Source organism: Talpa occidentalis, unplaced genomic scaffold (assembly GCF_014898055.3).
Source record: "Talpa occidentalis isolate TD23 unplaced genomic scaffold, MPIMG_talOcc4v2.1 talOcc4.14, whole genome shotgun sequence".
Classification (NCBI taxonomy): domain Eukaryota; kingdom Metazoa; phylum Chordata; class Mammalia; order Eulipotyphla; family Talpidae; genus Talpa; species Talpa occidentalis.
The window spans coordinates 53,133,115-53,194,341 of NW_023601433.1; the positions used below are offsets into that span (position 1 = coordinate 53,133,115).

The 61,227-nt window shown below is 38.5% G+C and overlaps 1 long non-coding RNA gene across 2 annotated transcripts; it reads left to right on the top strand.

Annotated features, from left to right (window-relative positions):
- The first annotated feature begins 37,304 nt into the window (after window positions 1-37,304).
- On the top strand, window positions 37,305-59,233 carry LOC129145832 (uncharacterized). 2 transcript variants are annotated; one of them, XR_008551926.1, is made up of 3 exons: window positions 37,305-37,426; window positions 45,014-45,286; window positions 59,176-59,233. It is a non-coding gene; the product is annotated as an uncharacterized LOC129145832 (long non-coding RNA). The 2 variants fall into 2 exon arrangements; XR_008551927.1 differs by lacking the exon at window positions 59,176-59,233 and adding an exon at window positions 45,366-45,502.
- The last annotated feature ends 1,994 nt before the right edge of the window (window positions 59,234-61,227 follow it).

Sequence of the window (61,227 nt, forward strand, 5' to 3'; positions counted from 1 at the left end):
GGAATTAGCTTTAGGACATCCTTTTCCCCCTAACATATCCAAAATAGTAAAAGCATGTTTTCAGTTGTTAAGGCCCACACATGTACTACACCAACTATTACCTTTTCTTGTAATACTTTTTCAGGTCAAACCAAGGTGCAGGAATAAATGGTGCCTTTAGAATAAGGACTTCACAATGCTTTCCCATACTAACCTAATTCTGCACATCAATTGCATGCCAGCATCTCCATATATGTGGAGCTTTGATAGAACTATAATTCTGAAATAATTCTTATTTAATCATATTGCTGTATAGACACAGTACTTTATACCAGATGCTATTTTTTAAATTTCTATTTGTTTTTTGGTTTTTTATCTCTTGACCTAGTTATAAACTCAACAATTTTTGAGAACAGGAGTACAGGTTACAAGTTGAACCAGTGACCTAACCAAGTTACAGATAAGACAACTGGTTGACCCATTTCATCAGTAGCATTCTTAATGCCAGTTGAAGGATCAAGATTTATAAAATCTTTGTTACTCTATCATAGCCAATGAGTCAAGGATGTAATGATTTTAAGGTGGTTTAAAAAAATAGCCTGACAAAGTCAATGCAATCAGTGAATGGGCAAGACTCATTTTTAGTCTATAATTTACTTTCTTTCCTTCCTTTTTAAAAAGAAAACTAGGTCAGCAAAAATGTGAAAGTGTTGTATAATAATCACTACAAATCACTTAGAGTTCTGGTTCAAGGGGTTTTAACCCTGTAATAAATTATCCTTCTGAGATGAGACTCAGAGTTAATTATATCCATTACTCTAATTTTATTTCATATCTAGAGGGAAACTAAGGAGAATAGATCACAAATAACTCACCACCAAAAGCCTCTCCTTTTCCCCTCCAGTGTATTAAAGAATATTCTAAATGTTCCACAGTGTGTCTGGAAGTAGGCCTTTCATTTTTGCTGAATAAAAAACCAAGAAATAGACTGGTAGGACAGCTGAGAAGCAATTTCTCTATTTGTAGATCTCCACTGAAACTGCTCTTTGTCATCATTGCTCCACCCAGGTCATTAGTAAAGGGATCTTTCCTTCCCAGTAAGGCCTAGGCTGTTACATTTGGTTCATGTTCTCTCTGCCTAGGGACTCGGGATCTAAAACTTCAAAAGCCTCATTAACCAGAAACCACCTAATCAATCAGTATTCTCCCTGGAGTAATAGGTAAATCATAAAAATCATAAAGAAACTTAATCAGGAATTTTGACAAAGTTCTCAATGTCCAGGATTTAAAAATCAACCCAAAACACTTATACTCTCTCTACATAATGAAATGGAGTTTCTTAATATTACCCTGACAAACTTCAAGAATTTGTCATTTGAAAGATTCAATTATGTTTATTAGTCTGTACTTACTTGAGATGGAATTGCTTGACTATGTTAGAATGATTTCTAACCACTGAGGTTTAAAAATTATGTGATTTCTCAGAATATTCTATTGCTCAACAAGAATATTGAATAGTTATATATTTCTTTAGCTTTAGGTATAAAAGTTCATTCTACAAATGCAATTCTGCATATAGATTTAAAATGCATTTAAGTATTTTACATACAAATATTCACACCAAGCATTTAAATGCTTTTTAAGCTGTTAACTTTCATGTCCTCTAAAATTAATCCTTCTGTATTTTTACATTCTTGATTTTTGAAGGATTCAGCCAGAGCTTCTCTTGTACTCTGTGATCAACTAGATGACAAACCTTTAATTCCTTCAACTTAAATTTGAAGTTTAGAGCCTCGCCTGTGGCGCAGCTGTTGAGCGCTGGGCTGAGAAGCTGTCCGCAGCTTCTGCAGTGCCACTTCAATCCCCGGCCGGCCTGAAAGGGTCTGATTCCTGCCGCTCCTGCTGCTCCCCTCAGCAGTGTATTTCGTCAGTTTGCCTGTTCTGCTCCCCGCTCTGGCTCTGGTGGATTCTCTCACCCTCCCATGCTTCTGACTGTACCCAGTGCTTGTATAAAATATATAAAAAATAAATCTTTTTTTAAAAAAATTTGAATTTTAAATGAATAGAATAAACACATAGAGGTAATTTTCATACCAACTAAACTCCTTACAAAAGTCTTGGCAATTTTTCAGGTGCACAAACATCAGTTAATCTAAACCATGGCCCCCACTCAATCTAGAAAATATACAGAAAACAAATCATCCCAATATTACAGGTTTGCTGAATTGTCTTGATAGGGTAAATTATACATGATAGCTTTGAATGTGGTCTCTAGTGATTGCTCCAGAATTATTAATTAAATCCCTTTTGCATTTGGTGGCAGATCCCATAATAATGCCTACCCTGGTAGTGGCATTTCCTGTGTCATGTTGGTCATTTAGTATAGCCTGGAGGTTTCTACAGCGATGATCATTTAACCAGGAAATAAGACACAGTCTCCCTAACCTTACAGCCACTGTCAACCTGATCAGACTCCAAGGTTGAGTTCACCTGTAGTCCCAAGTGTTTCTGATTCCTGCCCAAATTCCTACACCCAGTGACCCTCTGACCCTACCCTCTTCTGCCTCCACTGTCTCCTGCTATGGAGATTGTTAATGTGTTTGGAAAGGTACATGAGTTACACCACTGTGGTAGGCCCAATTCTTTCCTGTTTTGGTCATTGTTGACAGTATATCTGTCCTCAGGGTTTTGTGGCTATTTTTATAAGGCTGTGCATTTTATTCCAAATTTTGAACCCAATTTTACAATTCCAGGGCAATAAGAAAAGTCACCCCATTCAGAATATCATGTTAGGCTCTGCTGTCAAGGCCTATACAATTTTGTAGTCACTAACCTTGGATTAGAGAACAGATTTGCATCAACAAATAAAGGAATGAATAAGCTATGTATCATTTGCAAAAATGTCACAAGTAAGCACACACACACATATATAATTTGTAAGTAAAGAAATATATAATTTGCAAGCTCTAGAGTTACTAAAACCTTTGGATGAAAGGTTAATGCAGAGTTTTGTGACACATGACTCAGAATGACAACTCTTTAAACCACTGATCATTACAAAAATTGAGACAAATTGAAGTTTTTTTTTTCTTTTACAGGAAAGTTAAACTTACATAAGAAGAGATTTAAACAATATCAGCCTATTAAAGTTTGTTTCAAATATTAGATGATATTAAGGGATTATTTGCTTTTAGGTGTGATAATAATGTGTTTTAAAGTATTTAAGCACTTACAAGTTTTTAAAAGTTTTGCCATTTAAAAGTGCCTATAAGAATTTTATAAGAGAAATTATATGATGACTGGAATTTTCTTTAAATTAAATAGACAAATAAATAAATAGGGGTATATAAGAAGAATCAAGATTTGCAAATTACTAGTAATGAGTACATTACATTATTTCTCAAATCTCACATTTACTCAAGGGCTGTTTCTTGGTTAACTATTTTTTCCCTAGTTTAGGCATTGTGACCTCTATTATTGGCCCATACTTTAAAAATGACCCAGTGTTTTCCTCTTGTTCTTCCACACTTAAAGGAGAACACCGGAAGTACTCAAATAAGTATATAACTTGAACTTACATAATCTTAGGAGGATTTCTAATTGGGAGCTACTGGAGCAAGTATCACCCTACAGAAATTTAGCCCCTCTGAAACCCAGGAGAAAGCAATGAGAGCACAACCTCTCTGCTTTTAAGGGTCCACCAGGACATAAGTTGGCCTTTTGGAGCAATGTTTCTGAAGAGAAAGTTTCTTAGCCCAGGACTCTCTCTTTATGGGGAATAAGAACACTTACAATTTTCAATCAAAAGACTTAGGGTGCAGCAGACTTTTCCTGTCTCACCCGCTGCTCCCCTCAGCAGTGTATTTCAGTCAATCTGCCTGTTCTGTTCCCCATTTTTCTCTGGTGAATCCTCTCACACCTCCCCCGACACCTCTGGTCTGTACCCCAGTTCTTGTATGCATAAATAAGTTTTTTTTTTTTTAAAAAAAGAAGACTTTGTTGGGACTCCCCGGTGGCACAGCGGTTGAGCGCTGGGTTGCAAAGCTGCCCACAGCCTCTGTGGGCCGGTTAGATCCCCAGCAGCTCCCCTGCTGCTCCCCCTAGCACCGGAGGAGGGTCCCACATGGCGCTCAGACCTCTCCTGCCGCCCTCAGCAGTGTACACTGCTCCCCTCAGCAGTGTACTTCCTTCTGCCTGCTCTGCTCCCCGCTCTGGCTCTGGTGAATTCTCTCCCCCCCCCCCCCCGCGCTTCTGACTGTACCCAGTGCTTGTATAAATAAATAAATAAATCTAAAAAAAAGATTATATTAAAAAAATTAAAAAAAAATAAAAAAGACTTTGTTGGCATTTACAGATCTGTGAAATGGGCCAATATTGTGGGCTACAAGTATTTCTGACTTAGAACATGGATACCGGTGTAAAGCAGGTCATTTGGTGGTTCATATATTCCATGTAGAAATGTTTACTACTAATGTTTACTAAATGTTTACTAATCGCACTACGACAGGCATCAGTCTAAACGTTGAGAACACAAACATGAACGTATACCCTCTTTGTAGTTCAAAACCCAACATTGTCTTAGGTAAATTGTATTTGTAAAAGAAAATTCTGGAGGGTCCACCTCCAGACCCATGCAGAAGGTCTGGAGAACACACTGGAGAAAGCAGGTGGGATGGAAAGGAGAAATGTCTGTCTGAGGATGAGCACAGGTTGTATATGGCAGAGCAAACTATCAATAGAACAAATTGCCTTTTTTCATGGCAAAGAATGGCAGTGGTTCTGTGCTGCACAGCCTGACTCAAAAGCTCAAAGCATCTTCTGTTGTTAGCGATGCCATCAGAAGCCCCCCAAGGACCACAGGTCCCTGGAAAGTGACTGAGCATGAAGAGTCCCAGTGGCAAGCTTTAAACAAGGTGTCCAGCAACTACCAAAATTTGGTGCTCAGATGTTCATGTGCAAGACATCTGCTTACTGTGATAAAAATGCATTCACCTGGGGAATTGGAGATGATAAAACTATAGGATAAAACTGCTATTCCAAGGCAACACAGAAGTTGTGATACTTCTAAACAGATCAAACCCCAAATCCTATTTCTGTTTCCTAATAGGAACAAGCACAGTTATGCTACCCACAGTTGGGGTAGGTAAGGTGATTGGGCATTTAATACAAGCTGGTTTAAACCTCCAATCAATATTGTAATGAGGGCCTGCCCCGTGGCTCAGCGGTTGAGCGCTGGGTTGTAAAGCTGCCCGCAGCCTCTGCAGCGCCGGTTCGATCCCCGGCTGCTCCCCGGCCACTAGAGGAGGGTCCCACATGGCGCACAGACCTCTCCTGCCGCCCGCTGCTCCCCTCAGCAGTGTGCTTTGGTCCCTCTGCCTGTTCTGCTCCCCGCTCTGGCTCTCGTGAATTCTCTCACCCTCCCGCGCTTCTGACTGTACCCAGTGCTTGTATGTATAAATAAAATAAATAAATCTTAAAAAAAAAATTGTAATGATACACTAGTTTGTGTTTTTGTCAGTTGAGTGACAAAGTTTTATTTTCTAAAAAGGACTAAAAAAGCGACGACACCACAACATGAATTAACCTATGAGGAAATTCGTACTGAAAAATCACACTGATAGAGATGCTGCATTAATTTAGAAATGCCTGAGGAATAACCAGAGGAGAAATATGGATATGTGTATATAACTGAACGAATCCAGCTTGGAGAAAAAGATTTGAGTCAGCCTTTAAAATACTTGTTCTGTGAAAACTTAGATAATGAGAAGCCCTCCCAGAGAGAATGTGTTAAGAAACAAGATTCCCGGGGGGAAACTCAATCTTTGAAAGTGGGAGCTATACTTTGGAAATGAAATTATTGATTTTAAATTATTTTTACAATTTCTCAAATTTTAGATAATAAAACATATATAGAGAAATTAACACAGAGGAGACCTATCAAGAAAAAAAACATTCAAAATATATTATCAGGATTTTTACATTTTACTAATATTTTTGTATTTTATATTTTAGTATAAAAATTTAGTAATTTTAGTCATCCACGAGTTCATGAGCATGCATCATGGAGAGTAAATAACAATTGGATATGGAAATCAAATCATTTAAAACCATGATCAATACCATCAGATTGACTTTTGGATATTATTTTTTAAATTACAATAACAAAGTTGAGATTCTCCTAGGTAGTCTATAACATCAATCAACTATGATGACACCTTCTTAAATCACCATCCAATAGCCTTTTAAGTCTATTGATTTGAAGTATGTTCTCAATAATGCTATTAACATCACCATTAATAACTGTGATTGATTTGGTACATAGCATTTGCTAACATAAATGCTAAAATCATTTATATTTATTATCTCTAGTCCACACAAGAAGTTTTATGATTAAAATTACTTTCTTATTTTATATATTAAAAAGATTAAGGCTTTACTCAGATAATTGAGTAACTTGGATAAGAATACACAGTAAATATTGGATTTGTAGTTTTGAATATAGATTAACCTAAAAAGAAAGTGATTTATTTATTTTTCTTATTCAGGGGCTCTTTTTTCAAAGATAATTTGCTGTCTGATATTAGGGAAAGAAAATATCTGAAATTTAATATATATGCCTTTTAAATATGTATGAATTTTAACCAGCACATAGCACGTTGTACTCTTGCCAGAAGAATGAGTTTTCATCTTAACTCACACAATATTTTTTTCTCAGTGAAGAAACACAAATGCTATGTTTCCTGTTGTAGAGAGAAACACATCTATGCAACACTTCTCTTTTTGTGCTTACTCTGTGAAGAAGTTAAAACACACATACATAAGCACAACTTTTCTTTCTTTTTTTTTTTAAGATTCCAAGAAGAGTGTCCAATTCTGGTTGATGATATTGTAACAATTAAGTAAGAGAATTCTAGTTAACAAGGGGTAAAATGGGAACCTAAATTAAGAACAGTCACCTCTCTAAGTATTACATAAACTTAGCCTTAAATGCCAGCTCAGTGACTTACCAAAAGAAAGGCAAATGTTTATCTCTGAAAATTCTACTGAGGAAGAAAGCAAAGAACTTGGGAAGTGGCACCCACATTACCCTCACGGGCTGCTCAGATGCTTTCCATTGATTTCTATCAGCAACCCTGCCCTGCAGCCCTGCCCTATAGCCCTGGATCTGATGGCCTCCTGTCTGTGCTTCCTGTTCTACAGCTTCGGGTGCAGCTCACTGCATTTCAGCCTAAGTTTTGCTTCCTGCCTTGCCTCCTCTTACTTGTCCTTCAAACGACATCTCTCTTCTACATTTATCATCTGGTCAATTACTGTCCTTGCTACCTCAGCTTCATCTCTTAGCTTCAGCTCTTGGGGAAAATGGAAAGCAAAGAATATGGTCTCCTCCAAGAAGTCCCCTCTAACCTTTCTCATAAGTGAGAGAAAATTCCTAAACTCTCATAGCAGTGTAGATACACCTGCTTAGCATCTATCCAGGGCTGGCTTCATGGATGTGAAATATATGTCTTAAGATTAAAATGATCCTGTACTTAGTGTAATGCTAAGCCTTCACGGAATTCTTAGAAATTTAATATTTGAATTTGTTGTCACTTTCATGAAATTCTTAGTAATTTTATCTTTTTTTTTTTTTTTGTAATTTGCATCTGACCTGGACAAGGGACATGTGTGTGAGCAGAGAACATATACAAGGCACACAACCCAATATTCCCTGTCGCTCCAAATCTATACAACAGCCAAATCTATCCACAGCACAGAACCTCGAGGGACCCAAGGTGTGTGAAAATTCACAGGAAATTGGTGTGATTCATGGTCAGGGGCAACATCCATGATGAAGTCAAGTGAGGCACTAACTACACTGCCAGGTCACACTTTGCATTCAAAAGAGAACTTGCTTAGAACACAGAGATAAAAACAACTATGACTTAGGATACAGGAGCAACCAGGAAGTCTATCACATCTTTTCTTACTAGTTTCACTTCCCTGGAAATCAACCCCCATGTGTCAAAAATGATGACATTGGATGAAAGGGAAAGATAGGTAAACCCATAGTTCTTCCTTTCAATTTCTCATTGCTCACCAATAAGTCAAAAGCATGGTGTGTCCAAACAATGAGTGCATATCAAGAAGTGAAATAAAAACGAGTTATGTTGATGCAACATTTGTCCTGTCCCAGGAAGAACAAAATGAATACACGTGTGAGTTATAAAATATAAATTGTGTCATTTGAGTGATTCATCATAGTAAATGTTTTTCTTTGCATTTAAAACTGGAATAGGAGGCTACAGATAGGGAAAGGGAGGGAGTCTTGAGTTCTTCATGTGGAGATAGATGAGGAGTTGGAGACATCAGTATGAGCTCATATTCAGTTTAATGTAGTTCCAGATGGATACACAAGGCACAGAGCCATATGCACAAGCAAGAGTGATATATGCTCATATATTTCTCTGCTGCATCAGTTAAGGAGTCTAAAAATAATGACCCTCCTGTAATAAGGAGCACATCCAACATCCAGATGTTGGTTTCTAATGATATTCTCAAATGATAGGATTCAGTGTTCCTTAAGGGAAAATGCATGCCCCAGCGATTGTAACAAAATATCCAAAATTGGGGACCTCCCTGGTGGTGTAAGGGGTTAAGCACCGCACTATGACACAATCCGCAGCCTCTGCAGCACAAGTTCGTTCCCCAGCCAGCCAGGGAGCAACCTACATGGCGAGGCGGACCTCGCCTGTCTCACCCGCTGCTCCCTTCAGCAATGTGTTTCAGTCAGTCTGTCTGTTCTGTTCCTCACTCTGTCTCTGGTGAATCCTCTCATCCCCTGCATCTCTGGCCTGTACTCCAGCTCTTGTATGCATAAATAAATAAATCTTTTTAAAAAATCCAAAATTTAACAGAAACACAGTTAAGTAGAGAGAATGAGTAATCTCATAAAAGAAGGAGGTGTGGTAATCATTGATCCCATGGGTATAATAAAGACAGATTATAATTGTATGTCCACAATTTGAGTAATCCATGAAATAGATGGATTACTTGAATGACACAAACAGCCAAAACTCACCGAGAAAAAAATAAATCATCTCAAGAGGCTTATATTTATCTTTAAGATTGAATCAATAACGAACTTACAGAACTCCAGACCCAAATCATTGGTGAATTCTACTGAACGTTTAAGGTAGAAATGATACCAATTATCTACATTCATGAACAAAAATTCTCAAAATATATTAGCAAAATGTTGAAAAATGAATAACAACAATCATATAAAAATAATTGTGTACCCTAACAAAACAAGATTTATTCCAAGCTTGAGAAACAGGTTCAGAATTTGAAAATCGATCAACATAACCCACCATATCAACCAACTATGGAAGAAAAAATCGTATTTCTCAGTCACAGAAAGAGAGATAAAACTTAAAATCCTCCATGACTACTGAAGTTGAGTTTCAAATTGATTCTGAGTTTTCCTAGTTGCTGTAACAAAGAGATATGTACATATCTGATTCAGTAGAGGATAGTCTTAGGATGAAGCAGGGAAGAAATTTTTTTTTATTGTTTTCAGGTTTTTTATGCAATTAGTCAAGCTTTAAAACCTAAATTTTATATAGTGAATATCACTTGAATTTCTGAATATTTTTCAATTAACTCAATAATTGATAAGAAACAGAATCCCATAGAAGATGTGAGGATGCAGATACTTTCTCAGGAATAATTAAGATGACAATATTTTAAAGCTGTGATATCTTCCTTTATAAAACTATGTAAAAATGACATATAACCATTATTTTAATTATTGTATATATTTTCATTTTTTTTGCATTTAGAACTTGGGTGCAGGCCAGAGGTGCGGAGGGGTGAGAGGACTCACTGAAGACAGAGTGGGGAGCAGAACAGGTGGAATGATTGAAATACACTGCAGAGGGGAGCAGCTGGCAAGACAGGAGCAGTCTGCTATACTGTATGTGCGTTAGCTCCCTGGCTGTGGATCAATATCACGCCCTGGTAGTGAGAGCACTGAGACTTAACTCTTAAACGACAAGGGAGTTCATCTTTATTGCATATAATTAAGTAGGACCTTAGTCCTTGGAAAATAAGTATTATACTAAGCAGGTGGTAAATATAAATAATATGATTCCTGAACGTGACAGTATTTTCTTCTTCATTTCAATCACTGAAAAATCAGAATCCATTTTGAAATTCCACTTTAATATCCATGGAAAAACTTCTGTGTTAATTTAATAAACCAAATTTTTATTGAATATACTCTATTTTCTTATTTTTTCAAGGGCCAGTTTTTCTACCTGCTCTTTATGTAGCAGTGCAATTTCTGCTGACATTAATTCAGGTATTCATTTTTCTTTCCTCTTGAAGCTTTCTAGTGTTTGTCCTTTCTTTTCACCTCTTTTCATGGCTTTCTACTTCTTTCTCAAAGAGGCCAGTTCCTTCCACTTCAAGTTACAAATTTCTAAAATAATATTCTAGGTCATTCCATAGGCTTTCCCTTTTTTTTTTTTAATAACTAGATTTTTTGTTTGTTTGTTTTTTAAAGATTTATATTTATTTATTTATTTATACAAGCACTGGGTACAGTCAGAAGCGCGGGAGGGTGAGAGAATTCACCAGAGCCAGAGCGGGGAATAGAGCAGGCAAAAGGACTGAAGTACACAGCTGAGGGGAGCAGCTGGCGGCAGGAGAGGTCTGCGCGCCATGGGGCCCTCCTCCGGCAGCCGGGGATCGAACCAGTGCAGCAGAGGCTGCGGGCAGCTTCGCAACCCTGCTCTCAAGCGCTGCGCCACCGGGGAGGCCCTCCATAGGCTTTCTTTAGAGGTGTTGTTGGACCCTTAAATTCTCAGGACAAATTATTTTTTCTATAATTGTTTTTGTTGGTCACATATGGCAGAATTTCCATCTTTATCATGGTAATATTTGACAATATAGCTATATCACGTTTTGTTTATTTGTTCATTCATTGATGGAGAAGATGTTTCTATGTCTTTACTAATAGTAGTAATGCAGCAGTGAAAATAGGGGTACAGATATCTCTCGGAGGTACTTGAAATATTTTGAGTAAATGCTTAAAGGTTGGATTGTTGCTTCACAAGGTAATTCTATTTTTAATTTTTTTGAGGAAATTACATTCTATTTTCTATAGTGACTACACTGTTTTACATAACACCAAAAATGCATAAGAGTTCTAATTTCACCATATCCTAGCCAAAAGTTTTTCTCTCTTCCTCCTACTCCATCTTCTTTGTGTATAGTAACCATCACTCCTAGAAAAAAAAAAAAAATAGCACGGGGAAAGCTGTATGATATTCATCCTGGAGTGATTTCTTGGATGTGACACCAACAACACAAGCTCTAAAAGCAAATAGGCAAGTCAACCTCAAACCAAAGAACTTCTGCTTATCAAGAGAAATAGTCAAGAGTGAAAATGTAATCATTGGAATTGGAAAATGCGTTTTCAAATCAGATAGATAGATAGATAGATAGATAGATAGATAGATAGATAGATAGATAATATCCAAAATACATAAGCAATTCATACAACATAATAGCAAAAAAAAATCTGATTTAAAAATAGATAAAGGGGTCTCCACAGTGGTGCAGTGGGTTGAGCATAGTGCTGTGAAGCTGCCTGTAGCCTCTGCAGCACAGGTTCAATTCCTGGGTGACCAGCGAGATACCCACATGGCGCGGCAGACCTCTCCTGTCTCACCCTCTGGTCCCCTCATCAGTGTTTTCGGTCGTCTGCCTATTCCACTCCCTGCTATGAATTTTTTTCCCTTCTGTTCTTATTATTTTAGAATGAAGTAGTTTATCATGAATCAATGTCTTTATAATATCACATGTGCTCAAAGGTGGTCCTAAAACTGCTATGGGAATCTGTAGACAAGGCAGTGAACATAGAAGACCCCAAGAGCCTTGTAAACTATGCATATGGTAGAGAAAGTAGATGATCATAGGACCCATGGGAACAGGAAGACACGCAAGAGAAGGCAGATGATCACAGCACCCATGGGAATGAGTGGACATGGCAGGAGAGGTGGACAATTACAAGACCTATGTTAACTAGTAGACATGGCAGAAGAGGTGAGTGAATGCAGGGCCCATAGCAACAGGTGCATATAGCAGATGCGGTGAATGTTGACAGCATCCATGGGAATGGGTAGACACAGCAATGGAAGTAAATATTACAGGACCCTAGGGAATGGGTAGATATGATGGGAGAGGTTGATACCCATGGGGTTCATGGAAATAAATAGCCATGGTGGAGGAGGAAGATTATCACTTGTCTCAGAATCTCAGTCTCTGTTTCCTTATCACTTCAAACACCTGCTTTTGTTTTTCCAGCTTCTGCCTAAGTTCATGGGGAAAAAAGAAATGTACTATTATTAAAAAAAAAAAAACTTTAAAAATACAAACCTAGCAAATCAAAGAAGAATACTAAAGAAGTTTTCATCTTCATGTGCATTTTGATGAATTCAGACATCTCTCTGGATAATTAGTTTGATTGAAATTTTAATGTATTAATAATGAAGATATTTTACATGATTTAGTCAAAATATTATTTATGCTTTTAGGTTAACCTGGGTGTGCAGATGCATACAAAGTGTGGTAGGGTTTAAAAGTTTTTTAACACTTTACCATAGTTCATGGCCTACCTCTCTAACATTTGTTCCTCTTTATTCTTCTAGTCAGTGACGTGCATCTTGAAGCTCTGCTTTCTACAGAGAAATCCTTGGTTATCAAGAGACCTGGGGTTTCTATTATTTTATGTGCAAAGACATAATTTGTGCATAGTTGTCTGACTTGTTTTATTTCTATATGTATGGACTTAGGAAAGCTCTGATAATGCTATAAGAATAAAATAGAAAATATCTTAAAGCTATTAGAGGTATTTTAAAATGCCCTGTGCTCTAATTATCATTTGCCATTAAAGTCTTTTATTTTTTGTCTTCCTCATGACATAACTTGAAGTGGCTCCTACTAATTTGCCAAAACAGAGTATTTGTTCTCTTAGGAGATAGTTGTTGTTTTCATTAGACAGCTGTATTATCCTGGATCCTAACTTCATCATTATTAAGCTGTTTGAATAGATCTGGGGAGATTCCCTTATTCAAGGGGGGTTAATTCTTGCCCAAAGTTTGACATGTGAAAGCCAAGTAAAAGAAGGTGAAGATTGATGACCAGGGGAAAATACAGATGCCTCAGGCTCTAAATTATATTTCCCAAAAGTTCCAACATTTTTCTTTAGAAATTCTCTGGTTCCTTTGGCAAAATCAATTTGTGGTAGGTCAATTGAATAATTGCATTTCAAGTAGTTCCAAGTTAAAAAATCTGTATAGAAAACTTATTTTGAGGAAATGATCAATAAAATTCCTTATTGCAAATGTTTCAAAGTTATAAGAAAAAAAAGTATTCATTTTGATGGAGAACAAAACTCTAAATTAGGCTTTGGAAATTTAAAGAATGATGATTGGCAGGAAATGTAATGGATCACATGACTGTCCATGAACGATGTATGGGAATGCGTGAAATGTAGGCACCATGGAAAGATGAGTACTGGAATCAGGAAAATGTCACACAATGAAAATGCATGAGATAAGTACAAGAACTTTGACTGAGAGATTCAATTGATTGGGTGAGGCAAGAAGGGATGCATCAATAGAGGAGCTAGCATAATTGGAATAGCAGAATATACAATAAGGGCAATAGAAATCTCTGACTCCATCAGAAAATGTGCTAAATCATTCATTCTCCACTGCCATGTCATCAAAGCAGCAGATGGCATAGACCTAATGAAGCCAGAAAACGTCAATATGTGCTTGAAGGAATTGTTAAATTTCAAGAAACTGCTAAAGAGAGAGACTAAGAATTTTCCCTAGGATTCAAAGTCTGGAAGTAAATCATTCAATATTTAACTGTAGTAGAGGGGCAGAGGGAAAAAATATTTGCTTAAGTACAATAATAATAGAAAAGTAAACAGAAATTCCTTCTTTCATTATTAATATTTGATTAGGGAAAAATCCCTGGACTGGAAATCAATAGTTGGAGATTAGTCACTAATTATCTATTTGGCTTTGGGCAAAATACTTAATATTTCTTGGCATCAGCTTACTCCATTATAAAATAAAGTTTTGGGGTGGAGCACAATGGATATTTAGGGATGTGAGAATATTCTGCATGATAATATAATGGTGGATTCATTATATTATAAATTTTCTAAAACGCATAGGATGTGCAAGAACAAAAGTGAACCCTAAAAAAAAGTTTGGACTTACAGTGATCATGTCAACAGAGGCTCATAGATAGTAACAAATGTCCCACCCTGTTGGGAACGTAAAGTGGGTGCACTTCAGGGTGTGGGGGGCAAGGGAATGCATGGGAAATCTTTGTATTTTTCACTAAATTTTTATGTGATCCTAAAGATACTCTAAAAAATAAGTAGCAGTTTTTTGAAGAAAGAAGATATCCAGTGATTTTCAAACTGACCTCAGTAGCACTATTAAAGCAGTGAAGAAACTTAGGGCATTGGTAGAACTGCCTGGATAATAAGGAAGACATGATTATTATCAAGAAGATATGTTTATCAAGAAGTCTGCTTTACTCTGGGAAAGATTTCTGTCGAAGAAGTGGTTCCATTGACCATAGCACATTTGAAAAATAATGAACTTGAAGATCCTCATAAGTAATGGGTCATAAATTCAATCTTATTTTCATAAGGAAAAACAAAGTGTGCTCTGAATCAGAATATCACACTGAACTTGATCTTCTATAATACAAACACATACCATTTCTTGATCTTGAAATTCAAGTCTCCAGAACTGTGAGGAATGAGTGTCTCTTGTTTGAGCTCCCAGGCTCTGGTGTTCTGTTGTAGCAGCCAGAGTTGACCAGATACCCACTCTACCCCCTCAGCTTCCTGGCTGTTTTTAATAAAGCCTGGAGATTGATGGTAGTGATGGTATTAGGTCCTTTAAGGCATTCTTAGGCATACCTCAGTCTTGTTATACTTTGAGGCTACTTTTAAATGATGTCCTCAACTTTGATGACTTAGCTGAAATTCTGAGCTAATTGAAAGTTGCTTATACACCAAACCCACAGTCCAATAATAGAAAGTTCTCTGGCTTATAAGAAGTGAAGAGTTTGAAATATACTTTATGTAATATGCAGAAAGAAAGCAATTTGCTGGGCCTCCCTGATGCCTCAAGGGGTTAAGACACAACCTATGAAGCTATCTGCAGCCACTGCAGCACGAGTTCGATCCCCTAGTAGGGAGCTATGCATATGGTGCAGCAGACTTCTCCTGTCTCGCCCGCTGCTCTTCAGCAGTATATTTCAGTCAGTCTGCCTGTTCTGTTCCCCACTCTGTCTCTAGTGAATCCTCTCACCTCCTGCACCTCTGGCCTATACCCCAGTTCTTATATGCATAAATAAATAAATCTTAAAAAAAAAAAAGAAAGCACTTTGAGAAGGTGTCCACTTGGTTATTTATATTAGTACTTTTTCACACACCTTTGTGTACACAGAATTCAATGAAAATTAATGGAAAAATGAATTCTCTCTGCCTCAGATTGAACCCCAATCCAATCCAAGAGATGGTCAAAAGGCCTTTAGAGGAGACGTATTCCTCTGTTCTATGAGGCTCTTTCCAACACACTGGTACCTAGGGAATTGCAACAATATTCCACAAGGTAGACAACCCCAAAGGCCAAGGTGATATGTAGGTTCTTGTTGGATTCAGAAGAAAGTCAAAGTTTCAAGTTTCTAGTCTTCATTTCCTCCCTCACAGCTTTTCAGATCAGTTCTAATGTTTGACAAACTCATTTCTATAACTCATTAAATATTCAATAATTCATAATAACAATTTTCCATGTAATTTTATTTTTCATATTCTAGCATCACATTTTTATACCAAATAACAAAAGTATAAATACCCACTTGAAATAAGGACATTTCAGTTTCTATTTTCATTGCATTAATAGTCAGAGCTTGTTGTAAAACACATCCAAATATTACTCCGACTACCTCACTGTTATAAATCTGTGCAAATGGGAATTATGAAACAGAAAAGCCAGGAAGGCAGGGAAGATTCAACCAATATCATACTAACTAAAGAGGAAGCCAAGAGAGTGTGAAATCAAAGAATAATGAATTTCCTAAAGGAATAAGGTGCCACAGCATGTCATTACAGATCACTTCAAGGGCATGAGAAAAGCAAAGAAGGCTGGAAAAGTTTGATCCAGAGATAATGGGGTGACAAGTCTAGGTTTTTCAATTGAAGAAAATAATCTCTGACTTTCACGTAACATTTGTAATGAATTTCTAGATTTTGACAGGAGAGTACTCTTTTGTTTAAAAAAAATCCTATTTATTACTAATGGTGCTAGATGCATGCAGATTTTAATAAATCAGTGTAGAGATGTGCCCAGACATTCTGATTAAAACAGGGAATACCTTTTAACATAGTATAACTTATTGGCACTATTTGGAGAATACCTTTATGAAGAGAGTAAACTCATTGTGAAGTTGGGCCGTGGAGGGTTTTTAATGCCTCAAATTGCAATTTAAAACTCAGGAATTTAAAACAGTATGCAGTTTAACTCTATTAAAATGATCTTAACCATATCTCAATTTTAGTTTTAAGATTTTTTAAATCCTAAACTGAATGTTTATGTATATTTCTGAACATTCAGACATATCAGTGTGACAAGGAAAAGGCCAGATCTACAGTGTCTGCCTGTAGGAATCTGTGCTCCTAGATTTCCTGGACCCACATTTGATTTTCACTCTGATCACACTCACTGAAAGTTTTCTTGCTCTCAAACTCAAATCCCGTGCTCCACTCAGGTTCCCCTGGTCTCCTTGGTCTCCAAATGAAATTATTATATCATCTGTTTCCTACGATAGGTTTCATACATCTTGGCTGCACTGTCAAATTCTTTGTTCCTAAGACATGAAGCCATTTCAATCCAAATGCATTAATTAAGATAAAATAAAATTTAAAATCCAGGCTTTAGGTCACACTGGTCACAATTCAAATATTCCGTTGCCGTAGATTCTGAGAGGCTACCATATTAGACATTACTGGACATTTCCATTTTTGAAGAATGTTCTGCTAGGTAAATATCACAGATTTTCTGTCACAATACCCATGATAAACCTTTGATACCAGAAAGAGAATTGGATTCAGTGCATAGTATACCTATTGACTCCAGGCCATATAGGTTTATTTAAAAAAAAAAAAAAAAAAAAAAAGGCAAACTAAAACCCTCTTTCAAATCTACTGGATCTCCAAATATGGTTCTGCTGTTAACTCAGCAAGAGTAACTGTCAGCCTCCACCCCTAACAGATACCCATTTAGCTTAGGAAGAGAGCCAAACAATAATAGTAATTGTAATAGTAATAGCAGTGATAATTATAGTTAATGTCATGCAAATTGCTGAAAAACTAGTGCTATAAAAAGACTCACTTCATAACGCTGCGAGTATGTTTCCACTGAGGGCTTCTACAAAATTGCAGACCAGTTTAATATCTTCCTTGCATCTGTCCTTTTCTATTCTCTCTCTATGGCAGTAGCCTCCTACCTTTAATTTCTTTCTTCACCCATATCTTGAACATCGGCAAAATTGATATATTTAAATGCTCTTCACATGAATAGCTACATTTATTGAGCACATATTATGTGCTGGGTGCTGCTATGAAGCTTAACATATATTGACCTGTTAATGTTTCAACATCCATATGAAAGTGATGCCATCATTCACTCTGCAGATAAGAAATGAGATATATGGAAAGAGAAAGTCATTAACTGTGCCAGGTCATGCAACTGGAGAAGCAGAGCTGAGACCAGCCCTCTTAGTCAGCAGCTCACAGCTCACATCCCACTGCTAGCTTCCACTCCAAAGATGCTCATTAAGACTTTTAGATTCTAGGGCCTCCCTGGTGGTACAAGGATTAAAGACAGATATCACCAGCCACTGCTGCAGGAATTCGATCCCTGGCCAGAGAGCTAATTCACTCAGAGCAACAAACCTCTCCTGTCTCCCTTCTGCCCCCCTCAGTAGTGTATTTCAATACATCTGCCTGTTCTGCTCCCCACTCTGTCTCTGGTGAATCCTTTCTGGCCTACACCCCAGTTCTTGTATGCATAAACAAACAAACAAACAAACAAATAAATAAATAAATAACTGACTTTAGATTCTAAAGAAAACAAGGGCACCCTCCCAGAAAAAACACACATACTAAGAAATCAAATTTAATTCCAAGACTGCTTTGTGGACCTCAGGTTACAAGGCAACAATCTATATATTTCTTTCTAATATCAAAACTTGACATAAGAAATCTACTTAATGTTTAGACTCTATCTTCCACCAGTCTGCTAAAAACCCTTTCCTGCAGTTCAAATGCTCTATTTAGGTCTAAAAACCAATCTGCCCAGGCAATGCTCCATGATGTTGTGTGTGCGATTCATTTTTATTGGGAGAGTGCTCCAAAATGCATCTTGCCATAAATAATTGTCCACCAAAATCTATTTATGTTTCTTCCACAATGAAGAGTTGCTCCTAAGATGAGATCGAACTTTCAGGGACTGCATTTCTGTGGCTGCACACCTATGTACCTCACTTTATCCAGCCTACATTACACACGCTGAAGCCAGCTGCTTGCTTGAGTAGCCATGTCCTTCTGAGATGCTGAGTCATGTAAATATTGAATAAATCTGCATGTTTTACTTATGTTGACCCATTCTATGCCAACTCAATACTCAGGCCTGGCTCTAGACCCTTGGAGAAAAAAAGAAAAGTGTTGCTTCTTCTACAAGTATGTGGTACATAGGGAACCCTTTAATTAAAAATTTTCTAAATCTTAATGTATGAATGTCACATGTGGAACATGTTAAATGCAAACAGAAAACTCCACAAGCAATTTCAAATTGGATGTGGAAATGGAAATCATCGCTTTTAAAAATATCCCTCCAGATGATTCTGATACAAAATCCATATATTGAAATACATCATTGCACAGTAATAAGCAACAGAAAATAAGATGGTTCTTATTAAAATATTAACATTTATAATTGATTTTATAATTAAAATTAACTGAATGTTATCTCCTTACTAGAGGTATAGTTTTTTAAGCTTCAGTCTTTTAAATAATTTATGCTCATTATCACTAATGAGCATACACACAAATGTATACACACAAATGTATATATACTTTATTATATAATTAATATATGATAAAGATTTGAAATATTTCAATGTTAACTAAACTTTAGATTCTTAAAAAGTGCTGTATGACTTTCAGGAGAGAATATATCCATCAAAAGGCTTTTTCAGAGAAGAGAGGGAAATTATGCTAACTTTAAAGACGAGTTATATCATTTTGTAGATTCCAGTCAAATGAAGCATTGAAATAGCAGAGACTGAACATAAAGCCAGATGAGGTATTATTTAGAAATGTCCTTCTGAATTATACTTATTCACTGTGGAAAATGGTATCTATTTCCTAAAGACTATGTCCATTGAAGATAACGTATATGTTGTTTGAAGTTTGTAAGAAATAAATTTTTCCATAATAACAAGTGAGTAATTTATGCCTGACAAAATGACTTTGTAATCGCTGAGTGGAGATAAAAGAGAAAGGCGATTATCCTAATTAATGATGATACTACAAAGGTGCTTTGGATCGGCATGGGGTGTGCGCAGGATTAATAAATACCATTTGATTATTTGAAAATGGCTGCTGATTGCACTGAATCATTAGCAGATATGTTGTATTTGCAATCAAATTGCCTTTTTGGTAGGTGGTGACGGAAAGTGGATGAAATGCAGGCAGCAGAGTCCTGCTGTGCTTTATCCTAGGGCTGCCTTATTCACATGTTGTGTGGGCCTTGGTGACACGCATGGTTCAAAACAAAATTGTTCACCAACCTAATCAAAAACGACACCATCTGGGGCCTCTCTGGAGGCGCAAGGGGTTAAAACACAACCTATGAAGGTGTTGGCAGCCGCTGCAGCGCGAGTTCAATCCCCAGCCAGGGAGCTACCCACATATTGCAGCAGACCTCTCCTAACTCGCCCGCTGCTCCCCTCAGCAGTGTACTTGGGTCAATCTGCCTGTTCTGCTCCCCACTCTGTCTCTGGTGAATCCTCTCATCCCCCACACCTCGGGCCTGTATCCCAGCTCTTGTATGCATAAGTAAATGAATCTTTTTAAAAAATGACATCATCTGTTAGAAGCTATGTCCTGAAAACCTTCAATAAAAATTAATTCATTCGAAAAGACAAACTGTAGGTTTTAGAATGCACTGAGCCAATATGAGATTGGAATAGGAGTGTTTTCTCACTCTTATTCACATGTTGTCAGGGAAGGTTCTAAACAAGGAAAGGATGAAGAAGCACTGATCTGACTGTGAACATGACCACAAGGCAGGTGGCATCTTTCCTTACCCCTAACTAGGAAAAAGGGCAAGCTCACTCAGGTTGTGGAGGCTGGTGCAAAAGGGCCATGCTCTTGGGGTCATCATCTGGAGTAGGAGGAGGAAGAGAGGGATGGGTCGGGTCTCTGGTCTGTGGCACTGTCACAGCCAGCTGCTGTAAAGTGATGCACTTAGAATCATTTCCAGCTGTAGGGTTCATTAGATATGGAAATTGGTCCTTCCACCAGAAACTAAAAGCACTAGATAAAAAAGCATTTTAAGCTATATTTATTGTACCAATTGTTTGCCAAAACAGTGAGGATTCTGCAAAGGTCAAAATTAAGTAAAATCAGGAAGAAAAGAAATGAGCAAAACTCTCAACTGGCCTTGTCCCTAGGGCATTTTTTTCAAATTCAAGTGACTTTATCATTATTATTATTATTATTATTATTATTATTATTATTTAATTGAAGTCATTGTAATGATAAAGTTTCAGGTGTTTAGAATCAACACGTATATATACTACATTAAGTTCACCACTAGAAGTCCAAATTTATCCTTCATCAATCATAATTGTTTATAGTTTTGAAGGAAGCCAGAACAGGAGAAAGACTGAAGTTCCCAGAGATAAGAATTCCGACAGGACACTTTAGAATGGACAGGGGGCTAACTGACACACTAATTGTAACAGTGAACAAGAAGGGGACACTCCCCTAAGGAGTGTCATTGCTAAGGAGGGAAAGCAAAATGTCCACTCAAATAGTCTCATTAATGCTGACACCCACAATGGATGTCATGAGGGAATGCTACTTTTGTTCTTAGTACCCAGCTGGTCAACTAAAAGGTTAACTGTGAATTTCATTAGAACCCCAGTTAGTAGTAAACAATGAATCTGATTTATCAAATGCAAATTTTCTCCCACATTTAAACTCAACAACTTCTGAGAGACCATTTTCAAGTAATGTAAGCTCCTTGTTAATATCACAATGAGCAAATGAAAACAGTATTTCATTAGTAAGAGTCAGCAGAAACATACAAAAGAATCCATATCAAAAACATCTTCAACTATTAGAATAATCAACTCAAAATAAAAATAGCACTTTAAAAATAATTAATAAGAGAAATGTTCAAATATGAGTAAAGGTCAACAGTCTATAAAAATTCAGCAGGTAGTTTGTGGGAAAAAATTAATGTAGCAGAGTATTTATAAAGTGAACATAAAAGTTAAAATTTAAAAGTTAATGCATACATTTAAGCAGAGACTATATCTATTTAAGAGACAATATGCAAATTGGAGGAATTTTTAAGATTACCTAAAATCTAGGACAAAAAGGTAAAATTTGGAAAATATCAAAGAAAAGTTAACAGAAATGTGTTCTGCTCTGAAGGGAAGGCTGAAGTACAGATTTGAATCCTCAAAGGAAAAAAAAGAGGCCAATATAAGTAAAACCCTAATGTGTGAGTGTAAACTGATAAAAGAAATTATTCTTCAAATTGATGAATCACAGTGACTCTCAACTAAGATATACCCCAAATCCACTAAACTTTAAAGAAATTAAAAAATCATCAAAAAAACAAAACAAAGTGTAACTAAAGGCAGAGACAACTGAGAATGTGTAAAGCAGAGAGTGTATAAAAGAGAAAAGATCTTCAGGGGGCCTCCCTGGTGGTGCAAGGGGTTAAGTGTCAGCAGTATGAAGCAATCCACAGCTACTGCAGCATGAGTTTGATCCCCAGCCAAGGAGGTGACCCACATGGCACAGCAGACCTCTCCTGTCTCACCTGCTGCTCCCCTTAGCAGTGTATTTCAGTCAATCTGCCTGTTCTGCTCCCCACTCTGTCTCTGGTAAATCCTCTCACCCTCCTGCATCTCTGGCCTACACCCCAGCTTTTGTATGTATAAATAAACAAATCTTTAAAAAAAAAAAAAGCGAGAGAGAGAGATCTACAAATGAAATCAGTTGGGACAAGTGAGTCTCTTCATAGATTGATAGAACAATGCCTCCCCAGAATTATATACTCAGACAAAATGTATTTCGAGAAAAAGGACAAAAATAAAATCTCCCCAGAAAATTAAACTAATAAACTGATTTGCCACCACTTCATCCTAACTAACAGAACTTGTAAACATGTTTCTGGGAATAGGAAAAAAGCTATTACCAAAGACAACATAAGGTTTTGAGAGATGAGGACAGAGAGTAGCAATATTTGGGGAAATTGAAGCAAATGATTCCTAAGTGATTTTAAAAGTTGGTAAATTCCTCTAGGATTATGATTCCTAATTAGTAACGTATAAGTTGGGAAAATTTGATAGGAAAAAAATCATTCTTAATGTCCTTGTATCAAAGTTCAAACAAATATGTATGTAAATATAAATAGCATAAGAACAAAAATAATGTGTGCATCTTCCAAATTAGTAAAGGGAAAAAAAATACTAAATCCACCCAAAAGGGCTATAGAAAAAATAAATAAAAAGAAAACCCATACAAAGCACTGAATCACACATAAAAATAAAACACTTTCACTAAAGCCTGTGTGGGGATGAGTATGGGAAAGACTCAGCTTTGTGCCACTCACGAGTGGGACCCTGGGAGGGACCAGGATGACAGAGATAAAAGTGTTACAGGACAGGGATGGGGCACCTCAGAATCCCCAAACCTGCCTGCTCTAAATAGTTTCTGTCGTCCATCACATCAAGACAAAGCATACTCTAATGTGTAAGACCTTCAATGGAAAGGAACTTTAACAATTAGTGTGCAACAAAGAGAAGGGAAGAAAATATCGTGCAGATCCAGCACCCGAAGTTACCCATCTCCTCATGGGTAAATGCCCAACCATACAGGCTTGGCCCAAAGCAGGCCCACTGAGGCCCAAAGCCTCATTCTAAGGTGTGCTCTGGTGGGCACCCATAGAAAAGCATCAGAAATAGTCAGGCAAGTCTGGGAGGAAAAGCACAAAATCAAAATCAAGATAAAAACTGCCATTGTTACCCTCCCCACAGGTCCCTCACCCACATCTGTATCACCCAATACAAAACTGAGAAGCCAGTGCAGCTTCTTCACATGTCTCTCTGCTCCATGTGCCTCCTCCAGGTCTCCTTCTGGCTCTCCATCCTGCTTCCTTCCTTCTCAGTCTCCTCTCCAGCTTCTCTCTCCGCCCTACTCAACTCCACCCTTCCTTGGGTGGAGCAGGGAACCTGGAACCTCCCCTTTTCCTGGGGACCACCCTGTTACAAAAGTATGAGGAAAGAGACAGACTGCAAAGGATCTCATGTGGTTCTGTCACTGTATCAACATCTGACAAAGAGACTTGAAGGCAAAATATAGAGAAACCAGGGAACCCGTGGTGGCAAAAAGGGTTAAGCTATTCCACAGCACTACATCACAAGTTCAATCCCTGGCCAGGGAGATACCCACCATGGCACAGCAGACCTCTCCTGACTTTCCTGCTGCTCTCTTCAGCAGTGTATTTCAATAGATCCTCCTGTACTGCTCCCTACTCTGTCTCTACTGAATCCTCTCTCTGCCCTCCCCATATCTCCACACCTCTCGCCTATAGTCCAGATCTTGTATGCATAAATAAATAAAAATAAATCTTAAAAAAATACATAGGGAAGCCAAATAAAAGGCCAAGAAAAAGAAAAACTAGCAAGCTGACCATAGATCTGAGGCATACAGTAAGGGAGCAGGAGGCCCGGAGGTCAAAACAGGGGAGAGAAGAACACCAGAGAATATGGTAATGGTTCACGGGTGATATGTTGGTGGGAGAACAATGAGGACTACAGCAATGTAAAAAAAAATAATAATAAAAAGAAGGGAAATATAAATAAATAAATAAATAAATAAATAAATAAATAAATAAAGGTTTTTCAGATTATGAGAACTCTTTCTCAGGTACTCTAATACTTCTTGACTTTTTATTTTTTTTCTATTTTATTTTATTTTATTTTATTTTTTTTAAATATTAAATTTTATTTTTATATTCCCCCATACAATTGCAAACGCCCCATTCTGACCCCAATCCTTCCCCTCCCGCCCCCCACCCCCCAAAAAGTGTCTCTGGTTCATAGTTTTTTGTTGATTTTGATTTTCACTTTCTTATATTCATTTTCCTGGTCCCTTATTTAAGTTTTCTAGATTCCTGCTATGAGTGAGACCATCCGGTATTTTTCTTTTTCTTTTTGGCGTATTTCGCTGAGCATGATCCCTTCCAGTGCCATCCATGTTGCTGCAAATTGCATGTGTTTATCTTTTTTGAATGCTGAGTAATATTCCATGGTATATATGTACCACATCTTCTTGATCCAGTCATCTATTTTTGGGCATTTGGGTTGTTTCCAAAGCTTAGCTATTGTAAACAGTGCTGCTATAAACATAGGAGTGCAGGTGCTCTTTGGAATTGATGTTTCTGTGTCCTTTGGGTAAATACCTAGGAGTGGAATTGCTGGATCATATGGAAGCTCTATGTTTAGTAGGTCCAGAAATCGCCACACAGCTCTCCATAGTGGTTGGACCAGTTTGCACTCCCACCAACAGTGCACAAGAGTTCCTTTTTCTCCACATCCTCGCCAACATTTGTTGTTGCTAGTTTTTTTAATATGTGCCATTCTCACTGGTGTGAGACGGTATCTCATGGTAGTTTTGATTTGCATTTCCCTGATTACAAGTGATGTTGAACATTTTTTCATATGTCTGTTGGCCATTTGCATTTCCTCTTCAGAGAAGTTTCTTTTTAGCTCTTCTGCCCATTTTTTGACTGGATTATTTTCTTTGTTGTTGCTGAGTCTCATCAGCTCTTTGCAGATTTTTGTGATCAGTCCTTTATCATTAGTGTTGGGTGCAAAAATGTTCTCCCAGTTGGTGGGGTTTCTCTTTGTTTTTGTTATTGTCTCTTTTGCTGTGCAGAAGCTCTTTAATTTGATGTAGTCCCAGCTGTTTATCTTTCTCTTCACTATCACTGCTTTGGGTGATGTGTCTGTAAAGATGTCTTTGATGTGCAAATCCCGTAGTGTTTCGCCTATATTTCCTTCTATGTATTTTATGGTTTCAGGTCTTATGTCTAGTTCTTTAATCCATTTTGAGTTGATTTTTGTGTATGGTGTGAGGTAGTGGTCAAGCTTCATTCTTTTGCATGTAGCGACCCAGTTTTCCCAGCACCATTTATTGAACAAACTTTCTTTGCTCCAATGCATAGTCTTTGCTCCTTTGTCAAAGATTAGTTGACCATAAATCTGTGGGTTTATTTCTGGATTTTCTATTCGATTCCATTGGTCTGTATGTCTGTTCTTGTTCCAATACCATGCAGTTTTGATGATTATGGCTTTGTAGTATAGTTTGAAGTCTGGGAGTGTGATGCCTCCATTTCCTTCTTTTTTTTTCAGTAGAGATTTGGCTATTCGGGGTTTTTGGTGATTCCATATGAATTTCATCAATAATTGTTCTATTTCTTTGAAGAATGCCATTGAGATTTTGATTGGAATAGCATTGAATCTGTATATTGCTTTTGGTAGGATGGCCATTTTAATAATGTTTATTCTTCCAATCCATGAGCAGGGGATGTCTTTCCATTTCTTTGTGTCTTCTTCTATTTCTTTTAACAGTGTTTTATAGTTTTCTTTGTATAGGTCCTTTACCTCTTTTGTTAGATTTATTCCCAAATATTTGATTTTTTTTGTTTCGATAGTAAAAGGGGTGGTTTTTTTGATTTCTTCTTCTTCAGATTTATTGTTTGTGTATAGGAAGGCTACTGACTTTTGCGTGTTGATTTTGTATCCTGCCACTTTACTGAATTGATTGATGAGTTGAATTAGTTTTTCTGTGGAGATTTTGGGGTTCTCTATGTATATTATCATATCATCTGCAAATAGTGATAGTTTGACTTCTTCTTTTCCTATTTGGATTCCTTGGATGTCTTTCTCTTGTCTTATTGCTCTGGCTAGGACTTCCAGTATTATATTGAAAAGCAGTGGTGAGAGTGGACATCCTTGTCTTGTTCCAGATCTTAATGGAATTGCTTTCAGCTTTTCACCATTGAGAATGATACTGGCTGTTGGCTTGTCATAGATGGCCTTTATGATGTTGAGGTATGTTCCTTGTATCCCAAGAATTTCAAGGGCTTTTATCATGAATGGGTGTTGCACTTTGTCGAAAGCTTTCTCAGCATCTATTGATATTATCATATGGTTTTTATATTTCTTTTGTTGATGTGTTGGATAACGTTGATTGATTTTCGGATGTTAAACCATCCTTGTGCCCCTGGAATGAATCCAACTTGGTCGTGGTGAATTATCTTATGGATACATTGTTGGATTCTGATAGCTAAAATTTTATTGAGGATTTTTGCATCAGTGTTCATTAGGGAGATTGGCCTGTAGTTTTCCTTTTTGTGTTGTCCTTATTCGGTTTTGGTATTAGTGTAATATTGGCTTCATAGAACGTGTTTGGTATTGTCCCTTCCTTCTCAATTTTTTGGAAGAGTTTGTGAAGGATAGGCACTAATTCGTCTCTGAATGTTTGGTAGAATTCATTTGTAAATCCATCAGGTCCTGGGCTTTTGTTTTGGGGAGGTTTTTGATTACCATTTCAATTTCGCTGCTTGTAATTGGTCTGTTTAGGTGTTCTATTTCTTCTTTATCTAGCTTTGGGTGATTGTAGAGTTGTAGGAATTTGTCCATCTCCTCTAGATTGTTGAACTTGTTTCCATATAACTGTTCATAGTAGTTACTGATTATTCTTTTTATTTCAGCTGTGTCCGTTGTGATTTCTCCTCTTTCATTTATGATTCTGTGTATTTGTGCTTTCTCCCTTTTTTCCTTTGTGAGCCTGGCTAGGGGTTTGTCTATTTTATTTATTTTTTCAAAGAACCAGCTCTTGGTTTCATTGATCTTTTGGATTGTTTTTTTAGTTTCAATTTCATTTATTTCTGCTTTGGTTTTTATTATTTCTTTTCTTCTACTGGTTCTGGGGTTTTTTTGTTGTTCTTTTTCTAGATCTTTGAGCTTCGAGATTAGGTTGTTTCTTTGAGTTCTTTCTTGTTTCTTGATGTGAGCTTCTATTGCTATATATTTTCCTCTTATTACTGCTTTTGCTGCATCCCATACATTTAGGATATTGGTGTCCTCCTTGTCATTCAATTCAAAGAATTTTTTAATTTCTTCTTTGATCTCCTCGTTAGTCCAGTGGTCTTCCAGTAGTGTGGCTTTTAATCTCCATGAGGTAGGATAGTTCCTTGCCTTCTTTTTATGATTTATTTCTAGTTTGATGCCTTCGTGGTCAGAAAAGATGGTTGGTATGATTTCAATCTTGGTGTATCTGTTGATGTTTGTCTTGTGCCCCAGTATGTGATCGATCCTGGAGAATGATCCGTGTGCGCTTGAGAAAAATGTGTACTCCGTTTTTTTTGGGTTTAGTGTTCTATAGATGTCTGTTAAGCCCAAATGCTCTAGGTCCTTATTTAGAGCTTTAGTTTCTTTACTTATTTTTTGTCTTGTTGATCTATCCATTTTTGATAGTGGTGTGTTGAAGTCTCCCACTACGTATGTGTTTTCTCTGATGTCTGTTTTCAGAGAGGACAACAGTTGTCTGATATATTTTGGTGCTCTTTCGTTTGGTGAGTATATGTTAATGAGTGTTATTTCTTCTTGAAGTATTGTTCCCTTAATCATAATGTAGTGACCATTGGGGTCTCTTTTTATTTTTTTGAGTTTGAAGTCTATTTTATCTGATATAAGTATAGCTGTTCCTGCTTTCTTTTTTGGCCCATTTGCTTGTAGGATTGTTTTCCATCCTTTGACTTTGAGCCTATTTTTATCTTTTGTAGCTAAATGTGTTTCCTGGAGACAGCAAAAGGTTGGGTTTTGTTTCTTAATCCAGGCTGCAACTCTGTGTCTTTTTATTGAAGAGTTTAGTCCATTTACATTTAGAGTTAATATTGATATGTTAGCATCTGTATTTGCCATTATGTTTGTCTTTCCTTTGATTTTATTTATTTATTCTTTTAATAACTTTTTTTTTTTTTTGGTCTTCTTTCGTTGTTATTCGTCCCTCTGAGGTTCTGGCTTTAGGATTCCTTGTAGTATTTTTTGGAGTGGGTGTTTAGTCGCAATGAAATTCCGGAGTTTCTCTTTGTCTGGGAAGGTCCATATTCTTTCTTCATGGAGGAAAGAGAGCTTTGCGGGATAGAGTATTCTTGGTTGGCATCTGTTTTCTTGGAGTCTGTTGACTATGTCCCTCCACTCTCTCCTTGCCCGTTGTGTTTCTTCAGAGAAGTCTGATGTCAGCCTGATTGGTTTTCCTTTGAATGTTTGGGAAGTTTTCTTCAATTATATCCATGAATATTTTCTCTGTTCCTACATCTCTCTCCTCTCCTTCTGGAATTCCTATAACTCTTATATTTCCTTTCCTCATGGAGTCAGATAGTTCCCGAAGTCTTTCTTCATTCTTTTTCCTTCGTACTTCTCTTTCCTTTTCTGTTTTGGTTCTTTTTATTTCTGTGTCTTCAAGATTACTTATTCGTTCTTCCATTTCATCTATTCTGCTTTCATTGCTTTTCCCAGAGTTCTTTAGTTCCTCCATTAATTCTTTGATCTCCTGCATTTCTCTTACTTCCTTCTTTAGGGACTCAATTTCCTTCTTCTGATCTATCACTTTTTTAATCATGGCAATTTTAAATTCTCTTTCTGGAAGGCTCAGAAGTTCTTCCAAGTTGCTGTCGTTGCAATCTGGGGAGTGGTTTTCTTTTTGTGGTATGCTTCTTTCCTGAGGAGTTTTTAGGTTGCGTGTGGTTCTTCTACTCCCTACTGTCTGTTTTCTAATTTGTCGTATGCGTTGGGACACTGTGTTGCTCGGACTGACTGACATCTTGGGTGAACTTCTCCGCTCCCCTCTGGCTCTTCCAGGAGCCATCTCTGTATTCTGGGGGAGCTTTCTGCTGGTTTTAGGCAATTTTTACTGAAGAAATGTCCCTGTTCTCAAATGGCGAAGCGGGATGCAGTCCCTGCGCCTCCGGTTTCAGGCACACTCTTCTGCGCACCCGGTCTGCCCCGGACGTGGGTGCCTGCTCCCTCTGTGGGCTCAGACTGCTGGTCGGAAGGGGCCTGGCGTGGAATAATTTCCTGGCTGGCCACTGGGTCCTCCAGAAACCTTCTGCCCTTTTCAAGCAGTCTTAAGAAATGTCCTGTTTTATAGGGTGTTAGTGACCTTTTTTTTTTTCCTGGTCGCTAGGTGGCGCCAGAGATCTCTCCTATTGTCCTTGGGGGGCTGTTTTTCGCCTCCCCCCACCCCGTGGTACAGAGAACAGAGCGGGAATGGTAGGGTACACCTCAACAGCTTTGGGGTTGCTGTGTCTGCCTTGTGCCCCACCGTCGTGGAGAAACCACGCCCCGAATTTTCGTGCCCCGGGTCTCAGTTCAAAGCCCTCAGTTCCAGGATGCAGGCTGTAGCCCAGTTCAGTGGCGCGGGAATGGCGCCTTTTGCACCGCTCCCGTGCCTGGGCGCCTGGTTCCTGCTCACTCAGGGAGGGACCTTCACCTCAGTGAGGACCTCCGTGCGTCTCCCCGCAAGCCTAGGTCGTCTCCCCGCAAGCCTAGGTCGCAGGCGCGGGGACCTGGGCAGCCGCGATCCCGGTCTGCACTTGCTTTTCAAGCTCCCCGAGCGCGCCGCTTTCCCGCGCCAGCTTACCGGCAGCCCGGGCTGTGTGCGCGTCTCCCGGGGTCTTTGTTCTTCTCTAATGGCGCCCGGAGCCGTTCGCTCACCGCCGTGGCGGATCCTGCAGGGTTCGCCTCAGCTCCCGTTCACGGGGTGTGGTGGCTGCAATAGTTCCTTTCCACTCACAGTCCCGCTTGCTGCGTCGTTTGTTCTTGTGGGCCGTTTTGGTTTGTTGTTTCCTCCTCTCTGCCGGTCGGAGAGTGCCGCCTCTGTGGGCGGGGGAGGGGAGCAGGGTTCTGCGCTTCCCTCCCTTCTGGTCCTCTTTTATGGCCACTTTCTTCTTCGGGTAGTTTGCTGGAGTCACCCATTTATCTTCCGTGTCCCAGTTCTCTCTGGGACCTGCCGCTTTTCCTCCCTATTCACTTTTTTTAATGGGAGATCTTACTCGCAGCGTCTCCTCGCCGCCATGTTGCTCCGCCCCCCCCTCTTTCTTGACTTTTTAGGTGTCTAAAATAACCTTGCAACAGTAAATTTAGAATCAGTAAGCTCATCATGCTTAACTGGAAGAAATCAGAGCTATCAATGCTTTCGAGTTACAAAACAATAATTACATATAGTTCAGCTTGATATAAATAAAAATAGACAATTTCAATATAATGAAATATTTTAAATCCACTTTTCTCAATTAGGAGATCAAGATGGAAATAAGGCAGTGAGGATGCAGTTGATTTCAATGAAACCAAAACAACACAAAATCCCTGGAAATTATGCATGATGTGGTTCTATATATATAACACCAAAACCATGGCCAGTTAAATAATGGTTTGCTTGGGGAAGTAAATGGATATAGTAAAAAGTAAGGAAAACCAGAGAATAGTAAGGAAAACCAGAGAACAATGAGCTTGATAGCAACCAGGGAGAGGGAGGAGATCAGGTGAGACACTAAGCTGGTGTAGTAGGAAATCTGCACACACATAGTGTCCATGGCCTGTCTGCTCTGAGTTAATTTTCCAGCCCAAGGACAGCTCTGGAGGAGTGCAGAGAGCCTGTGCTATCTGCAGACCAGCCTCGGCACAGTGGGATGAGTCTGAGACCAATTGTCAAGGAGGGTGATAGGAGCTCCCCGGAGCTGGACACCACAATCTCCTGGCAGTAGGGAAGGCCCACTTACTGCTGAAACATTTTGTTCAACTCATTGTAAAAAGGCAGCTAGAAATGAAATGTGAAGGCGGTTTCTTGAGTATGTTAACCTCCCATCTCCCAGATTGCCAGAAGTCTGTTTAAAGCACACTTTAAAGAGTCAGTTCCTATCTCTGCTTTATTGGCATTCAGTGGTGACAGGTAGCCCAAACTAGGTCTTCTGGTTACAAGCTCAGGTTCAGAGCCGCAGTCACCTCTCAGGAGTGAGAGGGGGTACATAAAAGTAAACAGCCTGCAAGGCAAATATCATAATTAAATGTCTTTATTTCTAAAACCAGATTGTGGCTACAGAGTGGGACATACCATGACTGTTTAGGGCTATTTGATCATGGCAACTCATAAAAAATACAGATGGGCTAACTAGGGTTCTGTTGGAGACCCCTAAGTCATGCAGTGCTGAGACAAGGAAAACATCAAGGTCATGGCTAAAAACCATGAGGACTTGCCCATGTACAGATTGGGATGTTCTTTCTGGTGTCTAGGGGACAAACTAGATTAGAAAAAGAAACAGAATGACTTGATGGTGCAGAACCTTGGCAGTGAATGTGTGCCCGGACAACGCCAAATGCTAAGAGAAGACTTCATTGTCTAGTAACTAACCCAAGGTGTGTGAGTGGGGGGGGGGGGGCTGCATCTATCAATAAAAACGAGTTGCACTGGGAACTCAGGGTGCTTGAGGATGAAAGAAAGGCCTTGTGTCCCCTGGCTCCCTCTTAAACTCTATTTTGTGTCTATCATTTCTTGGCAATTTCTACGGCTCAATCGGATTCCTGTCTCAACCCTGTTCACCGGAGCTGGTCTCCAGCAGGTTCAAAGAGAAATAACTGAAATAATCAAAGTGACAAAAGTGTTGGGTTCAAAGAACTGAATACTTGGTTATCTCTGAGAAAAATTTCACCAGAAGTCCCCTTTCAGAGGCACACAACAAATTTCCCAGTTGAGTTTCTCTAGAAGGCAGAGATATTTACTTATATCCAAAGGGATTGGTTTATTATTAAAAAAAAAAAAAAGCGAAGGAAGAAAAACAATGCTTGCACAGACACAAGTGGGCAGAAAGGGCTTCCTCTGAAAGGGACAAGCCTGCTAAAAGAGATACCTGCATAGACACAGAAGGGCGGGAGAGCAGCCTCTCCCCAGTGCAGAAATTGCTCTGATTTCATTGTTTTCTCTTTGGGAGGCACTCATTGCTTTGTGGAATTGTTAGCTATTGTTGGATAAATTACTTCTAGGGAGTGACAAGGTAGATTTGAAAGAACTAGTGACTCCCTACAATAGCCCTCCCTCTCCATATCCCCACCTCTGGTCTGCACCTTGGGATACTTTTCATAGCAGTCTGATACTCTGCTATGGCAGTTGGCCTTAGGACTTTTCATTTCTATAGCTGGCTGAACAACCAAGTCCCTCCAGTTTCTGGCCTTTTGATGCCATTTTCTGGTTTTGTGTTGCCTCCATCCCAAATTTTCTACTCTTAGCCTCCATCAAGAAAGGATTGCTACATAAGAAAAAAGTCAAGAAGATTGCCAGAAAGACTGAAGTCAGGATAATACAGCTCAGATCTGCACACACCAAAGTAAAGGCAAGGAGAATACATGTGGTCCCTCACATCTCAGTTACAACATAATAAGAAACCCTCAGAAAGAGATGGGAGAAAGAAGCCGAGAAAGAAAATGCCATGCCTGCAAATAGAAATATATTTGCAATTTTGACCATTTTATGGGCTCACTGCTCATAAATTGTTAACGGAGGTGAGATGTTTGGAGGTTGACATTTGGGACAGTGATTCTGCTATTCCTGTGGATCCCCCACCAAGTGAAATTAATTTGGAGGCAATTTAAAAGGTTAACCAGGAACTTATTTGATAACAGAGTGAAACTTTAGTGAAAATCCTTGTCCTGTGTCTATGGACAGCTAAGAATTTACCCACAAAAATCTCTAATACTTAAATGACAGAGTTAACCTATGTACAAAGCCCCAATTTAAAATGACCTGAACCTCAAGGTTTTCACTGCTGTAGTAGTCTCCAATTTCAGCTTTTATTTGTTTCTGTATTTGCAAAGCTTCCCAGGATTGGTACCTCAGTTTGCTTGCAACTGTTCCTTGATCAAATATAAAAATCTGGACTTTTTCATAATTCTTGTAGGGATTTAGATAATGTTAATAAGGTAAGAATTAGAAATAAATGAAGCATCATGATTAAATACTAAAACCAAAGAAGTTAAAGTGCAATGAAATTAAGTTTTAATTTGCAAAATTTATTTACAAATCATTCATAATTATTGAATCATTTTCTAAAAGCAACATCAATAAAACTGTGAACTAAGATATCACTTTCTTCTGATTAGATCAGAAGAACTTTTCCTTAGTGTTTCACAGTGAATGTTGAGAATGACTGCAGAGTTCCAAACGTGCACATGTTCTAAATTCAATCTCTATTCAGGAAACCTTGCCTCCTTCACTGCCACACAATATTCCTAAAAATACCAACCTTGAACCAGATAGGTAGGAGGATAGCAATATACTAGAGTTATCACAGCACTGGAATCTGGACATCTCATTTGTCACATTTCTAGGAAATTTTGTACAAAAGAAAAATCAAATACAGAGCTACTTAATGTCAATACCATATTATCTTCAAAGCTTCTAGAAATTTTACCAAAGTTCATGAATTTACTTTGTCAAATAGGTAGATTTTATTACCAATTCATACCTCATGGTGATTATTGAGACATTTGTGAATGTATATCATTTAGAAAAGAGATGTCTGAATTTTCGGAACTGAAGTTTACCTCGAAGTAGAAATCACTTGTAATGCATTTTAAACAAAAAACACTTTTATTTAATTTTATGCATAATGAGTTAGCATTCCTGTGTTTTCCTGCTCTGTGATGGATAAATAAGTCTCTGTGCCCATAACCATGATGCTCAAGTTGTGCTATGATTTGCTATGTAGCAAGATTTGCCATGGAGGAGGGATGTTCTCTCTGCCTTCACCATTGCTGTAACAGGTAAGCAATTAAGTCATTTTTCCAAGGTGACAGAGTCAGTAGGTTTTGAGAGTAAAATCTGAATTCAGGTCTTCTTTCTCTCTAAAACAGCAGGGATTTCACTTCTAAAAAATGTATATTTCCATCTTTGATATCCAACACAGAAGAACAAGCAGGAATTAGACATTCTGTTCCACTGACCTTTGTGGCCTTTATTAACTTCACACTAACTTGATTACTGTACTTTTTAAAAATAATTTATGAAATTATATAATGTCATCTCATTTAATTAAATATTTTTAGCTATTCTAGTAATTTTGCTGATCCATATAAAAATCAGAAGTATATTGTCAACTTTAGAGAGAAATTGAGAAATTTTACTGTATTGAATTTATTGATCAATTTGAGAAGAATTGGCATTGAAACATTATTGAATTTCCCTGATTATATGTAAAGGTATTTCTCTAACTGTACTTATTTATATAAAGATATCTAAGTGTACTTATGTCCTTTTTAATTGCTGACATCAATATTTTTCATTTCATATAGCTATCCTGCATATATTTTGTGAATTTTGTCCCAAAGCATTTCAGTGTTTTTAATGGTATATTTATAAGTGATAATTTTATCTAATTTTATTTGTATGTGTTCATTTCTAGTGTCTAAAAATGCAATTTATCTTTAATTGACTAGGGTTATTTTGGATTTATTACACAAGCATTTTTTTTTGAGACGGCAATTTAATAACATGTTGAAGAAGACATAATACTACAATAAAAGGTAGCTCTTTACATTGGATTCTACAATACATGTAGATGTACAATCATATTTTAATATTATGATTGATTCACCAGACATGGCTATAAATATTTTCCTTGCCTATACAATTTTTCTAATTATATTTCAATAGCTACACACTATGTTAATATAAATCTATAATTTTAACTATGACATCACTTTAAGATTAAATATCTTAATCTTAAACATGGTGATCATGTTTTTTTTCTTTTTTTCCTTTATTTAAATATAATATTGTAAATATAGGTTTACAATACTATATATAATTTAGGGGACTAGAGTCACACCTCCTCAGACAAGTGTGACTACACCACACTCAATATCAAAGTGTCCATTGTCATTTACCATAGACCATTGGGCCAAATCCCCATTTTGTTCCTATCCCCCCATCCCTCCCATTCTGGTGGCCTCAGGCCTGCAGTTGTCTTGCTAGGGTTTGTTTTGGTTTAGTTTTATGAGTGGCAGGACACACGCCAATGCTAACAGAAGACAATAGGAGAATTAACCAAATAACAAAACTTCATGGTTACATTAAAATTTTAAAATATTTAAATTAAAACATTGAAATTGGGAGCTTTAAGATTTATGATCTTAAATGATGAAAATAGGGACATAATTAAAAAGTGTCCCTTCATTGCTATTTGAATTTAAGTGTGATGAGGGCATTGTGCTTATCTTGTTGATATTCTTTATGTTTTTATCACTTAGAGACATTTGATAAAATATTTACAGATAAATTATTTGATCCCTAGGCACAGTTTTAAAATATTGGAAGAGGGATGGAGACAGGGAAAGTGGGTGACATAAATGGACATAAATAAAATGAGATAGGCCTGAGTTGATCATTAAGCTGGTTGGTGAGTACCTGCAAATTAATTAGAATATTACCTTCTATTTTAGAATATTTTTGAAATTTTCTATAATAAAAACTAAATGAATAAAGACAAAAAATGATGTATGATGTTGACTCTAAGAACCTCAAATAGGGGCCTCCCTGGTGACACAAGGGATTAAGCACCTAACTATGAAGCAATCCACAGCCTCTGCAATGAGTTCAATCCCCGGCTGGCTGGCCAGGGAGCTACCCACATGGCGAGGAAAACCTCTCCTGCCTCGCCCACTGCTCCCCTCAGCAGTGTATTTCAGTCAGCCTGCCTGTTCTGTTCCCCACTCTGTCTCTGGTGAATCTTCTCACCCCCCTGCACCTCTGGCCTGTACCCCAGCTCTTGTATGCATAAATTAATAAATATTTTTTGAAAAAGAACCTCAAATAAAACCATGGACATGCCCACTAGTGTTAGTTTATGGAGAAGGCACATAGAGCAGAGAGACATGTAAAGAAAAAACTGTGCTGACTTCTTGGCACTGGACATTGGACTTGCACCAGGGACTTGGGGAACATGGAAGGAGACAGTTAGAAGGACATAGAAGAGATGAGAGACATGTGGGAGGTTGACAATGGCAGCCTTTATTGTGACTTGTTCTTAGAGATTTCTCCTTTCCTTCCAGACTTGCCTGGCCCCTTCTGCCCATTTCCTATGGTCCCCACCAGAAGATGTCCTAGATTTGTGGCAAGCTTTTGGACCTCAGTGGCCCTGCTTTGGGCCAAACTTGTTTGGCTGGGCATTGACCCACGAGGGGATGGGTAATTTGGGGTATTTCATTGGGAAGCTATTTTAACTATATTCTTTCTTTTCTCTCTATTACAAACTAATTGTATTAAAGTTCTTTTCTATTGAAGTATTTATGCACTAAAAGTATATTTGTCTTTATGTGGCTGATGTCAGAACCCATTTGGAGAGTTTCCAGGTCCTGGGGCGCTCCTTATTGTACCTACTAACAGTTCCCAGGATGGAGGATGTTCACCAGGAAGTGGGTATATGGCTGGGGCCATTTGCACACTGCTTGGCTTAACTCCACAGAAAAAAATCTCTTCCTCTGCCAAAAATGTTACTTCCATACCCAGTGTTTACTGTGGTCACAAGAGAATTAGGAATCAGGACCACTGTGGGAAATGGTGGACGAGCACACATGGGCTCACCTGGCACCTGAGAACAGAGAGAATGTGGAGGTTGTGGATGGAAAGCCCAGGTCATCATTTTCAGTGACAGCCTTTCTTTGGACCTTGGTTTATGGCTGAGAAGAGTTCAAGAAAGTGAGTGAGGGCACTACCGTTTGGAACATTCAGAGCATAAGCAGAACAGCTTTGGAAGAGTTATATTAAGTCACAATGACCCCGTTTCACTACTGGTTTCTACAACGACAGAGAGAAACAATCTCCTCCAATGGATTTTCAGGATATGGAGTTCCTGACACATGAGCCTATAATACTTAGTCCCCCCTACAACCCACTGCCATGAAATTCACTCAAGAATTAATCTAACAGGAAATGCACTAGGTAAGTGTTACCTGATGGGAGCCCATGAGAATCTTTTTTCAAGCTGAGCAATCCTTTCCTAAGAACAATTTCCACCCTCACTGCCCCTCCTCCCCATTTATCTGCTTGGTCACAAATTTGCAGTCTGGACATTCTTCAAGAATGACAGAACAGGGCCTCCCTGTTGGCACAGGCAGTTGAGCACCGCACTGTGAAGCTGTCCTCAGTCTCTGCAGCACAGTTTCGATCCTGGCCGGCCGGCAAGAATCCCACATGGTGAGCAGACCTCTCCTGTCTCACCCCCTGCTCCCCTCAGCAGTGTATTTCGTCAGTCTGCCCGTTCTGTTCCCTGCTCTGTCTCTGGTGAATCCTCTCACCCTCCTGCGCATCTGGCCTGTACCCCAGCACTTGTATAAAGAAAAATTAAATCTTTTAAAAAAAAAAGAATGACAGAACACTGGTAATCAGATGCTCATCTGGGGTGACAGAGAAGGCTTTCAATTCCCAGAAATGGAGAAAAATGGGAGAAAAAGCCAGCGGGCTTTTTCACATGGGCACCATGTTCAAACAACACCATACTGAACTGTTCTCAGGAGAAAGAATACAAAGGTCTCAGGTGCTGAAGTAATTTTTTAACAATCATCAAAGCAGAAGAGTTGTGGGATGGTAATGAGCCTGCTCCCTCTCTGGACTGAACCCAGCTCACTGACAAACTAGCTTTGACACAGCCATTTCAGCTGCCTCTCATCGATCATAATTATGACTACAATCTCATCAGAGAGGATGCCTTTTAAGACTGGGCACTGGGTGGGAAAACCAACTGATAATGCCTGGGTTTGAGCATGAATAACAATACAACATTCAGCACAATGGCGCCAGTGAGACATTTATGGACATCACCCTGGTCCTGGAAACAGTGCCCTATTGCTGTTTTATTTTTCCTTACCATCAACCCTTAGATCACATTTTACCCTTTCTCCCTCTCCTTTTCCTCTTAACCTCAGAAACTTCACTTCTTTATTAATGCCCATAATGTGAGGTCCTCTCTATTGAAGTCTAAAATTTGTCTTTATCATCCTGGCATGCTTTACTGTAGTAATTCCCTCATGCACCTTCCATCTTGCAATAAATGGCAGTATTTCATTTTTCCTTATGGAAATACAGTTCCCATTAGGTGGATATCCAGTTTTCTTGATCCAATCTTTATTGGTGGGTGTTCAGGTTGCTACTTTATAAAGAAACATGTTAAAAGAAATAGTGTTGGGCCTCCCCGGTGGCGCAGCGGTTGAGCGCTGGGTTGCAAAGCTGCCCGCAGCCTCTGCAGCGCCGGTTCGATCCCCGGCTGCTCCCCGGCCACTGGAGGAGGGTCCCACATGGCGCGCAGACCCCTCCTGCCACCCGCTGCTCCCCTCAGCAGTGTACCTCAGTCCTTCTGCCTGCTCTGCTCCCCACTCTGGCTCTGGTGAATTCTCTCACCCTCCCGCGCTTCTGACTGCACCCAGTGCTTGTATAAATAAATAAATAAATCTTAAAAAAAAAAAAGACAGCATTATTTAAAAAAAAAAAAAAAGAAATAGTGTTGAGGATTTGCTGCTTTTGTTAATCCCAAAATACATTGCTGTTATTTTGGCTTTAAATAATTTCTCATTAAAAGACAGTCATTATATATTTTAGGGTTTGTAGGATGTTATAGGTTGAAATATGACCCCCAAATGATATGTCCATAACCAAGCCTCTTGAATCTTTATTGTAAAAATAGTTGAGTACTCATTTCTCCTTTGCATCATCATATATTGGGGCATACAACCACCTGTATTTCCTTGGAGAGGCAGCATCTCCTGGAGTGCAAGCCAGTTAGTTTCACTGATAACTTGGCTTTATAATGGTTGACAAAATGTTATATCTCATACTTTATCTTGCTATTTTCATATTGTTAGTGTGGGTGAGATGCTCATTCCAACTTTCTATATTCTAGATAAATTTGGAATTTTCCAAAATCTTCTTATGATTGATTTGAAAGGTGTTTTGACATCCAAGGCAGCCTTCTATGTACATGTACAAACTCAACCCTTTTTGAAACTTTATAACTATTTCAGCATACTATTCTGATATGCTGACTTTCCAATATACTGTAATATTCAAAATCTGTGAAGTACAGTGATCAATTTATTGATTGTAGTGTAAATTTGAGGTCAGTAAAGATATGATCCTTGAAAAAGACAGGGCAAGAAATCTTTCTTTTGTTGATTTTATTGAAATAGTGTTGTGTGAGACCTTATTTAGTAAAACACTTAATGCTATATTATTGATATTTAATAAATCTTTGTGTGATTGTGCATTAGTATTTTACATGATATGATAAAAGATATATGTTCCATCTCCTTCAAAAGATATATATTCCATCTCCTTTGAAAATTTCTGGCCCAGTTATCTTTGGATTCCTGTAAATTCTCCCAGGAACACAAAAGCTCACAGCTACTTAGACAGTAAACACAGGTAATAGTTCTGGTGAGAAAATATCTTTCTGATTTAAAAATGAACTTATTCTACTACTACTACCTTATAACCCAGACTGGGATAATCAATTTCTATACTGTCATAAGAACCTCTGAGAAAGACAAAGGGGAAGAGAGAGTAAATCTTCTATTTAAAGCCATCAGTGGTTTTCCACTGTCCACATAATAAAGTCTATTCAAACGTACTCTTGTGAGAGTTGCATGCAGTCTCTGATCTGCAGGAATAAGTTGCTATCACAGATGTTATTTTATAATTCTAGTGTTGGAACAAAGTCATGCAGAATTTGCCTTTGCTTTATGAATGAATTACTTGGGTAAAATGCTTATAACACTCTTTTTGATAATCCTTCAATAGAATCTATCAAAACCCCAATTATTTTTTTTTCAGAGCATTCATATTGTAAATTAGCTTCATATGCCAGCTTGTTTTCCTATTTTCAAATCTATGAAATACATTGTCCCAAGTATTTTCTCTGTTTAAGGATTTATAGAACAGAAATTTCTTAGTAGCATACTTTTCAGAGTAGAGAATGGCTGATGCACAAAAAGAATTTTAAACAGTGATTGGAGAGAATTTTGAAATAATACATACATGAGGATTAGTGTAAAATATAAATAACTATGACTTAGAGTTTTTAATGAGTTAAAACATCATTGAAATTATTTGAAATGCCAATGATGATAAGATAATTAACTATGTCTGCCTTCCGCTAAGGGAGACAGTTTAAGACCATCATTTTTACAACTTCATGATACAATCACTTGCATGATCTTTCCATGATGATGACAAAGTAACTTAGTTTTTCAGTTTGCTCTTGATGTTGTTTCATAATTAAGCCAAATTACTGTTCAAATGTAATAACTAAATAATTTCTTTTATTTTTCCTTATCTCATGAACTAATTTACAGTGCTGAAGTAGCAGGAAGCCTCTAAATTTCATTGCTGCTGGGGCATTGCTGTAGTTTATGAATTTGTAGAGAATGATTGAATTAATAATCACATTATTTTAAAAAAGAATGACAAAGACTCTTGGTGGCAATAGCATCCATGCATTTATATAAATAGTCTTTAAGCCTGTGTGTGTATGTAGTATATATGAAGAAGCAGGTACAATTATTTTCCGTCCTATTTCAGTAGAATAAAATTCAGATAACATGCTGTTTTACCCTATTCAGGCTGCTACGATAAATTGTCACAGACTGGGTGGCTTCAGCAATAAATATTTCTCACAATTGTGGGGGCTAGAAGTTCAAGATCAAGGTACTGGCAGCTATGGAGGCCAGTAAGAGTCTGTTCTCTGGCTCATAGATGGATCTTTTGCTGTGTCCTCACACAGAGGAAGGGGTGAGGGCTTCTCTGGGATCATGTTTATAAGGACCCAAACCCTATTCATGAGTTTTTCCCATTTTGACCTATGGGCTCCCAAAGACCAACCTCCCAATACCATCACACGGGGATGGGGGTGAGCTTCCAACATGAATTTTGGGGAATAAAGTATTTAGTAAGGACAAGTAGGAAATTTCAGAACTGTGGTACAAACCCAAACAGCATGGTTAAGAATTGAATCTTTAAAAATTGGCATGTAATCTCCCTATAAATGTGCATGTTTTATCGTATTACGATGTGTGAATATCCTTATTATTTGTTCATACATTTTTGTATTTCAACAAAGGATAAATGTAAGTTCAAATTAATACTTTGCATAGAGCTGACAGTTTAGTTGTCTGTTTGCCCCGAGATTCTTAAAGATCTCCAGGGTGTAAGCTGCATTATATTTATTGATGTATTCCAACACTCATAGTAATACTCAGCCCAAAGTATTAATTTCAAAACAGATAGAAAAATGAATTAGTAGCTCTAAGGTTTTTCATGCAAATTGGGTTCAGACACAGAAAAGCCATTGGTATGTTGTCAAGAGGCCTTAATGAATGCCCATCATGTAGATCTGGAACACCAAAAACAAGTAAGATTTAAGCCATTTTATTAGTTCTAGATTTTCCCTTCTTGGCAAATTTTTGCCACTTTCTTCTCACCTGACAAAGATCTGGTTTCCATTGAATTCTTCTGACCACCCACATGGCCCTGAACTCCCCCTAGAAACTAACACTCCTTTCCAGGAGAGTAAATAACTTACTTCCATAGTGGTAGAAAATGACATGTTTTGTTATATTTAGCTAAGGAGATTTTTTTCCCCTGATTAGATTGTAATGCCTCTGAAAGTTTGGAATAGTGGCACTGTATTTTAAAACCTACTCCTATTTTACCTCCTTGCACATAGTTGGTATTAGTCAATTTCTTACAATGTAGTGTTCAATTAATCTTTAGAGGTAAACATTGTGAAAATGTAAAAAGTATAGTTTAATATGAACAAAGATAGGCATTATGATGAAATGTGAATGAAAAAGAAAATGTGACCCATAGGTGGTGAAGAATATCCTATATGAATTTCATAGAATATCTCTTAGTAAATGTAGTATAAAAAAATTGGCCCATTGATTAAAATAAATTGGATCTATTGCTCATAATAGCATCTCATTGATTGAAAAGCACTCCTTGTAATAGCTTCCTTCAATGTAGCATCTGTCATGCATTAACCTTTCAGCCTTCATGGTCATGTGAAAAGAATTTCTTGCTTAGACTACTGGTCATATGACCCCATCCATGACATTTAATTAATTGCATCTATTGAACATAGATTTGGAATTTTCTAAATATAGGGAGAAACTCATTACAAAAGCCAGACATTTCCCAATATATTGTATAATAGAATTTAACCCTATGATCTGTATCCCTGGAGATATTTTAGCAAACATATTTATCTCTGATAAATATATTTATACAAATAGACAAGTAAGTTTTATAAATATATAGTAAGTTTTAAATTTTAGACTAGGTATTGTTCACATTGAGATATATTTAGAAGAAATATATACTCAAAGTTGCACTTTTAAAATGCTATAATTATTAATCTCATCCTAAAAGATGAGTCAAAATTATACCAAATTCTGTACATGGAAAAGTTAATACACAAAGAAAATAAAGGTTTTTTCTAAACACTAGACAACCATTCACACATTTGAACAAATAAATAGGAAAATAGGTGGGTATTTTATCATAGGTAATCTTTATTATTATGCAAACTATAAGCAAATTTCTGTTATAAGTAAGACAAAAGATAGAATTAAAAAAATAAGGGCCTTCTCAGTGGCCCCAGGGGTTAAGACACAACCTGTGAAGCTGTCTTCAGCCTCTGCAGCACCAGTTTGATGCCCCGCCAGCTAGGGAGCAACCCACATGGTGCAGCAGACCTCTCCTGACTTGCCCACTGCTCCCCTCAACAGTGTACTTCAGTCAATCTGTCTGTTCTGTTCCCCACTCTGTCTCTGGTAGATCCTCTCACTGCCCGCCCCTGCACCCCCAGTTCTTGTATGAATAAATAAACAAATCTTTAAAAAAAAGAATTAAAAAATAAGCATATTTGCAGTTTTTAAGAAAATAAGTACACAATTTACTATTCACTTAGAAGATCAAAATCATGAAATATGGCAATTACATGAAACAAAAGTCTATACCTTTTTATGCCATTTTTCAAGAGGATAAATGACCCATACTATTGAATGTTATATTTTTATGTAATTACTTTAACTCTTGCAGAAGTAAAATTAATGATTAGCATTTAATTCAGGTTAGAATTTTATTCTGAAACTAAGTAAAAAAAATTTTGTAGAAAATTCTTAAAAGGAGTTTAGGAGCACTCAGGTACAATCAACTCTATTCTTGTGACTGTTTTTGCATTAATGTATCCACTCTCTTGCAAAGTAAGTTTTAATGAATTCACAAGTTTGCAAATGATTGCTGATCTTAATGGAAAAATAATTTCAAAGAAAATCCTCAGCTATTCAAATGTCACTCATAAATTTAGCAGAATTACAATAGAAGAGATAAACAGAAAGCTGAGGTCATAAAGTTTATCTACAAACTTGATAAAAATGAATCCATTAGAATTGTAGAGGATTCTGATTATGGGCTTGCCCTGCGTGTGGCAAAATGCTATCGCTGATAATGTCTTCTCTGGCACTTCTGTAATTTATGGCCATATCTATTCCTGTCATGCCCAAACATAATCTTGTCTGGATAGAAGCAAACAAGTCCTTGAAAACTGAAATAATCAGGAAAATTATTTTGACTGTAAAATTAAAAATATATATATCTGATATATATTTTCACTGACTTGATATTTGGTTTAAATAGGTATCAGAAAATATTTGATTCAATCAACAGAATGATTGTTATGGGTTGAATGGAAATAAGCCAAACATAATTCACAACCATTAAGAAGGGATAAATTTAATAGTCGATGATAATCATATTTCTGTCTACTATTTATAATACTTATAATACTTATACCCCTTACCATATTTAGTTATTTTTCTTCGCTTTTTTTCCCTGCTATTATAAAACTTCTAAATGGCCCCACTGAAAAGTCTACTATCATTGCACATATGAAGTCTACTACCTATTCATCATTTATTCTAAGAATGTTCAACAACAATAACAATGATAGCTAGTAGTTATTTAGCACTTACTATGTGTCAGCAGTTGTTTTAAGGGCTTTACATACACAAATACAATTAATTCTCAAAATAGTACTAGGCAGTGGGTATAATTATTGTCCATATTTTACAGTTGAGCAAACAAAAGCATAAAGATTTAATCACTTGCCAAGAATATACAACTAGTATGGTAGATTGAACAATTTAAAAGCTACTATCTCTACAACAGAAAATAATTCCCAATAAAACATATTTTATAAATGCATTGTTACAGTCACAGGAAATCCGCAGTGTATGTCTCTAAGCTTCCTCTCCTCCACACATCTCATACCTGACATCTTCCATCTACATAAATATATAAAGGAAGAAGCTTAAGACAGAAAATAAGATCAGAAGGGAAAAAGTAGAAACCAAATGCAAGAAGCTATACTGAAAGTACATGCCGATGTAATCAATATGATCAATCGACCAGACTCTTAACCATGAGTGGGAGAGCTGAGTCTGACATTCTTGCGTTGCATTTCTTTCATTTCTCTAGGTAATTGGAGGTAGACATTTTAACAAGTTCTGAAAGAAGATGGATCAGCTGCTGATCTCTGAAGAAAGAAGAGAAGCTGAAGACCCCTGCAGACCTGGCTATGGCACTTATTAACATATGAATAGAGTTCAAAATGACTAGAAATCAGGCATATGCAGATAGAGACTCAAAAGAAATTTCATTTCACACTCACTGAATTGGCAATATTTATGAAATATGATAATATAAATTCCTATAGAGGAAATGGATCAATGGAACGCTTGTGCACCACTGGTAAGCATTCAAATTGGTAAGATTTGAAATAATTTGAGATTCTCTTGTAGAGTTAAATATTTGATTTTCTGTATTCTAGCAATTGCATTCCTGTGTGTGTCTTGTGGAGACTGTTGCACAAGTGCATCTAAAATTATTTACTAGAATGGTCACAGCTATACCACTAAGAAAATAAATCTGGAAACAAAGTAGGTATTCATCAACAAAGAATGCATAAATAATATGGTATAATATAGATTTCTACTGGTCACTTTTATACAGCAAAGAAAATGACCCCAAACCACACATAATGTGGTCTTAGACAACATTCAGCAGAAAGTAAAATTTCAGAAGACTACAGTCAGGTAATATTTTTATAGACTTCAACAACATAATACAATCTAAATGATACTTACATTGCACACACATGTAAGAAATCTGTATAAAAACGAATGACCCTGGGCCATCCCGGTGGCGCAGCGGTTGAGCTCTGGGCTGCAAAGCTGCCCACAGCCTCTGCAGCGCCGGTTCGATCCCCGGTCTCCTGCGAAGGTCCCATATGGCGCGCAGACCTCTCCTGCTGCACCCACTGCTCCCCTCAGCAGTGTACTCCGGTCCTTCTGCCTGCTCTGCTCCCCGCTCTGGCTCTGGTGAATTCTCTCACCCTCCTGCGCTTCTGTCTGTATCCAGTGCTTGTATAAATAAATAAATAAATAAATCTTTAAAAAAAAATGAATGACCAACACACAATTCAGATGGTGGCTCTGGGTAAGAGAGAATGTGATGGGACAGGAGGAAAAACACAGGGAGTGATAACCACATGATAATGTGCCCTGGAATTCAGTGCGAGCTTCATAATTATCCATTTTGCTATTGTGGGCTTCCCTTGTGGCGCAGGAGGTTGAGCACCATACTGTGAAGCTGTCCACAGCCTCTGCAGCGTGAGTTTGATCCCGGCCAGCCAGTGAGGGTCCCACATGGCGCCACAGACCTCTCCTGACTCGCCCGCTGCTCCCCTCAGCAGTGTATTTTGTCAGTCTGCATTTTGTCAGCCTCTTCTGTTCCCTGCTCTGTCTCTGGTGAATCCTCTCACCCCTCCCACCTCCCCCCCCACACACATCTGGCCTATACCCTGGTTCTTGTATAAATAAATAAATCTTTAAAAAAAAAAACCACATTCCTCTGGCTCGCGATCGCTCGCCTCCTGGCTTCACCGCTCCTGGCTGGCGGCCAGCTCTCAGAGCGCCATTTTGGGATTCCTGATCGGCGGATCGGACATTTAACCAAGAGGGGGCGGAGCAACATGGCGGCGAGGAGACGCTGCGAGTAAGATCTCCCATTAAAAAAAGTGAATAGGGAGGAAAAGCGGCAGGTCCCAGTGAGAACTGGGACACGGAAGATAAACGGGTGACGCCAGCGAAGTGCCCGAAGAAGAAACTGGCCATAAAAGAGGACTAGAAGGGAGGGAAGCGCAGAACCCTGCTCCCCTCCCCCGCCCACAGAGGCGGCACTCTCCGACCCGCAGAGAGGAGGAAACAACACACCAAAACGGCCCACAAGAACAAACGACGCAGCAAGCGGGACTGTGAGTGGAAAGGAACTATTGCAGCCACCACACCCCGTGAACGGGAGCTGAGGCGAACCCTGCAGGATCCACCACGGCGGTGAGCGAACGGCTCCGGGCGCCAATAGAGAAGAACAAAGACCCCGGGAGATGCACACACAGCCCAGGCTGCCGGTAAGCCTGCACGGGAAAGCGGCGCGCTCAGCGTGCTTGAAAAGCAAGTGCAGACCTGGATCGCGGCTGCCCAGGTCCCCGCGCCTGTGACCTAGGCTTGCGGGGAGACGACCTAGGCTTGCGGGGAGACGCACGGAGGTCCTCACTGAGGTGAAGGTCCCTCCCTGAGTGAGCAGGAACCAGGCGCCCAGGCACGGGAGCGGTGCAAAAGGCGCCATTCCCGCGCCACTGAACTGGGCTACAGCCCGCGTCCTGGAACTGAGGGCTTTGAACTGAGACCTGGGGCACGAAAATTCGGGGCGTGGTTTCTCCACGACGGTGGGGCACAAGGCAGACACAGCACCCCAAAGCTGTTGAGGTGTACCCTACCATTCCCGCTCTGTTCTCTGTCCCACGGGGTGGGGGGAGGCGAAAAACAGCCCCCCAAGGACAATAGGAGAGATCTCTGGCGCCACCTAGCGACCAGGAAAAAAAAAGTCACTAACACCCTATAAAACAGGACATTTCTTAAGACTGCTTGAAAAGGGCAGAAGGTTTCTGGAGGACCCAGTGGCCAGCCGGGAAGTTATTCCACGCCAGGCCCCTTCCGACCAGCAGTCTGAGCCCACAGAGGGAGCAGGCACCCACGTCCGGGGCAGACCGGGTGCGCAGAAGAGTGTGCCTGAAACCGGAGGCGCAGGGACTGCATCCCGCTTCGCCATTTGAGAACAGGGACATTTCTTCAGTAAAAACTGCCTAAAACCAGCAGAAAGCTCCCCCAGAGACAGAGATGGCTCCTGGAAGAGCCAGAGGGGAGCGGAGAAGTTCACCCAAGATGTCAGTCAGTCCGAGCAACACAGTGTCCCAACGCATACGACAAATTAGAAAACAGACAGTAGGGAGTAGAAGAACCACACGCAACCTAAAAACTCCTCAGGAAAGAAGCACACCACAAAAAGAAAACCACTCCCCAGATTGCAACGACAGCAACTTGGAAGAACTTCTGAGCCTTCCAGAAAGAGAATTTAAAATTGCCATGATTAAAAAAGTGATAGATCAGAAGAAGGAAATTGAGTCCCTAAAGAGGGAAGTAAGAGAAATGCAGGAGATCAAAGAATTAATGGAGGAACTAAAGAACTCTGGGAAAAGCAATGAAAGCAGAATAGATGAAATGGAAGAACGAATAAGTAATCTTGAAGACACAGAAATAAAAAGAACCAAAACAGAAAAGGAAGAGAAGTACGAAGGAAAAAGAATGAAGAAAGACTTCGGGAACTATCTGACTCCATGAGGAAAGGAAATATAAGAGTTATAGGAATTCCAGAAGGAGAGGAGAGAGATGTAGGAACAGAGAAAATATTCATGGATATAATTGAAGAGAACTTCCCAAATGAGAAGAAGGAGCTGAAAATTGATATACAAGAAGCAAGAAGAACACCAAACTTCCACGACGAAAGGAAAAAACACAGCAAGACACATAATAGTAAAGCTCCCAAGAATCCAGGACAAGGAAAAAATAATGAAGCTGACAAGAGGGAAGAAGAAACAGATAACATTCAAAGGAAAACCAATCAGGCTGACATCAGACTTCTCTGAAGAAACACTACGGGCAAGGAGTGAGTGGAGGGACATAGTCAACAGACTCCAAGAAAACAGATGCCAACCAAGAATACTCTATCCCGCAAAGCTCTCTTCCTCCATGAAGAAAGAATATGGACCTTCCCAGACAAAGAGAAACTCCGGAATTTCATTGCGACTAAACCCCCACTCCAAAAAATACTACAAGGAATCCTAAAGCCAGAACTCAGAGGGACGAATAACAACGAAAGAAGAGCCAAAAAAAAAAAAAAAAGTTATTAAAAGAATAAATAAATAAAATCAAAGGAAAGACAAACATAATGGCAAATACAGATGCTAACATATCAATATTAACTCTAAATGTAAATGGACTAAACTCTTCAATAAAAAGACACAGAGTTGCAGCCTGGATTAAGAAACAAAACCCAAACTTTTGCTGTCTCCAGGAAACACATTTAGCTACAAAAGATAAAAATAGGCTCAAAGTCAAAGGATGGAAAACAATCCTACAAGCAAATGGGCCAAAAAGAAAGCCAGGAACAGCTATACTTATATCAGATAAAACAGACTTCAAACTCAAAAAAAATAAAAAGAGACCCCAATGGTCACTACATTATGATTAAGGGGACAATACTTCAAGAAGAAATAACACTCATTAACATATACTCACCAAACGAAAGAGCACCAAAATATATCAGACAACTGTTGTCCTCTCTGAAAACAGACATCAGAGAAAACACATATGTAGTGGGAGACTTCAACACACCACTATCAAACAATGGATAGATCAACAAGACAAAAATAAGTAAGAAACTAAAGCTCTAAATAAGGACCTAGCATTTGGGCTTAACAGACATCTATAGAACACTAAACCCAAAAAAAACGGAGTACACATTTTTCTCAAGCACACACGGATCATTCTCCAGGATCGATCACATACTGGGGCACAAGACAAACATCAACAGATACACCAAGATTGAAATCATACCAACCATCTTTTCTGACCACGAAGGCATCAAACAGAAATAAATCATAAAAAGAAGGCAAGGAAACTATCCTACCTCATGGAGATTAAAAGCCACACTACTGGAAGACCACTGGACTACGAGGAGATCAAAGAAGAAATTAAAAAATTCTTTGAATTGAATGACAAGGAGGACACCAATACTCCTAAATGTATGGGATGCAGCAAAGCAGTAATAAGAGGGGAAATATATAGCAATAGAAGCTCACATCAAGAAACAAGAAAGAACTCAAAGAAACAAACCTAATCTCGAAGCTCAAAGATCTAGAAAAAGAACAACAAAAAAACCCCAGAACCAGTAGAAGAAAAGAAATAATAAAAACCAAAGCAGAAATAAATGAAATTGAAACTAAAAAACAATCCAAAAGATCAATGAAACCAAGAGCTGGTTCTTTGAAAAAAAATAAATAAAATAGACAAACCCCTAGCCAGGCTCACAAAGGAAAAAAGGGAGAAAGCACAAATACACAGAATCATAAATGAAAGAGGAGAAATCACAACGGACACAGCTGAAATAAAAAGAATAATCAGTAACTACTATGAACAGTTATATGGAAACAAGTTCAACAATCTAGAGGAGATGGACAAATTCCTACAACTCTACAATCACCCAAAAGCTAGATAAAGAAGAAATAGAACACCTAAAACAGACCAATTACAAGCAGCGAAATTGAAAATGGTAATCAAAAACCTCCCCAAAACAAAAGCCCAGGACCTGATGGATTTACAAATGAATTCTACCAAACATTCAGAGACGAATTAGTGCCTATCCTCACAAACTCTTCCAAAAAATTGAGAAGGAAGGGACAATACCAAACACGTTCTATGAAGCCAATATTACACTAATACCAAAACCGAATAAGGACAACACAAAAAAGGAAAAAACTACAGGCCAATCTCCCTAATGAACACTGATGCAAAAATCCTCATAAAAATTTTAGCTATCAGAATCCAACAATGTATCCATAAGATAATTCACCACGGACCAAGTTGGATTCATTCCGGGGCACAAGGATGTTTAACATCCGAAAACTCAATCAACGTTATCCAACACATCAACAAAAAGAAATATAAAAACCATATGATAATATCAATAGATGCTGAGAAAGCTTTCGACAAAGTGCAACACCCATTCATGATAAAAGCCCTTGAAATTCTTGGGATACAAGGAACATACCTCAACATCATAAAGGCCATCTATGACAAGCCAACAGCCAGTATCATTCTCAATGGTGAAAAGCTGAAAGCAATTCCATTAAGATCTGGAACAAGACAAGGATGTCCACTCTCACCACTGCTTTTCAATATAATACTGGAAGTCCTAGCCAGAGCAATAAGACAAGAGAAAGACATCCAAGGAATCCAAATAGGAAAAGAAGAAGTCCAAACTATCACTATTTGCAGATGATATGATAATATACATAGAGAACCCCAAAATCTCCACAGAAAAACTAATTCAACTCATCAATCAATTCAGTAAAGTGGCAGGATACAAAATCAACACGCAAAAGTCAGTAGCCTTCCTATACACAAAACAATAAATCTGAAGAAGAAGAAATCAAAAAAACCCACCCCTTTACTATGAAACAAAAAAAATCAAATATTTGGGAATAAATCTAACAAAAGAGGTAAAGGACCTATACAAAGAAAACTATAAAACACTGTTAAAAGAAAATTGAAGAAGACACAAAGAAATGGAAAGACATCCCCTGCTCATGGATTGGAAGAATAAACATTATTAAAATGGCCATCCTACCAAAAGCAATATACAGATTCAATGCTATTCCAATCAAAATCTCAATGGCATTCTTCAAAGAAATAGAACAATTATTGATGAAATTCATATGGAATCACCAAAAACCCCGAATAGCCAAATCTCTACTGAAAAAAAAAGAAGGAAATGGAGGCATCACACTCCCAGACTTCAAACTATACTACAAAGCCATAATCATCAAAACTGCATGGTATTGGAACAAGAACAGACATACAGACCAATGGAATCGAATAGAAAATCCAGAAATAAACCCACAGATTTATGGTCAACTAATCTTTGACAAAGGAGCAAAGACTATGCATTGGAGCAAAGAAAGTTTGTTCAATAAATGGTGCTGGGAAAACTGGGTCGCTACATGCAAAAGAATGAAGCTTGACCACTACCTCACACCATACACAAAAATCAACTCAAAATGGATTAAAGAACTAGACATAAGACCTGAAACCATAAATACATAGAAGGAATATAGGCGAAACACTACGGGATTTGCACATCAAAGACATCTTTACAGACACATCACCCAAGCAGTGATAGTGAAGAGAAAGATAAACAGCTGGGACTACATCAAATTAAAGAGCTTCTGCACAGCAAAAGAGACAATAACAAAAACAAAGAGAAACCCCACCAACTGGGAGAACATTTTTGCACCCAACACTAATGATAAAGGACTGATCACAAAAATCTGCAAAGAGCTGATGAGGCTCAGCAACAACAAAGAAAATAATCCAGTCAAAAAATGGGCAGAAGAGCTAAAAAGAAACTTCTCTGAAGAGGAAATGCAAATGGCCAACAGACATATGAAAAAATGTTCAACATCACTTGTAATCAGGGAAATGCAAATCAAAACTACCATGAGATACCATCTCACACCAGTGAGAATGGCACATATTAAAAAACTAGCAACAACAAATGTTGGCGAGGATGTGGAGAAAAAGGAACTCTTCGTGCACTTTTGGTGGGAGTGCAAACTGGTCCAACCACTATGGAGAGCTGTGTGGGATTTCTGGACCTACTAAACATAGAGCTTCCATATGATCCAGCAATTCCACTCCTAGGTATTTACCCAAAGGACACAGAAACATCAATTCCAAAGAGCACCTGCACTCCTATGTTTATAGCAGCACTGTTTACAATAGCTAAGCTTTGGAAACAACCCAAATGCCCAAAAATAGATGACTGGATCAAGAAGATGTGGTACATATATACCATGGAATATTACTCAGCATTCAAAAAAGATAAACACATGCAATTTGCAGCAACATGGATGGCACTGGAAGGGATCATGCTCAGCGAAATAAGCCAAAAAGAAAAGAAAAATACCGGATGGTCTCACTCATAGCAGGAATCTAGAAAACTTAAATAAGGGACCAGGAAAATGAATAACTATAAGAAAGTGAAAATCAAAATCAACAAAAAACTATGAACCAGAGACACTTTTTGGGGGTGGGGGCGGAAGGGGAAGGATTGGGGTCAGAATGGGGCGTTTGCAATTGTATGGGGGAATATAAAAATAAAATTTAATATTTAAAAAAAAAAAAAGATTATAAAAAAAAAAACCACATTCATGATGGATATAATATTTTGTAAATAAGTACTCTGTAGACATTACATAATTTAATTTAAAAAATAAAAATCTCAAATTTAAATAAAATTCACTGTTAAATCATGCATCTTTTGCCTTAGAACATCCAGTCTCTCACCAAAATTTCTTGCTTCTCCTCCCAACTTATTTCTCAAGTTTGTTGGGATCAAGTAGTAACCTGTTCAGACACTGGAATTTTCTCCTACATGTACTTTGTATGTGTTAAAACAAACTTTCATATGCCCCAAATTCAAAAGCTATGGTACACCCTTCAAAAATCATCCAAGATTCTTACAGTCTATGGAATAAATTCAAAGTGTTTCATGGTGCTTTTCTGCTGGGTCCCTCCCTCATTTCCAGCTGCACTCCCCTGTATTTCCCATATAGCCTGCCCTGCAGCCTTTCATCCTCTACCCTTGCACACACTCTGTTTCCAAGACAGGCAAGCACACATGGTGACTGGGGCCACAGACTGTGAGATCACTCTGCTGAGGTAAAAATTCTGCCGCTGTTCCCTATTTGGACAACTTACTGACCTCTCTATGCCTTAGTTTTCTTGCCTGTCAATGTAATTAATAACAGTCCTCACCTCAAGGGGTTGGAATGAGGACTAAATGAGTTGAAATTTGTAAAGTGCTTAGAACATTTCCTTGGTACTACATGAGCTCTTGGTACTACATAATGCTTGTTGCATAAAAATCACAAGAACAGGGGCCTCACTGGTGGCACAAGGGGTTAAGCACAGCACTGTGAAATTATCTGCAGCCTCAGCAGCGCCAGTTCCATCCTCGGCCAGGGAGCTACCCACATGGTGCAGCAGACCTCTCCTGGGTCGCCCGCTGCTTCCCTCAACAGTGTATTTCAGTCGGTCTGCCTGTTCTGTTCCCTACTCTGTTTCTGGTGAACGCTCTCACCCCCACACCTCTGGCCTGTATCCCAGTTCTTGAATGCATAAATAAAATAAATCTTAAAAAAAATACCAAGGATTCCTTGCACTGAGTCTCCCCAGAAATTCTTAGCTTCATTTCAATCAGATTAGACCTGTTGTGCGGTGTTATCAATGAGTTCTCAGGCTCTTCCAAGTGCTTGCAGTCTAGTATTTTTCTTTTTTTTTTAAAGATTTTATTTTTATACAAGAACCGGGGTACAGGCCAGATGTGCGGGAGGGTGAGAGGATTCACCAGAGACAGAGTAGTGAACAGAACAGGCAGACTGATGAAATACACTGCTGAAGGGAGCAGTGGGCGAGACAGGAGAGGTCTGCTGTGCCCTGTGGGATTCTCGCCAGCTGGCTGGGATAGAACCCAAGCTGCAGAGGCTACAGACAGCTTCACAGTGCTGTGCTCAACCACCTGCACCACCAGGGAGGCCCCAGACTAGCATTTTTCATAGCAGGTAGCACACTGCTTGATAATTGTCTTCCTGATCCAAGTCCTTAAATTGTTTAAAGTAAGGAATTTTGTCCTTTCTTGTACCTAGTGTTAATGCCCAAGCTTTGGACCTGCTCTTCTAAAGTTTATGGAATGATGAGCTGGGACAATAAAGGAATAGAAGAAAGATATAAGACATGAAAAGTGGGACAATGGTCTCCATTTGACATGAATACAAATACGGGGGTGTTTTAGAATAAGCTTGCACCAGATTGTGAGAAATGATTGTTAAATTCTCAGGAATATTACAAATCAATTATCAAAATCAAACATTAATTAGATTGCATTAACTTATTATTAAACAAACTAAAATCATAAAACACTCAAAGTTCATGTCTTCTAATCATGTTACTGTTATTTGTGCTCATGAGATTATTTATATCTATTATATGTTGTGGCTTACATCCATCTATATGTGTGGCAAAAATACCACATAATCACAGTTACTGTGCATTTCTTCATTTTGAATAACTTTATGGTAGTGACTTGAAATCCATAAATAGGCAAGATTTACTTGATCAGAACTTGATTTCATTTTTGTTCAATTATATAGACTTTAGAAAATGATGGTAAATGCTAATAATGGAGATTAAATTTAAAAGTGTGTCATGTCTGCAACTGTATTAATTTGTGATGCGCACAAGAATTGATGAGTCTTCATCTATTTTCTCACAACACTTATTCTGATTGATCAAAGAATTCAATCATGCCATTGATGAAATAGTGAAATCCTGAGATTACTTTCACTTTTTTAAATTAACATTTATGCCAGAGCTAGGCTTGACCATCAAGTACAATTGTAGACTGCCTATGGACAAAAGTTTGCAGACTCAATGAAAGTAATCTGTGTGAGAATAAATCTGTGTGAGAATAAATTGGCTACATGGAGTTTGCAGTAACATTTATTGAAGACTTTTTTATATCAGAAAGATTTATAATAAATGTATATACATATATGAAATGCACTTGAATTTCAAGGTTCTACTGCTAAACATCAGAACACTACTGAAATAACATTACATATATTTTCAGAGTTACAGGAAGTTATATTGTAATTGTCAGTGAAATTCTGTTTTGGTTTTAAAGCAAGTTTCCAACTATGCTGGAAACAAAAGAAAAAGCAGGTAAGATAAATGGCGCCAAAGAATGAGAAGCAACAGCCAACTTCAAATGCATGTTGAATTGTTCTGTGAATAACCTACTAAATATGAGCAAAGAATGGTGTAATGCAAAACTAGCAGGCAAATTATAGATCTGGGATATACAGCAGGGGAGGAGGAGGGAGGGGTCAATACAGGGGCGGGAAGAGCACAAAGTACTATAGTGAAGATTCACAAGTGAGGTCATGATGGGAGCTTTATGGGGATTATGCCTGAGGGGAGAAATGAAATATTGTGCAAAAAAAAAAAATGATGAAAGAAAATTATAAATAAGAAAGTTCTCTGAAGACTCCCATTAGAACAGTTGATGAGAGAGAGAGTGAGAGAGAGAGAGTGAGAGAGAGAGAAAGGCCTAATGTAAGAATTATGTGTAGGTTTAAATAATGAAAATTAATATTGATTAGGTATAAAGCATGTGTCAGCCATTTTGAATATTGCATCTTCCTTAGTTCCAAAGTCACTATACAAACTAATTATCTGTCACTTTCAGAATAGGAAACAAATAATGGGATAGAAAATGTATGTAAATTGGGCCTCCCCAGTGGTGCAGCAGTTGAGTGCAGCTCTGAGAAGCTGTCCGGAGCCTGTTCAATTCCCCGCCAGCCAGGGAGATTCCCACATGGCGCAGCAGACCTCTCCTGCCTTGCCCACTACTCCCCTCAGCAGTTTCTTCATCCATCTGCCTGTTCTGCTCCCCGCTCTGGCTCTGGTGAATTCTCTCACCCTCCCGCACATCTGACCTATACCCCAGTTCTTGCATAAATAAATCTTAAAAAAAAAAAAAGAAGACACACACGTTCTTTTAAAAAAAAAAGAAAAGAAAAGAAAAGAAAATATATGAATTTCTCAAATTTATATAAGGGGCAAAAATAAAATTCTATCCCGGCTGTAGTTATCCTGATCTCATGCTTCAAATCTCTAATTATAAATGTTCAAAGAGTTCTAGAAACTTATATGAGAGGTCAGAGGAGGCAGGTCAGACACTTTAGAGGGTCATGTATGGTTCAGATGCATCCTCACCAAAGCATATGAAAGTCTAAAACTGGGACTAACTCCCAACTTTCTCCCACGGAGCCAGTTGTTACTACCTATGTGGATTTGGCTTAATTTCTTTCCTTGCCATTCCTGGCTGGTTCTGCTGTCAATTTAAGTTCTCCATGAGCCCCATTATATCACCTGTCACTCTGTAAGCTTGTGGCAATTTCTGCTCATTCTGCCATATTTGATGAGTGGATAGTGAGCTATGTGTAGAAGGCTATGAAGCCAATTAAAAAATTCTCCCTGATGACCTGTCCCCATGACCCTTAGGTTTACATAGTCCAGATTATATGATAGTATTGATTTCCCCAGAGGGCATTTTAAGAGACCACCCAGGGAGTCCAACTGAAGCCAAAATGTACTAACTACTTCTAATTGGCTTTCTACCCTTTAGGCTAACCATCACAATGTATTCATTCATCATTTCAAAAAGCAATCCACAGCAAGATTTCTTTTTCTTATTTTTTACATCATTGTTCATTTTTAATCAATATTTGCTTCCCCTCACCCCAAGTGTAGGCCCCATAAAAAAAATTGTAGGCCCATAAGTGTAGGCCCATAAAAAATTTCCTTCACCAGGGCCTCCCATGATGGCGCAGTGGTTGAGCGCTGGGCTGCAAACCTGCCCGCAGCCTCTCCTGTGCTGGTTTGATCCCCGGCTGCTGGAGAGGGTCCCACATGGCATGCGGACCTCTTCTGCTGTGCCCACTGCTACCCTCAGCAGTGTGTTTCGTCAGCCTGCCTGTTCTGCTCCCCACTCTGGCTCTGGTGAATTCTCTCACCCTCCCGTGCTTCTGACTCTACCCAGTGCTTGTATAATAGATAGATAGATAGATAGATAGATAGATAGATAGATAGATAGATAGATAGATAGATAGATAGATAGATAGATACATAAATAGACATAAATAAATAAATAAATAAATAAATAAATAAATAAATAAATAATAAATAAAAATTTCCTTCACCAATGCACCAGTGCATCAACACCTCAGTCCTCTGTGCTCCTCCCTCCCTCCCTCTGATCCTTCTCCCTCCTCCTCCCCTGCAGGATGTCTCTGATTTATAATTTTCTGTTTTTGCTTTGTTGTGTTTTGTACTGTTATTATTTTTACACTGATGTCTTATTTGGTTCCCCTGTATTTCTCCTATAAGTGAAACCATCCGATATTTTTCTTTTCCTTCTGACTTATTTCACTGAGCATAATTCCTTCTTACTTAATGTCTTAATCACCATAACATAGTTCTTTTGGAAATTACAGGGTTGTACACAGGTATAAACACATACACCCATGCTGGAGACCCACTCCAGCTAGAAGTCCTGTCAGGGATCTCAGAAAGGAGAGGATGGAGTCGGTGAAAGTTTTCTCTCAAAGCGCTGAGGGGAAGTGGAACGAGGTAGAAGTGAGGTAGACACAGACACTCTCTCTGGTGCAAGTATCTCCTACTGAGGGTCTCAGCAGGTCTTTATTTTATGCCTTAAGGCAAGTGGTGGGATTACATCAGCGTAAGCATTGAAGCAGAGCAAAGACAATCAGTACATATTTTCTCATGATCATGTAAAGACTCCCTTGGCCTTACACCTGTAGGCCATTTCTTTGGTAACCTAAGAACAATTAGTTTCCTAGGTACAGCTCATTTACTAGCATGATCAATCATACAGACAGCACAACATTTGGCAACAGTTAAACTTTCCCAATTACAAAAGTGGGTGTAAAATTCCTATTCTATATTCAATTACTAAAATCAATCTATCTCCTAGTACTCAATTATTTTGGTTAATGTATTAATTACTTCAAGGTGGTCTAAAACAGTTCATCAAATCTATGTAAGTTCTGCTGAAGTCTAACTCTTAACTAGAAATTCCTAACCTCCACATGGCCTGCGAATTATTCACCTCATACACCAGGAAATGTATTGTTGCTGCTACCAGGTAGCCCCCAGGGTAGGCTATGATTTCCAAGCACAGCTGGTTCAGGGCAGCTTGTTCTCCATAGTTCTCAGGGCCAGAACATTTCTTTCCTAGCTATACCTTTTGCATTATTTACTTTCTTTGATACTAATTCAGGGGTAAGAATAACAAATCAATTAATCTAGGTCTAGGTCTAATTGGGTTTTCATATGCCAATTAATGACTAACTAACTTCTGCATTAACCAAGAACAAAGAGGAGAGCTTTAGCAGGAGTTGCCCTGGAGACTCCCTAGTTCAGATCTTCTTTGGGAAGTGCAAGAACTCCCCTCTTCTGGGAAGTACAACTTTCCCTCTTTGGGGGAGCACAGAAACTCCCCGCTTCTCAGGAGTCTCCCCCAATGCCCAGACCTTGTCAAGAGACAGCATGGGAGGCACAGCGTGCCGCACACCCACACATGCATACATACGTATGTGTATATGTATGAAAGGATGGGTATTAGATGATAGGAAAGATTAATAAAAATAAGAGATTGAACTATACAGGTGACAGATGTCTTCATTTTTGTCATTTTAGCCACCATCTTATTATGTCCATTGTCAAATAAAACTCATTCAGTTGATCTGATTAAAGGTAATGTAACAAAGGAATGATTATCCATGGAGAAAATTCTCCTCAGTTTTTCCTTCACCAAAGGTAGAAGAAAAGAAGGAATATGGATTAGGAAGGAGGAAAGCTGCAAACCTGCACTGTCATCCACCTGTGTTGACATGGGTATGTATTACATAACTTTAGGAATTCCTGTCTTCTAGAAGCTCCAAAATGGAAGCCAAACAAGCCATCAAGGATGACCTTCTCTGGAAGGTTTGCTAGGCTAATACCACACAATTCAACTAGGTTCTGGGTATTGGGGGTCAGGAAATCAATAGGAAAAAACTCAGAATTGACTTTCTAATTTTTTTTAAAGATTTATTTATTCATGCATACAAGAACTGAGGTACAGGCCAGAAGTGTGGGGGGGGGGGGTGAGAGTATTCACCAGAGACAGAGTAGGAACAGAACAGGGAGATTGACTGAAATACAGTGCTGAAGGGAGCAGCGGGGAGCCAGGAGAGGTCTGTTGCACCATGTGGGTAGCTCCCTGGCTGGGGATCGAACTTGTGTTGCAGTGGCTACCGACAGCTTCATAGGTTGAGTCTTAACCCCTTGCACCACCAGGGAGCCTTTGTAATGTTGTGCTACAGATATCCAGATTGGAGCAAACGGGGGGATTAAACAATGTCAACAGAAAATAAGTAGATACATAATTATAAGTGGGTAAATGGGTACAACTGTGCAGTACAGACAAGAATGAAGAGTCTACTCATTCTTGGTGTGCTCCTGTCAATGGAGGGATGGTGTTCTCAAGACAGGCAATAAAGCCCCAGATATTCCAGGTGAAGAATCCAATGAGGCAACCTCTATTTAGTATAATATGGTACTTCATTGATACAAAGTAGGTTCTTGTAAACATTCCTATAACTATATTGTCAACAGTGAGACCATAAAAGGAAGAGACTTCTAGTGAGCCACCATACACTCATATCTGGAGTCTAGACTCACCTCATCTGTGGAACTTCTCACCTCAATAGTAAGATAGAGTCAGCCATACTAAGTGGTGAGGAGTCACTTCCTTTAGTAGTGAGTTCCTCCTACTTTAAATTCAGCCCCATAACACGGGAAAACTGAACCACCTTTGATGGAGAGAGAGAAGGGGTATGCTGCCTAGTGAATATTTTTGTCACAAATTCAATTATAAGAAAAGTCTTCAGAAGTACCAGACACAAATGCTCAGGAAACCTTGATCGAATAGGGCCTCCCTGGTGGTGCAAGGGTATGTATCAGCACTATGAAGCTGTCAGCAGCCATTGCAGCACAAGTTTGATCCCCAGCCAGGGAGCTGACCCACATGGCACAGCAGACCTCCCTGTCTTGCCTGCTGTTCCCCTCAGCAGTGTATTTCAGTTAATCAACCTGTTCTGCTTCCTACTCTGTCTCTGGTGAATCCTCTCACCCCCACACTTCTGGCCTGTACCCCAGTTCTTCTATGTAAAAATAAATAAAATCTTTAAAAAAATCACTTTTTAATGAAAAAAGGTAACATTCAGGAGCAGCAAAGTAGTTTTCTGCTTTGAGTGACCCTGGCTCCTAAGTATAAATGGGTTTCTCCTACTTTTATGCAACAATTACCAGCTTTTCCCCACAATTGAGCTACAAGTGTAGATTTCAACAAATAGGTAGCATCCACTTGACCATTTCCTAGCTCAGCTTTTGGGGGAACTAGGCCTTGCTCTCCTCTGTCTCCCCATGTCTACTGTGATTGTGAAGTATTTCTGACTTATAAACTTAATACACCAGGGAATGAAGTTGGAAAACAATTTGCTTATTTGAATGCTGTGGTGGTCATGGGCTGAGAGAGAAACAAGAGGAGGAAAGTGAGACAGAGATTGAGTGAATTACAAATGGAAAATTTTATTTTGCATTTCTCTATGACAATAATAGATGAGTCTCAACCTCCTGATCTTGCTCCTTTGGAAAGCGCTGCACTTTGAGGAGCTCGCTGATGTCGCCTTGTCCTTGCTTGGTTAATAATTTTGCTAGGTCTCCTGTGAACCAGGAATTTTTAAACTTTATGTAAATCAAAGAGAATTCACTTCCATATTCAGGAGATCAAATAAAGCCTGGTTGTGTAATTGTAAGTTTTTAAAG